Raw genomic sequence first — 72,089 nt, 5'->3', positions numbered from 1 at the left:
ATTTAATCACCTCTTATTAGAATGGTGTATGTGTCATTCGTGTTCCCATTTGTGAAATTTTTCCATAAAAGGAAAAATGATATGAAAACAAGCAATTTTTAAGATGCTTATACATTCTAATCTAGTGCAGGCAATATACACTTCTCATTATAATCTAGTTATTACAACATTGAGTTACAATCTCTAAATTAAGAAAAGAAATAACATTTTCTATACACTTCCTGCAAAAATAGAGTTAGCCATAAAGCAAGATTGCAAAAATATGAATCAAGATGAAAGATACCAAGAAAAGTCCAACATACCATGGTTATGAGAAATATACATATGAGTGTATTCATCTAAATGGATATGAAGATGTCATGGAAATGCATGGGGTTGTGCAATGATGTATAGGTAAGTAGGAAGGTGAGGTTGCAGAAATACAAGTAATTAATATGCATGTGCTATTATGACAGATGATGAAACTGAAGACTAATGTGCAGAAGCTAACATATTGTGTCAGGTGTAAACAAAGGGCAACAGACAATAATGCAATACACAAGTGACAAATGGAATATCAAGGTGCTGCAAATGATATTGCAGAGGTTGACAGTTTAGTTTTTGTAAATAGGTAGGAAGCTCAGAGCAAAACGATGGGTAATATCAATACAATCAGGAAATCTACCCCTTTGTAGGCAGTCGGCCCTTCTGAGAATTGACAGCTTTCAAAAATAAAAAAAGGGGTTCCAAAGAATGGAGCAAGCATAACTATATATATATATATATATATATCATTACAGATTGTTGATGATATTGAAAACCTATAGGTTATAAACCAAGAAACTGCGGACAAGATGCTTGTGACCAGCAGGGCTAAAATGGAAGACATTGCCCACCCAAGAGGTGACATACTGGGGAGTCGTAGTATGCACATCAGTGTCTTATCAGTAAAAACCACCAATACTGGGCTTAGCAGCAATCAAAACCTATAATTTCAAAAAGTCAAAACCTTTTTATGATATCTGCAGACAAGATATTAGAATCCCTGTGCACGGGGGGGGGGGGGGGTAAAATGGATGTTGCAAGTGCAAATGGTGAAATGGAGTGCAGTAAATGTGTTGTGAGATCATAAATGGAGAGTGAAGTTAATCAGGGTGATAAGCAGCAAGTCACCAGAAATAATTATTGCTCCTTGTGATTCAATAATGAACAGGGCTGCTACTCCAGATGGAGGAATCAACCTGTGGTTTGTGGTTTTATTAAAATAGATGCTCATATAGACAACATTCTATGGCTAATCATACAGCTCGAAAAGATAGCCATCATCTTTAAACTTCAAACCTGCTAATGAATCCTTCAACCAAGACAGGAAGCTTCATGGCAATAACAGGTTTTATAGCAACATTCAATGATTTCTATAGTGACAAATATCAGGCCATCTGATGTCACGCAGGAAATGCCTCTCATGAGGAGTGGATGTCCACACTCAGATGTGCATTCTAAACTCGTTTTCAACAAATGATGGCGCTATGTGATAGCAATGAAAAAGGCTGGCAGGTGACGTGACATGCCAACACTATGAGTGTGTGATGTTGTTGAAGTTATGCGGCAGTGAAAACTGAGTGTAATGTACTCAAATACCACCATTTTCTGAAAGCTTTATAAATAGCAACAGTGTAATGAAAGTACTGTAGGAAAATACTTGGGATAACTTAATTACACACGGCCAGTATATGAGAAAGAAAGAGTTCGCTGCCTTAGTTATGTAATAAGACAACTATTTGATGCGGGTGTCAATGATGACCAGACCAAAGCCCCTGTTACGAATCCACCATCGAACTGTCAGTATAGACAACACCAAAATTGATACACCATCATGCAAAGTGAAACGATAGTAGCAGATTAAATATAACATCAATTTCCATAAATGTGTGTTGTCAAACTCTAGCCATGTTACAAAAAGATTCTTTCATTTCTTATGAGTTATGCTGCACTCATATCCCCCTTTTCGGGCTATAGCTACAGTTGGTATTTCAGAGAAAAAGATACTGTTATTTTCTTCCCAGTGGAGGTATATAAAGAAAGAGAAGGAATTTCATGCAAAGTGAATGGCTAATTACAAGCTACGGGGATTTGCTAACAAAGATATTCTAAGGAGCACTACATCACTCAAAACCAGTATCTACACAGGAAAGAACAGGATACTGAGGGCTTTTGGGAATACAGTTTAGAGGTTTTTTATCACCCACCATCTCCCTGGTAACAAAGGTAGAAACGGTACTGAAAACACTAATCGGGGTTTGATTTTTTTTTTATATATATATCACCTTATCATCAATATGCTTTAACAGGAAGAGAGAACTTAGATCGGTCATGATGATTAAGGTGTTTGTAGCTTGGAAATACCTCACAATAAGGTAACACTTTTGTCAATGAAATTTGGTGGAAAGGATTTATGATAGTTTTGACTTTTCAAGCTACAAATAGGATCTTCCAAAAGACCCTGCAGCCACGATTGATCTTGCTTTTACAACCCTCTTTTTCAACCCATGCTTACCTAAATTATAGGATGATACAACAGTAATAGCATCATCATGCTTGAATTTGAGGCTCTTGAAAAGGCAAACTAAGCTTTAAACTGTGAACGAGGCTTTCCTATCATGTGGACACTGCCATATTCAACAGATCATCTTCACTGTCACGTCTGTAATCACAATATCATTCCCTATTTGTGAACTGAAAAAGGGTAATACAATAAAACTTTTCGGTGAGGTTGGCTGCAAGATAAGATAACAATGGCATGACCAAGAATTTTTTAATCAAGCTCACACTATCCATAATGAAAACATAACAATGTAACCATACTGAAAATCCTTGCAAATTCTAAAATGCATAAGGCTGGAAATACAAACGCAGATGAGCCAAATAGGAAGATGCACATCAGGACGACTATTATCACAACAGGGGAAATAAAAAAACAATTAAAGTGATGAACCATAAAATCTAAAGGAATGTACAGAATGTTTCATCAGAAATATAGGGACAATATTAGTAATCAAAATGGAACCTCAGAAATCTAAAACATCAACAGAGTACAGTAGTAATGAACGCAACAAAATGAAAACCATGAATCGAGCATTGTAAAAGCAAGAAATCAAATGCCTATCGATAACCATAACTAACAGAAAGCAAATCCAATCAACAAAGGTGCAGACTAATTTATCGTGAGGGATCCGAACTCCCATGTAAATCAGGATAACAGGATGAAAATCAGAAATCAACCATGATAAGGATTAGCAAGCAATGTAATCAACAGAATAAACGAAAAGAAAAAAAAAGTGTCGGAATGGTTTACTTCTTTACTGTTGCACTATGTAATCCGATTTGCTATGTGCAAGTCGGATTTACAAGGCGTGCGTCCACGGGACAAAGTAAATCAAAGGCATCAATGGGAAAAATAAACCATAAACAGAAGATTGTAGTAAGAGATAGATCGATCCTGTTATGAACAAAGAGATGCAGAAAAGCAAAATCGTAAAGGAAACTTTCTTTGGAAAATTTAAATAAGGAAAAAATGAACTACTTACCCTTTTCTATTGTTGCAGATCTTGATTTCCGAAACAGGTTGCTGAAGGAGAGTCGACCTTCAGCCGCTTAAAGTGGATGTCTCAGGGAGCAAGGAGATGGAAAGTGGGGCAGAGAGCGTTGTAGACGACGAAGAGGATGAAGGTAGAGGGGAATTGTGAAGGAAATGGGTAATGATCGATGGTGGAGATGCGATCTGTTGTAGGGTTCTCTTCAAGACAAAAATGGAGAAGGATGCAATGCTGATAGGAAAACCCGATGATCTACCTCTTCCTCTGTGTGCCCCTTTTAAAGAAGAAGAAGAAACCTCCAGAAGGGGCTTTCGTTGCAGATGAATGGAGGAGAATGTGAATGGGTGGTTGGCGATCGACGATTTGGAGGATGGCCATGGGGGGTTCGGTGATGGAGGGATTGGGCGAGATTTGTTGGCGATGGAGAGAGAAGAGAAAGAGAGGGTCCGAAGAAAACCCTAACTCGACCTTTTGAAACTGAGGGTTGTAAGGGGCTTGTTCCAAAATTTTCCAAAAAAGGTTCTTTTAAAAAGTTTTTCTTAAAACGGGTTTTTAAAACCATTTTTTTTTAATTTTCTTTACTGTTTTGATTTTTTTTGTTCTTTTCTTCACATATATATATATATATATATATATATATATATATGTTGAATCTTTTTTGTTATTTTTTTTATTTTTTTGTGATTTTGGAATAATATTCTAAAAATCTAGGCAAAATGAGAGATTCTTGTATTTTTGAGAAATATGTACAAAATATGAGCCTTTTGAGAAAAACTTTTGAAATTTTCTTAGACAACGGGTTCGGATCCAAGGTCTTGAGAAAGTATTCGAGTTTTGGTTCTCGAATCAAGGAATATAGGGCAATGGATCCAAATGAATGTCGGACGGACTGTCTGAGCCTTTCAGAAATTTATTTTGGATTTTTATAAAATTTTGATCAAAATTTGGATAGCGAGGCTCAGATTTTGATTTTAATTGGATCTGGATCTGAAATTGAGTCAGATATAGAAAATTGATTCGATTCCAGTAAATTTGAGAAATAAACTGAAATTTTGAACGAGAAATGACTCAATTGCTCAGAAAACGAGGGCCAGGGGCAAAGAGGGAAATATTTACAATATTTTGAAAATTTTGGGGTGTTTACAAATATATCCTGACTATGGCCATTGATATATACCTTGAATTAATTTTAAGTTAAACTCTGATAAAGGAAAAAAATATTTGAAAATATGATAATTTTTTAAAATGATCTAGTGTGAATCCAATGTTATTCCATAAAAGTTGAAAATCCTAAGTTTTGTTCACACCTTGACTATGGCCATTGATGCAAATCATCAACTTAGGATTTAATCACCTCCTATTAGAATGGTGCGTGTGTCATTCGTGTTCCTATTCGTGAATTTTTTTGAAATAAAAGAGGAAAATGATATGAAAACAAGTCATTTCTAAGATATGTATGCTCATACATTCTAATCTAGTGCAGGAAAAGATAAAATTCTCATTAATGTCTAATTATTACATCCTTGAATTGAATTTGAAATAACAAAAAAATTTCCTAGTTCGAGAAGAGGAATCAATGTTTTCCTCATTTTTCTTGGAGGTCGATGTACAGGTAGTTGAATCACTTGTCACATGTTATGACTGGCCACTAATATTTACACATTGATGGATTATTTCACCCAAATCTCACACAAACCATGTAATCGGCAAGTTCTTGATTTGATGTACCCGTTGATAAAGAGCCGATTGGCATAAAGTCCACAGTAGATATAACCAAGCAGCAATATAGAATTATCCAATCTAGGGTTAAATGATTTCAAATGATCATAAAGATGGACTCAAATCCCTGACATAGGTGTTCCGGTAAGGGAGGGACATCAGGTCCTCATGGTAGATTCAAAACCACATTTGATATCATAGGCAGTTTGAACATTTAAATTAAAATATGCTAACTAGGAACGGGTGCTTTTGTGACACATAAACAATGTGTAACTGTGATCACTACCAGTGTTACCTTAGTTAACATGCTGGTATACTAGATTTTATAACAGAGACTTGGCCAACGCCCATAAGAATCAAAGAGAGCAATACACAGCCTATAATCTAAGGAAAACAATATATACACAGGAAATCATAGGATTTACAATCAACAAAACAATATGCTTCTTCAACATAGCAGAGAGGTAATTGTTCAGTAAATGCAGAGTGCTTAACAATTTCTAGATCAACTTTAATTTAACGCAGAAATCAAGCTCACTAAAGTCGAGATAACTACATGAAGTCTGATGCGATCTGTGGTTGGATCAAGTTAGATTCATTAACGTAAATTAAAGATCCTAAATGCAATTCCTAGGCTAAAACAGAAGGGGAGGGGTTGACACAACCGCAATGCCTTTACATGCATGATATGGAATACACCTGTAGAATCTGAACATATTATGCAACAGAGGCATAGTTATAACAAATGACAAATTAGGGATATACATTAATACAAGATGCATTGATTTAGATCCAAATGCAGCGAAATGCATGATTCATGCTTATGAACTGGAGGTAGAATGAATTGAGGATGAGGATGACAACTACCTATCATATGACCTTTCTAATGCAGAATTATGGATCTTATGCAGAGGTAAACAACAAAGATGTGCAAAAGGTTATATGTTAATGCAGCAATACTACTGAAATGCCAAATATAATGATGGAAATAAAGGTTAAAATTCAATAACACAAGTGAAAATGAAACAAATGTTGCTGATAAACAGTAAAAGGGAAAAAAATGGATGAAACAGCTACTGCAAGTGGATCTATAGCAATGATGAAAGCTACTTGACCGAGGATTCTTTGATGCATGTGACTGCGCACCATAGCTTCCCAATGGTAGTGTAGGTGGCAATGAAGTACCAGGATATACGAATGTTGTAGTTGAAAGCATAAGATATGTTGTGTAGGTGATGTGATGTGAAAGTGAGTGTATGACCAGGGTGCATTGTTATGACAAATTGTGTCATTTGCAGGAAAATATAAGTGTGTGACAGTTTAATATCGCTTTTGAGACTAGCTAATGGAAGATGATGTTGCAAAGGTATGAGATGAAGATAACGGTATTCCAGGGCCTCCAGAACTGTTGGAAAGATTGTTGGTAGCCTAGGGAATTTGCTGAGACAAAGGCAATCCAGCTGTAGCAGGCATATTGTGTGAAGCATAGGTGATGTCTTCTTTTAAATCATTGTAATTTTGAAAAGATTTTTATATGAAAAACATGTGAAAACCAGACATCAAATAATAAAAACTGGTTCTCACTAGTGGATGAGACCGGGTCGAACTCAGGGAACGGGAATATATCGTATTCAAGTACACAAATCTAAACTAATCTTTATTGTCGAATTATTGAAATGTAAAATGTTCAGAAAAGGTAAAAACAACTAACTATTACAACAAATGAATACCCTTCGCAGAGGGCGTAAAGTGCAATATTTACAAACCCAATTAAATTCCTAATTCTAAACTGAAAAGTAAAAAAAAAAATATTCTATTCTTGCACTTCGTGTGTCGTGTAATCACTTCCGCTCTGGTGCAATCCTACACAAATCAAAAGAAACACGAGCAGTACAAAATAAAAGAATAAAACTATACTAAAAACTTTATAAAATCTAAAGGACACTTCAAATTAAAGATGATTACTAACTACTAACTACTTGATGAACTGAAAACCAACTATTGGTAGATTAAACTGAAATCTACAAGTTAATGAACTAATACTCAACAATTAAACTCAGCAAAACTCAAATTTGTTCCAGCTAACACTTAATAACAACATGCAATGATACTCATTAAAAATCAACAGTGAAATTAATAGAAAATACACTGTGAAACTTAGCTTTTCATGCATTTGATATGTACTAGATTTACACAACATTATCATTCACTGATATTTCAAACATCTACCGAAATTTTTACTCCAATCTCTACACTCTTCAATCAATACAAGATTGCTACAAATTATTTTCAAGACTGCCGGATTTCACTCAACTTCAACTGTTGGAAGACTTTTGCCAGAAATCATTAATTATCAGTAAAGTTCAGAAATTTATGTTGTAAATCACGATTAACATAGAGCAATCTCGATTCCTCTGTGTTAATATTGGCATGAAACTCTCGATTTTTACAACTTATACAGAGAATCACTAGAGATGCAGTTCTCAGATACAATATCAAGTCGCCAGATTAATCATGCAATCAAGGAAAACATTAAAAACACATTGATCAAAAATTTGGAATAACTCTCATCGATTTGCATCTCAATCGATTGAAGACATCTCAACCGGCTTATTCCATTCGATCAAACAATACTCACACATGATGGAATCAATTAGGAATCAACTGGACATTTGCCAGAATTCCCTTGATCAATGATCAAACTTACCGGGAAAACAATCACTTGTCAGTATTCCAAACAGCAAAAGAGATCAACTATTCAGTTATTTCAACAGATGGCGATCAGAGATCGGTAACAGCCATTGGAAATCAGTAAAACACAATATTCAATCGAATTTCAAACAATTAATCACTAAGAAAAACAATAGTATCAACTTGAAATAGCAATCGTGAAATGAATTTCACGGTGGATCAAGAATGAAACCACCGGATTCACATCTTCACGATAATCGTGAAGTTATTCCGGCTAAAGCAGGGGATTCGGATCAGCATCTCCAGCAGATCCAGAGATTTCAGGTGACTGAGCACTGTATCCTCATTCCAACAGGTTCTTTAAGGCAGTCCAGAGCTCCGATCGGTACCAGAAATAAGCTTTGAAAAATAATGATCGCCAGAAAAAAATTAATGGAAATCGATCCAAATGATCCATCAAATTTCTGTAGAAATGTGTTGAAATCCGGTGACAGATTTCAGATCAAGTTCCTGTAGAAATATTGAAATCCAACGATTGCACAAACAAATTTGATGATTCGAATCTAATTTTTTTCTCAGAACTTCAGATCCAAGCAAACTGGAAACAGATTTCACAGCTACCGGATTTCTAAGTTTTCTTTTGTACAAGCACAGCGGCAATGTTTTGTTTTCTTTATTTTTATTATTTTATTTTGTAAAAAAAAAATCGAAATACAGAAAATCAAATAGAAATGAAACAGAACTTATGTATAAACTAAATCTATGAAACTATATAGCTATTGAAATGAAATTGAAAACACAATTTGAATTGAAAAGAAAGTTTGCTGAAAAATTCAGATGCTAATGCTAATACGATGAATTCAAAATGCACAATGGAGTTGAAATCAAACATTACATCTACTAATTACAAAAAAATCAGATAAAAAAAAAGAAAAAGAAGAAGAAAATCAGAGGAAAAGGAGAAGAAGAAGAAGAAGAAGATAAGAAGAAGAAAAACTCACCGTAACTGGAGGGATTAGAAGAGAGGTTGGAATCCTCCCTCTTGCTTCAGCCAGTGTCGGAATTCTCTACCGGAAAGAGGATTAGAAAAAGAGGGGAAAATAGGTAGAAGGAGAAGAAGAGGTAAGAAGAGGTGGAGAGGAAGGGGAAGAAGAGAGGGCTTGGGCAAAAGAGAGAAGACAAGCCTCTCTTCCCTCTACGTATCATATTTAAAGATTTGAACTTTTCTCCATAAGTCCCTCTTCTTTGTAAAATTGCATTTCAAAAACCTCTCTTCAAAAAGTTATTTACAAAACAACTCAAAATGACTATGTTTTAGAAAATACAAACTAAGTCTATTTTAACTCTAATTTTTTTATGATTTTCAAAAACTAAACTACTACAATTATGTCAAACACTAAAATAGGCATTAAAATGTAAAATAAAACTATTTTTCATGCATTTTCTATTTTTAAATAATTTTAGCACATTTACTCGAAACTAACATAAAATTGGGTTTTTAAATCATTTTCTCATGAAATCATGCATATTTTTATATGAAAAATCTCTAAAATATATGCATGATCAAATACCCCCATGCTTATGTTTTGCTAGTCCTCGAGCAAACTAGAAAAATACAAGAAATCAAACTATCACCTAACTCACTTTCGTAGGAATCATGGTTGCATTTAGCTCATGCAACAAGCCCTTTCAACCCCTGGGTTACCCCAGTGGACGAGTAAGGTCTCGTGAGGATTTGCAATGATGCTACCCACAAACATCTCTGTCATGTATGCATAATATTACACATCCTCATAAGCAGTAGGTAATTAAAGACTTTATTTCCACAAATATTTCCTGTTATTTCAAAATCAAAACATAATTAGAGTCTTTTATATACCACCACAGAAAAGAATTTCTTTCACTTTTCTAAATATCACAATTATTTATGTTTTATTCTTAGAAAATCCAATAAAAACATATTATTATTTACTTATCCTCACTCATATGTTTTCTGCACAGGTTTTCTCAATCACACTTCTAAGCATTGAACTTTTCTTTCTTTTTAAGCTCTTTTCTCTCTCTCTTTTTTTTTCTTTTTTTCACGCTTTTTCTTTTTGCGTATTCATTCTTCTCTTATAGCTTGTGTGTGGTCTGCTTTTATGCCTTGTGCAATGTCAATATCTTCTATACTTTTTCAATGCATACCAAAAGATATCAACTAAGACATAAAAGTGACTTCCTTTATTCACCTTTATAACGTGAGAGTCAAACATTTCAACTTGTATCTGTTCTCAGTTACTTAGGATCACGAAGTTTTCCACTCTCCTTTTCGAAATGGAATTAAAAGTTTCAACTTACATCTAAGTTTCATCTACTAAGAATTGTGGAATTATCCAAACAACCTAACGCATGCTATTTTTTTTCTTTTGAGCTAATTTTTACGCTTTTTGTTCATTTGCTTAGTTTTTCAAAAATAGAACTATGCATATTCATATTTATGATTCAAAATAAATTCTAACATGTATCTATCATCATTTCTTTGAAATCCGCATAAACAACCATAATTTTTAGATCTATGTCAGAAAAAAATTTTGTGGGGCTTAAAAATCCTCTAAAAACATCAGATTTGAAATAACATTCATATAAGTTCAAACTATTTCTTTAAAAATCTACTTTTCATGAGAGATGTGTAAACATGTACAAGAACGTAAACAGAAATATCCAGGTGTGCAAACTACACCCCCCCATGCTTTAATGACATTGTCCCAGTGACACTCCCCCATGCTTATATGAAACTACGTGAATGCACATGAGAGAAATAAATGAGGGAAAAGAGTAGAATGTCCTAACATGAATTAAAAATACACGTTTTATGAATGTAATGAATGCAATGTATACATGACAAAACATGAAACTCATAGAAAAAAATACAACATGAAAAACTCATGAAGAAGTAAAAACAAAATAAAATCTATAAATTCTAATCAAATCTAATAATATACAAGATATGGGTTGCCTCCCATAAAGCGCTAAGTTTCATGTCCCCAGCCAGACGGATCCCTGGAAAAACCCTTCATCGTCCATGAGATCAATGGACATGAAGTCAGGCTCAACCAGGCTCTATGTAGAAAAGAGTGTCATCTATGACACTACGCACTGTGTTTCCATCCCGTCTACCTCTAACTGTAGTATCATGACTCTCTTGACATGAAAAACAGAGATTAGTCTCTTCTGAGAGACTGGTCAGGAAATGAGAGTCTAGGACCGACCGAGTATCAATGAATGCTACTTCAGACAAGTGGTGAATATGATCTGGCTTGACTTGGTCAAGCACCTTCTGCATTTGAACCTCTTGCTTACTAAAAATTGGTGATCCTAAAGGTTGAGAAAATGGGGCTCTATATGATGATAAGGCATGCTGTAGGTAAGGCCCCTTATGTTGAGGTATCATGGAGCTCGACTCGTCAGTAGAAATGATATGAGGTTCATGAGTCGATTCCTGAGTGGAGTGACATGCCTTCCCATACTGAAGGGATGTAACAGATTTGACTTGCTCATGATGTGAATCAGTGGGTTGCAAGTCAAATGACATGGAATCCTCTCCCTTGGATGTGACAACAGAATGACTATGAAGGTTCTCTTGGCTTTGCCTACTCAATGTCTGAGCTAACTGTCCCATTTGAGTCTCTAGCTTGGCTATTGACTGCGTATGGGAACAAAGAGTGGCCTTGATATCAGAAAAAGCTTCTAACATCTTCTCTTGAAATGATGAACTTGGAATGGGCTCCTGAGGAGAAGGTAGACAATACTGGGGATGAACCTGTGGAAATATAGGATGCGAGTAACCTTGTGAAGGGTTACTGGTCTATACTGTGTCTGGGAGGGCTGATGGGATGGGGAAATAAACTGGTTTCGCCAACCTGAGTTATATGAGGATGTAAATGAATCGGGCATGGGTTTAGCAAAACCTTGGGCAGCATTCACCTGCTCCTGAACGAATTAAGGATATAATGGCGCTGCCGGACAATCTGAAACACAGTGTGCAGGGCTAGCACATAGCTCGCACACTCTTTTTACTGGATTTCTCGAGGAATTGGCTAGGAATTGATCTAACTTCCTAGTCAACTGGTCAACCTTGGTACGCAAATCTAACTCGGACCCAACTTCGGAAATCCCAACTTTCCTAGGACCACTAGACAGAGATGTAGTCCTATCGAGCCGTGAAGACAAGGTATGATGCATCGTGTTTTCACTCAAGGTCTCGAATAGAGACCACGCCTCGTCCTCACTCTTGAGCATAAAAGTGCCCCCACAAGACGAATCAACCATTTGACGATGCTTCTCAGTAAGCCCGTCATAAAAATACTGCACCAACTGCCAACGAGGCACTTGGTGATGGGGACACTTGCGGAGAAGATCTTTCAATCTCTCCCAAGACTCATGAAACTGTTCTCCCTCAATTTGAGAAAAACTGGTTATAGCTTTACGAAACTGATTCGTTTTACCAATTGGGAAATATTTTTTTAAAAATTCTCTTTGCATTCCTTCCCAAGTAGTAATACGAACCGTCTCAAGAGATTTTAGCCAGTGCTTGGCTTTATCTTTGACAGAGAACGGAAACAAAGTCAACCTCATAGCGTCGTCTCCAAAATTATTGATTCGCACAGTCGAGCAAATCTCAAGGAATTCATCGAGATGACGATATGGGTCCTCATTGCTAAGGCCATAAAACAAAGGTAACATTTGAATCACACTGGCCTTAATCTCAAAATGACTCGCTCCTACATCAGGTCTCGTGATGCAGGAGGCGGGAGTATACGTATTTGGCATGAAGTACTCCCTCAAAGGACGGATCAATTGATGATCGTCAGTCATTGCGTACACCTTAGAGTAGACTGGTGTAGCACACGTCCTAACTTTGGGTTTTCTACCTAACTAACGCACTAAGCGGCCAAACCACACAAACCACAAAGCGAGTGAACTAAAAACAACAAAAACTAAACAAACACCACGCAGTTACACATAACAGAGATTATGCAAAGAAATATGAAATCTATGTGTACGGTACCAATCGTACACAGTCACCTCTAAGGGGGTCCTAGTAGGTGGGCTGTGCAGAAAAGTAAGCTCTTCTCTAAGATATGCACATACCTGGTTCTAAACCTAAATGCAACACAAACACTAGGCAATAAAGTGAATACTAATATGACGCTGTTCCCCGGCAATGGCGCCAAAAATTTGATGTCTTCTTTTAAATCATTGTAATTTTGAAAAGATTTTTATATGAAAAACATGTGAAAACCAGACATCAAATAATAAAAACCGGTTCTCACTAGTGGATGAGACCGGGTCGAACTCAGGGAACGGGAATATATCGTATTCAAGTACACAAATCTAAACTAATCTTTATTGTCGAATTATTGAAATGTAAAATGTTCAGAAAAGGTAAAAACAACTAACTATTACAACAAATGAATACCCTTAGCAGAGGGCGTAAAGTGCAATATTTACAAACCCAATTAAATTCCTAATTCTAAACTGAAAAGTAAAAAAAAAATCTTCTATTCTTGCACTTCGTGTGTCGTGTAATCACTTCCGCTCTGGTGCAATCCTACACAAATCAAAAGAAACACGAGCAGTACAAAATAAAAGAATAAAACTATACTAAAAACTTTATAAAATCTAAAGGACACTTCAAATTAAAGATGATTACTAACTACTAACTACTTGATGAACTGACAACCAACTATTGGTAGATTAAACTGAAATCTACAAGTAACTAATACTCAACAATTAAACTCAGCAAAACTCAAATTTGTTCCAGCTAACACTTAATAACAACATGCAATGATACTCATTAAAAATCAACAGTGAAATTAATAGAAAATACACTGTGAAACTTAGCTTTTCATGCATTTGATATGTACTGGATTTACACAACATTATCATTCACTGATATTTCAAACATCTACCGAAATTTTTACTCCAATCTCTACACTCTTCAATCAATACAAGATTGCTACAAATTATTTTCAAGACTGCCGGATTTCACTCAACTTCAACTGTTGGAAGACTTTTGCCAGAAATCATTAATTATCAGTAAAGTTCAGAAATTTATGTTGTAAATCACGATTAACATAGAGCAATCTCGATTCCTCTGTGTTAATCTTGGCATGAAACTCTTGATTTTTACAACTTATACAGGGAATCACTAGAGATGCAGTTCTCAGATACAATATCAAGTCGCCAGATTAATCATGCAATCAAGGAAAACATTAAAAACACATTGATCAAAAATTTGGAATAACTCTCATCGATTTGCATCTCAATCGATTGAAGACATCTCAACCGGCTGATTCCATTCGATCAAACAATACTCACGCATGCTGGAATCAATTGGGAATCAACTGGACATTTGCCAGAATTCCCTTGATCAATGATCAAACTTACCGGGAAAACAATCACTTGTCAGTATTCCAAACAGCAAAAGAGATCAACTATTCAGTTATTTCAACAGATGGCAATCAGAGATCGGTAATAGCCATCGGAAATCAGTAAAACACAATATTCAATCGAATTTCAAACAATTAATCACTAAGAAAAACAATAGTATCAACTTGAAATAGCAATCGTGAAATGAATTTCACGGTGGATCAAGAATGAAACCACCAGATTCACATCTTCACGATAATCGTGAAGTTATTCCGGCTAAAGCAGGGGATTCCGATCAGCATCTCCAGCAGATCCAGAGATTTCAGGTGACTGAGCATTGTATCCTCATTCCAGCAGGTTCTTTAAGGCAGTCTAGAGCTCCGATCGGTACCAGAAATAAGCTTTGAAAAATAATGATCGCCGAAAAAAAATTAATGGAAATCGATCAAATTTCTGTAGAAATGTGTTGAAATCCGGTGACAGATTTCAGATCAAGTTCCTGTAGAAATATTGAAATCCAACGATTGCACAAACAAATTTGATGATTCGAATCTAATTTTTTTCTCAGAACTTCAGATCCAAGCAAACTGGAAACAGATTTCACAGCTACCGAATTTCTAAGTTTTCTTTTGTACAAGCACAGCGGCAATGTTTTGTTTTCTTTATTTTTATTATTTTATTTTGTAAAAAAAAATTCGAAATACAGAAAATCAAATAGAAATGAAACAGAACTTATGTATAAACTAAATCTATGAAACTATATAGCTATTGAAATGAAATTGAAAACATAATTTGAATTGAAAAGAAAGTTTGCTGAAAAATTCAGATGCTAATGCTAATACGATGAATTCAAAATGCATAATGGAGTTGAAATCAAACATTACATCTACTAATTACAAAAAAATCAGATAAAAAAACAGAAAAAGAAGAAGAAAATCAGAGGAAAAGGAGAAGAAGAAGAAGATAAGAAGAAGAAAAACTCACCGTAACTGGAGGGATTAGAAGAGAGGTTGGAATCCTCCCTCTTGCTTCAGCCGTTGTCGGAATTCTCCACCGGAAAGAGGATTAGAAAAAGAGGGGAAAATAGGTAGAAGGAGAAGAAGAGGTAAGAAGAGGTGGAGAGGAAGGGGAAGAAGAGAGGGCTTGGGCAAAAGAGAGAAGACAAGCCTCTCTTCCCTCTACGTATCATATTTAAAGATTTGAACTTTTCTCCATAAGTCCCTCTTCTTTGTAAAATTGCATTTCAAAAACCTCTCTTCAAAAAGTTATTTACAAAACAACTCAAAATGACTATGTTTTAGAAAATACAAACTAAGTCTATTTTAACTCTAATTTTTTTATGATTTTCAAAAACTAAACTGCTACAATTATGTCAAACACTAAAATAGGCATTAAAATGTAAAATAAAACTATTTTTCATGCATTTTCTATTTTTAAATCATTTTAGCACATTTACTCGAAACTAACATAAAATTGGGTTTTTAAATCATTTTCTCATGAAATCATGCATTTTTTTATATGAAAAATCCCTAAAATATATGCATGATCAATAGGGCTATGGAATTCTTTATAAAGGAGGCGCAACTTGACCTGTTTGGCCCGCCCTTTTGCTCCAACAACACAAAGTGTTGCTCAAGCAGCGTAAACTCAAACCCAAGATGAAGATAACGACACGCAAATAGCCATCAATCTATCACAAGCAGGTATGTTTTTATATCCTCGGATTAGCACATTATGACTTGATAAACCAACCAACTGTCAGTACAAATATCAAGTATAGACTCTGAATTTGTTGGGAGTCTTCACCAGGATTTCTTGTGGTGTCTCCTCAGACATTGTGATCACTGTAGATCCTTTTAAGCCCCTCCACCCCCCCCCCCCTTTTTGATGCATTAGTGTCAGGGAATGACCACCATTGCACACTCCCTTGATTCAAAACAAGATCATTACTGACAGAGTCCATATTTTGTTTAAAGCACCACACTTCACCAAAACCAGTGACCTAAAAAAAACTTGGATAATAATTGTCAATCCTGAAATGCTTTGTCATTCCATTTAGTGCATTTTGAGTTTTGCAGGATCTGGGGATGGGGGTAACACCATCTTTTCCTTCCACAGGAAAACCAGATGGAGTTAAGATGTTTAAGGGAAACTGAAGGGAAAGAGTCCCTTCAGGTGAAGTAGATGATCTATCTAGTTCTCATGGGAGGCAGATTTTACCATATAATTTTAATTTCAGAAAAAGCAATGAAATCAATCACAGTGTTGAGAAAGAAATAAAGATAATACACTATGAAAATATAGACCGTGACAGGGAAAATAATCGAGAAAACAACTAAACCATAAAATCTAAAGCAGAAAGAAGAAATTGCGTGGAATACTTCCACAGAAGTACCGAAACGATGTTAATGTTGAACGCACCTGAGGTGTACAGATTGAAACTATAATGAAAAATAAAAACCCAAAAGTCGATAAAGTGGGAACAAAATGAAACGAAAGTATGAAGGCCAACCAAGCCAGAAGCATTGATGTAAATGTTAAACTGCTGATGTAAAAGAGACACCGATGCAGAGAACCAATCTGAAAAATCATGCTAAAACATATAAAGAGAAATTAAAGAGATTCTAAAAGGAATTGTAAAGAACTTAAGACAAATGTTGGAACATAGATGTTCTGTTAATGTTGCATTAGGGGGGGATCAATCCTGCTATATGATGGTCGATCCTCACCCTCGATGCCTCGTATTAAAACGAGGATGAGTGGAAACGCAATTGAAACTATAAGATAAAACTTCTGCAGAAAAAGCAAAAATAGAAAAGGGGAAAAGTAAAGTAAATGCGGAAATGAAATTGAAATTCAACACCTAGATGAATCGAAGATGCCATTACAAGGAATTTGTCGATCATCATTACGTAGGAAAATGTATTAAAGAGAAAATCCATTGTGAAACGGAAATAAACACAAGAAATTGAAATGCAGATGAAGAGTTATCTGTAAACAGATAATGAAAGTGAAGAACAGAAGAAAAGAACTACAAATATGTCTTAAAACTCTATGAAAATCAAAGAAAACTCAGGGATAAATGATGAAGGGGGGGGGGGTCTTACCTTGCTTGCAGGGATCAGGAAGGCTGAAGCGAGAGAAGACCACAGCCCTGCTGCAGAACTCGGCTTCCTTCTGTTTGTTTGCTGGGACTCTGAAAGAAGGGGGTTTCTGAGGAAGGCTGGTAAGTAAGAATGGGAAAGATGGGAGGGAGAGAAGCATAAGAGGGTAACGAAGTGAATACTTGATGATCTGGGCTTCCCACCCTTGTGCCCTCTTTTATGGAAGGGGTGGAAGGATCGAGAAGGGAAGACAGTTGGGGATCGATGGCTCATCTGTGGAAATGTGATGATCGGAGGGTAGATGAAGATGGATGCACATGGGGTTCGGGCGAGAGAGAGAGATGATCAGAGAGAGAGAGAAAAGAGAGGTCGGGCGAGCTCTGCCGTTCGCCATGAAATGTCGTTAGGGTAAAGAGAAAATTTTTATTAAAAAGGGCTTTTTCGAAAGTTTTCTCAAAAGGTTTTTTTTTTTGTAATTTTCTTCGCTATTTCTCATTTTTTTGTTCTTTTTTTCATTGTAATTTATATATATATATATATATATATTGGTGTTTTTGGAATAAAATTCTAAAATCTAGGCAAAATGAGGGATTTTAAAAAACTATTTTTGTATTTTTGAGAAATATTTACAGAAAGAGAAAAACTTTTGAAATTTTCTTAGACAACAGTTTCATATCCGGATGGATTGATCTGAGCCTATCAAAAATTATTTTGACATTTTTGTAAATTTGGTTCAAAATTAAATAACGAGGCTCAGATTTGGATTTTGATACTGGATCTGGATCCGAAATTGAGTTAGATAAAAAAAATTGATTTGATTCCGTTAAATCTGAGAAATAAACTGAAATTTTGAGTGAAAATGACTCAATTATTCAGAAAACGGGCACCAAGGGCAAAAGAGGAATATTTATAAAATTTTGAAAAAATTGGGGTGTTCACAGACCGTCACCTCTCAAGGTAGGGGAAGATTGTACAGAAGACTTGAACAATTGAATTGAGTTCAATTAACTAAAAAGGACAATTAAATAAATATATATGCATATATATATATATGCATTTAACTCAAGGACGCGGTTTCGCGATCCTTATCCTTTACTTGGTCGTCGTGCATCACGCAAAGGTTTTGTGTTGTACTCTTGCTTACAGTCCTTTACTTTGTCGTTGCGCATCGCGCAAAGGTTTTGCGTTGCACTCCTGCTTATAGTCTTTACTTTGCCATCGCGCATCGCACAAAGGTTCTGCGTTGCACTCCTGCTTACAGTCTTTACTTTGCTGTCGCGCTTTGCGCCAGGCTCTTGCTTTTGCATATGTGTTGCTACTGCCTTGCTATTGCAGATGACGCTCAGGTTTTCGCTCATTGCATACGCGTTTGAGGCATCCTCGTGGAGGATGCAAGAGACATCTATCACTCCCTCTTGCGACAAGAGTTCAGTCGGGAGCTGGTGATACACCTTCTTCTAAGGAGAGGGATACCTCGCAAGGATCCTGGCTCTTCGTGTGCGCAGTTATGCAAAGTCGACTTGAGATTTTAGAGAGCTGCGCAAAAGCATCAAAGACTGCTCCAAATCGAAGCATTTGGAAGGATGTGACTGGCTGGTTTTGCTCGCCTTTTTGGCATATCTCGGGTGATCCTGAATTGGGGGTTCGAGCGAACTTCTTAGCGGGTGTTCTGTTGAGAAACCCATATTCCGTCTATCGAGGCCGGTATCGAGTCATGCGAGACATGTAGATACCTCGATAGCGGATGTGATTCGAGATAATCACATGCATAATGTTGGCACAAGGTACTGCTGTTTCAAAAGATAAAGTAAAGTTGATAAACTTTACATCTTTGTGAAACACTCCTGTTGAGGCTTCTATTGAGAAACTATACCCCCTTCATCCTAGAGTACTTGTAGTCATGCACGACACGTCTAGTACTGTGATGATCGGATGAGGCGGTCGTGTGACCTCGAATAGTGCTAAACGCACAATGTTGTAATCACATAAATGGCCTCACATTCGCCTTCACAGGCAAGATGCTCGAGTGGTTTAAAGACCACAACATAGGATGGGTAGTTAGTTAAGCAACCCCTAACGCACCCATTCGCTTATGGTTTTTCTGTCAAGAGAGAGGACAGAGCGGTACAAAACTTCAATGGACAGGTTATTAACAACCACCCCACAGGGAATGATCCGGCCTCCCCAGTCATTGGAGTTAAAGGGAAGGGGGCTACATTAGTTAGCTCAACACTTCTGCAGAAGTTGGATGCATCCGTGGCACTGCCTCCTTTGGGGAATCCTCTCTCGGCTAAAGCCGGCCCTTTAGGAGTGGACTCAACTAGCTATTCGGGTTATTGAAAATACATAGAATAATAGACGCCCAAACTAGTCTCAATTGTTTCTACGTTTTGCCTGCGCGTACCCGCAGGCTAGTAATATCGAAACATAAAGTTTGTTCACACTGGTCGATCGCTTGCTTGCTCGATAGTTTAGTATGCTACTCGTTGAACTGTACACACCTGTCAATGCGTTACTCTAGTTGGTTAAACTGCTTACGCAGTTCTTTGCGGAGTAATAAGGAGCTTCTCATACTAGTTAAATGTTTATAATAATAGCATTATGCCAGTTGCTACATATTAGCATGTGACTTGCTTTATCCCTTGGTCGAACTGTTTGGTGCTTATTGTAGCGTAGCACTTGTTGACTTGCATCTCTTATGATTGATGTGATTGCATACAACTCGTAATCTACAAACTGGTGGCAACTAGGATTGATGTGACTGCTTGTCTTATAAGCTGCTTACATATTGTGATATAACTGTTGCCGTATGATTGCTTATGAATGGCTTGTGATGCAATGGTTTATGCCTTACGATTAATTTAATTACTTGTTGATGGACTGAGCCATTTGATGGTAATTGTATGTTTTACGAGCATTGTTATAAGTGCTCATATTATTTAGTTGTTTTGTTTGGCTGACGGGTAGAGTTAGTTACTCTTCGCCCATAGAATCAACTGGATTGCCATATCTGCGTGTTCTCATGTGTCGTTTACGCATGCTTTAAGGTCCTACTTGAGGATTGTAATGTTCCTCGTGGCAATAACACGATGCGTAGGATTATATGCTTCTGTGTGGAGTGATACGATGCATATTGTTGATATACATGCTTGTGCCCATATTATGGCTACTGACCCCAAGAGCGGTCAATTGTTTAGAGCAGTCGATTGTATAGATGCGTGTATCACTGAGTATGGTATCTGTTGAGGACTTGATCTCCAAAGGATTATCTGCGAGGGCGTGTATAATCAAGACCAGGTAACCGACTAGAGGGGTAGATTCTCTATGAGGATGTACACTGTCCACGAACGGGTAGCCGCAAAGACGGTGAACTCCTGTGAGGAAGTGTATGGTCCAAGACCAGGTATACCATCTAGGGCGGAATTCCTTGTGAGGTTATACATTTCCCAGACCAGGTGATCCGATGTTGATCTTGTTGATTGTAATAGTGGCTATTGACCCTGAGAGCGGTCATTTGCGTTGATGCGTGTATCGCAATGATTTTCATTGGATATGGCATTTGTTGGGGACCGGCTTCCCAAAGGTTTCGTTGTGAGGTTATACATTTCCTAGACCGAGTAATCTGGCTAGAGCGGAAAAATCTCTGTGAGGATGTACACTGTCCACGAACGGGTAGCTGCAAAGACGGTGAACTTCTGTGAGGAAGTGTATGGTCCAAGACTAAGTATACCCTCTAGGGCGGTAATTCCTTGTTAGGTCGTATATTTTTCGGACCGATCGATCCGATGTGGATCTTGTGTTTTTGCTTACCATAAAAGGTTATGGTGAACTATGACGATCTTTTGAGATTGTTTGTGATAGCCAACTATGAATTCATAGTTTCGGCTTTCTGTTTTAGCATGATTACATGTAGGACTCAGATCGTTAGCGATTTGAGTCAGTGATTATGTTTTGGACCTTCTACGGAAGGGTGGGCTTTTCTGAGAAAGTATGACGCCTTAGTAAGTCATAACAGGTGGCAGTTAGCCGTGTAAGGTTTTGAGAGATGAGAATAGATTAAGGTTGTTCAGGACAAAGCGTTTGTTAGAAGTAGTGAGCGACAAACGATGTCCTTATGGTGATTCAATGCAGAGACCTTGTTCTTGGAACGAGAACAAGCTAGTTGTGTGGTGGTTCACAGCCTACGATCAATTGAATCGTATGCTGCGTTTGTCAGTTGCACTGCTCACTTGCTTTGAACTACTTACTGTTTGCACTACTTACGCGCTTGCATTGCTGACTCGTTTGCACTACTTACTCGCTCGCACCACTTATTCGCTTGTACTACTAGCGCATTTGCACTGCTTACTTACCGTTTGTACCACTTACTTGTCATGCACTACTTACCTGTTTAACTGTATATCTGCTTTAAACTGCTTATCATATTGAATTAAATGTACTTAATTCAGTTTCTTGTAGTCTCTCTTGTGCACCTACTAGTTTTTCGCGAAACTAACTCATTCTATGGGTACAGGTGATGATTAGGTACACTACGGGCGATGGCGCGATTGCAAGATCACTTCAAGACTTCTTCTTCCTACTCTTAACTTGCGTCCTAGACCCTATGGGTTTGTATCGGATTTTCCTTAGGATACCCAAATTTTGTGGGTTTTGGTTCTTTTAGCTAACGTGCTCAAAGTTGTCAGCTTGCCTTCTGATTTAACAAAAGAAAAATCTTCCGTTGATTTCATAAACAAACTCTGAAGGAAAGAGATATTTCTAGTCTCTTGCCTGTTTTCTGAAAAGGTTCGCAAGTTTGAAATTTGGGGCGTTACAGGCTCTATATCCATAGGGATATCTCACCATGACTGTTCATAAATAGCTTCTCAAGTTACTGTGACCCCTTTACCTCCACGGCATCTTACCGCCAACATTCACAGCAGCCGGCGACTGTTGTGACTCCTTGCCTTGAGGATAATTTTAACATAAGCATTCACAGCAGCCTATGGCTGTTGTGATCTTATTATCACCTTTCTCTTTACAGTTGCTGGGGTTCCTGCATGTTTCCCTTAACCTAAATGCATATAGTGCATTCTCATACACATGTAAGTATGATCAGTTCCATAGGCATTTCATCATTGATATAGACCGATGGCCTTAGGCTAATATGTATAGACTCCCACTTAGCCTAAAGCATCATCTAGGCATCCTCACATCTATCTTTTAGGCGTTGCATGTATATCCTTCACCTAGAATAGACATCATCATATACATGCCAAATCCATAACAACCTCTTAGTTTTTTTTTTCTTCTGTATTGTGTTCTACCCCGTGCTAACCTTGTTTTGCAGGAAATACATGAAAATATCCATTTTTAGAATTAGAGACTATTGTAATTTTAAATTCAAAACTTGTAATAGCTAGACATCAATGAGAAGATCACATTCCTTGCACTAGATTAGAATGTATAAACATACACATCTTCTGGAATTGCTTGTTTCATGATATCTTTCTCTTTGATTTCAAAATTTCACAAATGGGAACACGAATGGCATGTGCACCATTCTAATAAAAGGTAATTAAATCCTAAGTTGATGATTTGCATCAATGTCCATAGTCAGGGTGTGAACAAAACTTATGGTTGTTATCTTTTATGGAATAACATTGGGGCTACACTGGATCTTTTTCAAAAATTATCATATTGCTTCTAAATATTTTCTTCCTTTATCAGAGTTTAACTTAAAATTAATTCAAAATATATATCAATGGCCATAGTCAAGATATATTGAGAGTCAATTTCATTTTAAACTCCATAAAGGCATCAAAATATGTTTTATTCTTCATGTGAATTTAAATATAGATTATCATATAATACACTCAATGACCATAGTCAGGAGTGTATTATATCCTCAATCTTATTTTAATTCATTTAAAGAATGAAATATGATCTTTAAATTTAATTTCAAATTCTTTAATTCATTTCATCATTTAGGATAGAATTACATCATATTTTCAAAATTCTTTTTCAAGATCCCAGTGATTTTGAGATATATTTTCAAATATCTACTTCATTTCTCAAACCAATCTTCAATTTCTATTTCAATTCATCCTTCTATCTCCTTTCAAAATTCAATTTCAAAGTCCAATTTGACTTTGGAGTTTCGAATTCATTTTTTTTTCAAAATTCAATTTCCAATTCAAATCTAATTTTAAAGTTCAAATTCAACTTTGAAGTTCCAAATTCATTTCCAAGATTCAATTTCAAAATCAATTTAGCATTTCAAATCAAATTTCAAAGTTCAATTTAACTTTGAAATTACTTATTCATATTCTGATTCCAAAATTCAAGCTTTTTAAATCAAGTTTATTCTTTATTTTTCAAAACTCTATCCCAAGATTGAGTCTTGATTCTCAATTTAAAATCAAGGTTTTTGATTCTGAGTCTCAAAATCTGATTTTTCCTAAAGTTTAAAGCCCACTTTTTAAATTCAAATCTGGATTTTCAAAATCCATATCCATCCTCAAAATTCTATTTGGATTTTCAAAGTCCAATTCCGTCTTGGATTCTAGATTTAGAATTCAGTTCCACCTTGGATTCAGGTTTTCAATCTCCATCTTGGATTCCAGACTTCGGATCCAGAATTCCATTTAGGATTCCAGATTTCAGATTCAACTTCATCTTGGATCCCAGACTTCGGATCCAATTCCATTTAGGATTCCAGATTTGATTCCATCTTGGATTCCAGACTTCGAATCCAAATTCCATTTAGGATTCATATTTTGGATTTAAAATTCATTTAGGATTCTAGATTTCAGATCAAATTCTATTCGAGAGTTCAAATCTAGTCTCATTTTCAATTCTCATTTCCAAAACAAAATTCAAACCTATTTCTCAAATCTGAATTCAAATTCTTGTTTCAGGTCTTGAACTCAAAATTTCTTTTTTGAAATCGATTTTTGAAAATCAATCCAAATTCAAGGTCCATTCTGACTTTGAAAATTTATTCTTATTTCAAAATTTCAATTCTAAATTCCTTTTCTCTTCATCTGAAGATTCATTTTTCTAAATTCTGATCACTCCAAAACGTAGAATTTCAAGTCTATTCTTCCATATCTATTTCAAAATCCAAGTTAGATTCAAAATGTAACTTTTTCAAACCAATTTTAAATCTTTTCTTCACTCCATTATCATATTTTATTTCAGAATCACTTGGAAAAATCTCAAAATTTCTAAAATTATTTTCTCAAAAGCATACATTTTTGCATTTTGCATTATACAAGCATGATTCTTTGTGCATTCTAGACTTAGAATAAATTCTTAGATAATATTTCAGCAAAGCGAAGGCATAAAAGTGATCATTTGTTCGATTATCCCTGGTAAAGGTGCTAAGAATAGTCGAACCTCGTACCGACGAGCGAATCCCGTCTCTCTATTTCTCGCAAATATTTCAAAACGGAGGCGAGTAATTTTAAAACATTTTCAAAATTAAGGTCAAGTGAGACCTTCACAAAAGAGTTCATCTCTCTCTCTTTTCTTTCTTTTTCTTTTCTCTTCTCTCTTCTTTTCTGTCTTTCATTTCCCCTTCAAAAAGGGAAATAAAGGCTAGAAAGGAAAAAGATGAGGAAAAGAGAGAAGGATACACAAGGAAAAATTTTGCGATGATCACAGGACTCAGTCAGTCATTCAGGGTATAATAAAATACATAGCATAATGAACTCCCAAATTGATTCCGACTGTTTCTATGTTTGCCTTGTGCGTACCCATAACGACGGATAAAACAAGATATAACTTACACACATGATTATAAGATATGTGTGTTGTGACATGCATTGCTTGCTTGCTTGTTAGCTCGGTAGTTCGATACGCTACTTATTGAGCTATGTACGCCTGTCGAGGCGTTACTCTAGTTGGTTAAACTGCTTACGCAGTTCTTTGCTAAGTAATCACTAGCTTCTCATACTAGTCAATTACCTATAATACTAACATTATGCTAGTTGTTACATATTGTGATATAACTGCTACCGTATGATTTTTTATCATGAGTAGCTTATGAATTGTTGGTGATGCAATAGCTTGTGCCTTACGATTCATGTAGCTACTTGTCGATAGACTGAGCCATCTAATGGTAATTGTATGTATGACGAGCATTGTTATGAATGCTTGTCTTATTAAGTTGACTTGTTTGACTAGTGGATAGAGAGTTAGTCACTCTTCACCTATAGTATCTGTTGGATTGCTATAGTTGCTTGTTTAGTACTATGATCCTTATTGCTCTTGTACTGTAGTTGTTTGCTTCACTAGAGCTTTGCTTACCCCACAGTACTTTTGTTAGATCTGTTAGTCTTGCTTTTTCTGCTTGATCTAGCGATTATCTTGCTTATTGCAGCCTTTGTACTTTCTTGTCCTTTGCACCCCTACTAGTCTGTTGTGAGACTGACCCATTTTATGGGCAGGTGGTGAACAAGTTATACTACTTGCGATGGTATGATGTCGTGATGCGTTCAAGGCAAGGCCCCTTTCCTGACGTTGCGCTCCTGGGGACACTTTTGATAGATGTGGTATAAAGCTTCTTTGAAAGCATTTTTTTTATTAAAACTCTAGATTACTAAAACTGTATTACCAAAAATGTGGTTCTTCTTTTTATTTTAATAAAATATATACTTGAGGTGCAAATCAGTTTACAAGGGGCATTTGCTTTTGTGTTGTAATGCGCCCAAGGTCTAGGGACTTGCTGTTTTGAACCTGATCTTCCGCTGAACTTCTGATTCAAACTCTGATAAAAGATTGATTTCAAAGCTTTCAACCTTTTTCATAAAAGGTTTCAAGTCCACGATTTTGGGGCATTACATTAGATTTGGGAGATATGACCAGATCTGTCAATGATGACAGGTCTAGTATAAAAATATAAGTCCTCAGTCCGTAATATGTCGTGCATCCACTTAAAAAAAAGAAAGAATAATGGAAACGAAAAGATAGAATAAACATAAGAACCACTAACTATATGCTATGTTGAACACAATATATATATATATATATATATATATATATATATATATATATATATATATTCTTTTTTTTCTTTTCAGATGCTAAATCTAAACTAGTCTAATTAAATATGTAGATGATGCAATGACACGATTTATGATATGCAAAAAAGAAACTAAAACTATGGTGAAACGGGGGAGAAGAAGCAAACCATGATTTACTTCCGATGGAGGGGTTGGAAAAAAGAAGATAGCTTTTTCTTTGATCAACGCGCGCCTCAGTCGAGTAAGGCAAGAAGAACCAATGATAGAGATACGTTAGAAGCAAGACGAATCTGAGAAGAAAAAGAAGAGAACGAGGGAGAATCAGTTGGGAACAAAGAGGAGGATGAAGAAAAGAGTAGAGGGAGAAGAGGTATGCATTTTTTTCTAGAAGGAAAAACATGTTCCATGGCTAGAACAAGCTATTTATAGACAAAAATTAGGTTAAAACATATTTTCTATGGAAGTATGAAATATTTTCAAAAATTCCAAAATAGGTCTTCTTCAAAAAATGTGTTTTTCAAAAGAGGTTTTCTAAACTAATTAAAATTAGTAACTACTGTCCTAATCTAATTAAACTATAAATTAAAAACTCCTAAACTAACTAAAACACTGAAAAACGTAGGGCAAGCTTTGAAATTGGTGATTTTCTGATAATTTCCATTTCAATGCAGTTTCTCGAAACTAATGATAAAAATAGGTTTTTAATGCGATTTTTCTATGGATCATGCATAAAATAAGATGAATAAAATGTAAAATATATGCATGATCAATTTGCATTATGTTTCGCTCTGTTTTCAAAGTTAGAATTAGCATGACCTGTTTAGAAAGCATCATAAAAGTGTTGTGAAGTGTATTAGCATTGCCTATACCATATTTTTATTGCAAAAATATCATAAAGTGCATTTCTAATGTTGTTTAGCATTAATGTGCATGTTCTAGAAATCTAGCCAGGATTAGTCGGTGGATTTCTATATAGTTTGCATTGTAGAATGGACTAACTGTTGATTTTGTTTGGTTTAAGAAGTGTTGAAAAGTGGGTTCCAGTAAGGTACACTATCTGAACTTTAATTACAACAACTTTATATAGGTTTATTTGCTGGTTTAGCATCATTGCATGGTTAGTGTGCGGTTTTAGCAAACTGCCAATCATAGCATATCTAATTCTGCATATTATGTATTGTTTTAGTTTTCAATTGAACTTGGCATGTAGTTTTGTGGTGTTACTGATATTTGGGTCAGAAACTTGATTGATTGCATGAGTATCTTTGCATCCAAGCCTGAATTGAACATACACAGTTCATATTACAAGAATCTGGCCGGTATATGTCAGTGACTTGAGCGTGTTTTGGTGAATGATTCTATTCTATACTGTGTATATCCGGTCCAGAAATGTTGGGTATGTATTCTTAGCATACTGGAGCTATGAGGAACAGGGCTAGACTGTAATTGTGTTGTTGATCCATAACAGCCCCATGTATCTTCTCTTGTATCACTCATTTTTGGGACAAATTTAGGTAATAGGCCTTGCATAGTTGTGTCATTGCATATAGTTTTAGTAGTTATCATTTTGCATTTAACTTGCAACATACTAGGACCAATATCATAGTAGTATACCTCTATTTTTATAGCATATAACATTTATTTAAGGCAGTATATCTATATCACTAGTTAGAAGCATCCGTCGTATGTAGTTGGCATCAACTGCATCATATATCTCATTGACATAAGTAGGCATAGTTGCATGTGATATAGTATTATTTTCAGTTGTGATATAGTATTATTTTCATTTGTGATTAGTAGGACATATATTTATCATACCAGCATATAGTTCATTTCATTTATTATATGTAGCAGCATAGGATCTCATGTTAGTGCATGTGCAAATGAGCCCCATAGGTGCTATGCATTTGGAGTTTGATTGCTTCATGTTTGACATGATATTGACTTGATGCATGGGTTAATTAGTTGTGGGTCCTTGTGTTGCATAGTTGTAATTGTTGGGTTTACTCTTTCATTTTTTTGTACAAACATTGAGATTATATTCATTTTGAAGTAATAAAGGAGAAAGCTTTGATTGTGAATTGATATCAAGCGTTCTCTTCACTGTGGAGACGATCCGACTTGCCACTCTGCACGAGTACAAAGACTGATTATAAATTTATTACTAGTGCGCAATCTTGTTTTAAAAATATTCATTTCCAAATTTTGCATCAATATTCATGCATCCATAATTCATAAACAAGTATGAAATAACAATCTCAAGCATCTATAACATCAATTCTAAATAAGATCAAGATATTTATCAATGATCATGAATTCACAAAATTTTAGGAACAGAAATAAAATACAATAAAGTAAAGTGAGCAAATACATTATGTTTCACTTGATTATTTATGCCTATCGGGTATGCGTAGGACCAACACTAACATAACCCAAACTATTCAGATTGTTTATTATGCTATATATTTTAATTTATTTGAGTTGTTGTTGAGTCACATACTTCCCAAGAGCGGAGCCAGACCATAAGAGGTAGTGACATGCTCCGAGAGAATCTACCTGGGGGTTATGACCTTGGGCCACCATGATAATCATGATCACTCACTTCTGGAGAAGTACTTTAAGAACATGCCCGCCTAGGATATAAGAAGCAATTCTGATCTCTCCTAAATTCTCTGGGTTGGGGGACCGTCCAGGCATTGCCCCTCGCAGCATAATAAGAAAGAAATGCCCAAAGAGTTTCATATTGCCTATCCTCTCTAAGGTAGACTCAAGGACCATTTCGGTTCAGCATACCTCGGTAAAGGCATACACTGAATCCTACTCAGGGTTATTTTTATTAATTAGGTCATAGGTAAATGCAACTATCATTTAGGCTAGTGCATTGTCATCTCATTGTTCCCTTGGTCAGAATCATAAATTATTAATTTATAAAGTACACCAAGTACCCATGCAACCCTATGAGATTTCTATCCATCCTGCATGCATTTAGCAATTACTGTATCTGAAAGCATAGCATGCATTCTTATAACAAGGAATCATGTCAACATGTTGTTTAACAATTCAATCATGCAGTATCACAATATTTCCAATATTCAGGAATGAACATATAATAATATCATATATATATATATATATCATTCTGAATCCGCACATATGGTCAATATGCAATAAAATCAAGATGTTTATATCTATCTTTCGCATGCTTTGTACTTACAAACATGCTCAAAATCAGTTTATCATAGAATAACATAATTAAACTGTCATACTTGAACATATTCACAAATCTCAATTACAATATGTGTAGGAGCCTCTTTCCCTTAGAAATAGATCATCCTTACACTATAACCATAACTTACCAAAAGTAATCAAACTCACCTTTATCTCTATCACAAATATTTATATCAGATCTAATGTGATTCAAAAATTGAATTTATGAAAAATTTAGGAAAAACAAAAAAACCTAATTAAAGCCATAAACCCGATTTTCTCAATAAGAGTCTTTATAAACCCTCACTAAGCAAATCGATATGACTCCAATTAATATCTTGACTTTTCAGTTCTCAAATCATATCAGACCTAAATAAGATATCCATGATAACATAAAAATTAAAGAACTCACTCCAACTAGCCCGTAACAAAAAACACATAAGTCTTTTTTCCCGATCCAAGCCCCCATAAGCCTAAACCATAAATGCTTACATATTTCTAATTATGTTCAATTATAATCATGCTTAAACAAGATGAATACATATAACTCAATTCAATTCATGTTGTACAAACTTGTAAACATTCATATCTCATCAACATATGCCTTTGGAAAAATCAAAATTTAAGAACAACTTCAAAACCCTAAATCAATTTCTGAGAAATCAGGGTCTTGGTTATCATATGAAGAAACCATCAAATATTAATTAAATCAAGAATGGATTTAGAGATTTAACGAACTAACATGTTGAATATGATCACCTAACTAGGATAACTTGCTTTTGGAATCAATCAAAATAGTTAATTTACAAGACAATAGAAATTGAGTCATGTCACACAGATACAACTCACATAAACCTTCATTCAGATCTTTTCACACGTTTAACACTTTATTTTTTATTCTATAAGGTTTATAAATATTGATAATATGCCATACATATCAAAAATATATTTAAAACTCTAAGGTCCACACACATTACTACTTAAACACAAGTATAAGTCTTCAGGGAAACTCGGATCCCTATTGACCAATTTTTATAAAATCTGTTAAGAATAACTGGACCCATATAAAATTATGATATTTTTACAATGGTTACCTGTACCTGTCAAGAATACAACCCAACAAACAGATCTCAAAACTAATAAATACAAAAATAATAATAAATCTTTTACGAAACCCTATTCTGACAGAGTTTTGGTCCAGAATTTGTAAACTTAAGATTTTTATCAGATTAAGGTATTTCTTAGAATTTATATAAAATATTTTTGACCAAATCCTTTTTACATGGTCTATTATTATGTGTTAACCCAATTTTTTTATAAAAGATTTGGAGTCACTTTTCTTGGGCGTTTATATCTTTTGTCAAAGATGGATTGAAACAGTCAAGTAACCAGAGCAAAAAACCGAAGCTCTATTAACATGGATGTTTCTTTCACAATACGAATCCAAAACAGATGAAACAAGATTCTAAATTTAAGATCATGATGTGTAGATCATCATAGTGATTTTATTTAGATTTTGCAGACTGATATTCCTAGAAATATCAATTTATTTCAGAAACTGGTTGAGAATAATGTATCAGATATCACAAATTTTGGTTTCTCATAAAACGTTTTTGTAAAAGCTTTTTTTTTTAAATCATAAAACCTTTAAAATCTTATTATTTTGGATTTGATCTAACATAATATGAATTTACTTATGAATAACACCATCAAAATCATGTTATGATTTAATCTAATACAAAATAACAAGAAAGCCTTAATTATGCATGTTTCCTAAAATCATTTTTATGATAAACTTATTATTTATCTTTTTTGAATCAAAGAAATGATTTCTTTAACAAAGAAAACATGTAAATATGCTGTTGAAAACTAAAATAATTTAGATATGCATGCTTCATGTATGTAAAGAGAATTGATAGTTCTTTAGGGTAGAACGCGAGAATCAGATAATCTGATTTCTACACCACCACCACCAATGAGGTCTGTGCAGGTTTAATGGCTACAGAATCCAGACCTCCTTGACGTTTTAGGAGACGAAAGAAAACAAAAAGCAAAAAGAAAAAAAAGAAGAGAAAAAGAAAGAGAGAGATGAAGAAGTAACCTTGTTAATACTCCTCACGAAGGCCTCTATTTATAGATGGGTTTATGTAACAGTTTTATTTTTAATATAAAAGGTTAATATTTATTAATCTTTTTTATTAATAAAATAAAATAAAATTAAATTATGAGTCTTAATTTATTAAATTGTAAAATTAATTAAGCTAGAGAAGAAAAGTAAAAACTTACTACTCTAGCTTGGGCTCCAGTGACATGGTAACCTTTAGGGATGCTTATAGACCAAAACATTCAAAAGAATTTGATGTTTAAATAGTCAATTTGATAGCTCTTGAAACGTAGATCGTCATGATAGTCTTAAATTTAAGCGTATGCACACATATTGACAAGAAAATTTAATCGATATCGAAAAATGTTAATTTTTAACTTATAATTAGGCATGAACTTCAGACGATGATAAAATGCTCAAATCAACACTAATTTGAGCATGTAGATAGTTGATTTCGATGCCCCCAAAATAAAAAACATCAAAGTTGAATCCGATTTAATAGGTGAGTTACTGATCGACCAAAATTTTTGTTGAAACAACAATAACGTTGTTTAGAGCATCCGACCCTATGAGTCTATTCTAATGAGATTAGATTCAAATCCAAAATCCATAGTCTAAAATTATTTACTTTTTTGTTTAGTCCATATACTTTAAATTTTGTAAATATTTTTGTAATGTTCTTCATACCTTGAGACTTAATTTCATAATAATTCAAAATCAAGAAAATAAAAAAAATTAAGAAATTCAAGAATTTTAAGAAAACCAATAAATTGTACTCATGTTATCGATACACATAAAGTTCACCATTTATTTATTTTAATTATAAAAAAAAAATCAAGTTTTATACATATAATATTATTTTTTTAAGCAGTGATGTTTGTAATAAACAACTTGTTTTGATAAATGAAATATTTTGGTAGTTAATGAGTGCTTGACCAGATACTTGTGAGATACTTGTGACTCCGGTGCTTTCTAAAATCCATGATTTGTTATCGTTTGTTTATTTTTGCTCCTAAAAACTTTTACTAAATTTTGCTGAGCTTTATAGTGCGTCTACACCTTGCCTCAAACTTTCTATCTGTTTTTGACTATCCTGGCTCAAAGGAAACAAAATTTAATTATGAAGGGATCGCCTCAGTGGTACGTATGGGAACCTTAAACAAGCCGGTATTAATTATTATTGAGGAAAAAGTAACAAATAACTTATTGAGAGACAAAAATATAAGAAGGAACAAATGACGGTTCGTGGGGTTGGGTGGGAATAGAGAGTCGAAGGGTCAGGAAGCACGCTCCTTGTTCCTCGCTTATCTCTTCTTTTGTTTATCATTGTTTGGCTTCACGGGAAACATGGACGGCATCACAATTCACGAACAGAACCGAATGGGTATCATCACCCAAATCATCATCATTATCATGAAAACAAAAGCATAAGCTCCTCCTCCTCTTGGAACCGCCCTACACTCGTGTAAACAGTCTCAACTACGCATGGAGACACGACACCCACCTTCAAGAACGAGATGATGGGCTGTCGAGGTTTTTGTTTTCCCTTGTTGGTGAAGGTGTGAGGAGCCACCAAGGGAAATTGGGTGTAGTTGTCTCGATTTGGGGTTCTCTTATCACATACGGCCGAATTTGAGGATGAAGGCTATCAAGGACTGGATTGCGTGCCAACTATCGTCAAACCCTCTTCTATCTTCGAGGCCTCCGTCTGGAGACGATTCTTTCCTCGAGGAACCCTTGGATGAACAATTTGACAACTCAGGTACCCTCCTTGTCTCTTTGATTTGTAGGGATTTATCAAATTTAGATTTGTGTTTACGTTCTTTGGATTGGTGGGCCTTATCGATTTATTCGTTCTTGATAAATAATGAAATCAAAATCGGGATGCGGAAACGTTTTCCTTTCTACTGGATTCCTTGTTGATTTAGCGGGTACAATCGTTGTTGGTGGTTTGGGTGATTTGAGTTTCGCCAATTTATTCATTTCCACGATGTTGGTAGCTGCTTTTGAGGTCATGGAAACGCTGTTCCTTCACTGTATCTTTTAGCCTTCGTCCCAATTTGTGTATTTTTAGTGTGGAAGTTGAGACTAGTTGCTGGCGTCCTACTGGGTTTCTAATTTGTTGCCCATTTCTCCTTGTTTCAAGAGGACCTAGCGAGTGTGCTTAAGCATGCACTAGAAGGGAAGCCACCAAGCATGGCACTATTAGAACCGAATTTGCTTAACAATGCCATTATCTTCTTATCAGTAAATCGAATACGACGATGATCCTTCGAGATGTATTATGGTCTTTGCTGGTGCAAGCCCCCCTCTCTTGCTCTCATTTAGCATTTTGGTGCCACTCTACCTGATTCTTAGCCCATATTTGGCCATGGTTTAGCGTTGAGAGGATGCCTCCATGTAGACATCTCTAACTTTTGTGTATCTTGCCAATGCCATCTTGGTCTTCAATCATAAATAATGTTACTAACCCTTGAGCTGGCTAGTCGGCTGAAGATTTGTAACCTACAAGTGAACTTTAGTGGCTTTTAATATAATAAAACCTCTAGCCGCTCAAAGAAAACAGTGATGTGGGTATCAGTAAGGATTGACATCCAGATACCTGGACCTACCATTTCAGAAAAGACCATACCTTGTTGTCCACCAGTAAATTATGGAAAACCATGTAATTGCATAGGATCAGGCATGACTTGCAACTTGTAAGGTTGCTTACTCTTGCTGCTGGAAAGACGATAATCAATCGGTACCTGGTTAACCTTCATATCTACAAGTTTCAGTAGCTGCAATTTCTTTGTATATATCCATATGTATGTATTTTTGATGGCCAAGCTTGGGTATATTCCCTAAGCGACACAAAACCAGGACTGTCAGTTGAATATAGGGTGATTCTACTGATTCAGCTATCAGTTTTGTCCCAAATTTGCAATTTCAAGAGTATTTTTATGTGGATCGACACAAGATGCTGAAGCTTCTTTCGGAAAGTCCTGACCTTTTTAAAGGCTTTCAAGATTTCCGTAAGATGGAGGTGCAAAAGGATGGACTAGCATTTAGGTTAACAACAATTTAAGCATGACTTTTGTACAAATTAGTGATAGAGCTCAGCAGAAGATGGGAATCAATGGCAGACTTCACTGGGAAACAAAAAATATGGGCTCGTTGCCTCCACTTTTGCATGGTACCACTAGTGAAATTGGAAGGATCTCATTTAGGGAAAGGCCATATGTGAGCAGATGACACTTTTCAAGACAAAATCTGTCATTGAGTGTGGCACTAGAGAGCCTCTCTGTCCAAATTATTGGTCAGGCATAAATTTTTTTGCATCCTTCTTGCCAGTACCTATTTGTAACTGTCAAAGGGAATGTACACCACAGTCTAGACCTTATTCCCATATCAACTCCAAGGATGCTTAATACATGAGAGCAGGGTATAAGTTGGTAAAATTCTCAGTTAGGAGTTGGTACAGGAAACAAAGAGTAAAGGCTTAGTTTTTGATAAACTAGTTAGCTTGGATGTGCAATAAGAGGCTTTCACTAGGATAGTATATATGGTATTCACACAGTAGAGAGTAAGTATTTGGACGATATATTTTTTATGGCTAGTTTCTATATGGAACTCCTCCTTGCATGACTTACGAGCTGTGGAAATAATCTGGTGCAAGGGAGTAATTTGGTGCATTAAGGGTCTCTCTCTATTTCTTGAAGTAATCTAGACAAGAGAAAGAGCTGGAGGAGAGTGTTCTAATGGTGGCTTCTGTCAGCCTGGTGGCATATCTAGCTCGAGAACAACTTCCAAATGTTGGAAGACATAGCTTGTACTTGTGGCACTGGTGTTATTCACAGATGCGTGTAGGAGTGCATGATGATGGATGAGACACCCCCTTGACCCATGATTTAGAGGGGAATTGTGCATGAACCTCTTAGAATGAAGGGTATTCCTCTTAACAAATTAGAGGTCAATCGTGCACAAGCTTCTTAAAGAAGCATATTCATAATGTTTGTAGTTTATACTTTATAGTGAATGTAGTATTTAAGTGCTTCAATGTGGCAAACTTTGTGTTTGTGCTAATGCGAACAAACCTTGTAAATAAATTATTTTATACGCTCCTTTTCTATTCCATCATGTGGATTTATTTTGCTAGATTGCATCTTTGCTGGAATAATAATGCATTAATATCCCCTTTCAAGAAAAAACATGACTAGTAACAGTTTTTGAAGTGAGCTGACTATATAGTATTTTAAGTACCTTATTAATCCACAGAAAGAAATGAAGAGAGGAGATTGATGAAAATACAACCCAACTATGGGAGGTCAGTCTCTCGAATACGCATACACGCCAAGTGTACAATGCGGAAGTGATAAAACCTAAATGGGGAAATAAATTTTGAAAACTAATTTTGTTTTTTTTTGGAAAAAATAAAACACAACCAAAACTAACTATTCTAACTCACCTAAGACTATATACATATATGTATATAGGTATATCGATACATATATATGTATATATCCTTAACACGAAGGAATTGTTCAGATTTGTCCCAACATCCAAGCTCGGTTTATATATATATATATATATATATATATATTTGTATCTTTGTATGAATATGAATTTCAACTCTAACAACCGTTCAATGTGATCTTGGATGCTTAAGTTCACCAGTCTGCACACTTTTGGGAATTCATCTTGAACAGCGATGCACATTAACAGGTAAGTCACAGGAAAATTTAGAAACTCAATATGACAGAAATTATGGAATTTCAGTTCTGAAATTACAGTTTCCAGGAAACACAATTCAGGGGTACATCACTGTACAGGACCAGATGTCACGCTGGAATGTGGCTGGGACGTGGCTGACGCTGAACCCGGTTCAACGTGGCGATCCTATGCTCAGCGACCAAGATGCCAATGACACCCAGCTGACGAAGGGGGCGAGAGACAGCAACTGAGTTGCTGCTCGCTGCTCGCATGTGCTCAAGAATGCCGACAACACAAAACAGCAAGGTAAACAGTCACGATGGAAGCTTGTTTGCGAGGCACAGGTTGAAACGTGAACGTCAATAAAACCGACGATTAAACATGCTGTTGCAGGGATTAATTCTTATCGCAGGGAGTGGAAAAAAAAATGTGCACAGCAGTCATGGATTTCGATCACATTAACAACCAGCAATACGTGATTGAAACCAGGATTTTGCAAGAACTTCCAATAGCAAACAGAGGACAAATTAAGTCCAGAAATATTTCAGCATGATACGACTGGAAAATATGATTTTCAACACTTCCAACAAACTCCTAGACTAAGTGCAGTCTACGCAGTCTTGAGCGGGCGATTTCAGCAACGATTTCAACCAAAGAAAAATGCTTTTCTCTTACGACAATATCCAGCAGAAATTTAACACAGAAAAATACCGATTTCTAGATATATTAGAAAGTGCAGTGGACAGGAAATTTGTGCTTCATGTTTTCACACTCTACACGCTAAGAATGAAACATGCAATAGTTGGCAGAAATTTGATTCGGTTTGAGGGGAGTGTATCTGATTGAGAGCATCCAGCAGATCCAGCGGATCAGCGCTTTGAAGGCGAGTTGGATCCTAATCCAACTATCCAGACCCGATCAGGGTATTGTTACCCGAGACGATCTGAACCCATTCAGGACATCTCTGGTCCAATCGGATCCTCGGAGTAACTCGTGTCCATCAATATTTGCATTTTGCTGTTTCAATTCTATTTTGACAAGTGTGGAATCACATTAGAAATGTTACTTATTTTTATTTTTAGGAGTCAGATTCTACGGATCTAGATAGTTCTAGTGCCCTGTAGGATTTTTTTATGGCACTAGAGGGTGTATGGAGTTTATAGGGTAGTTTTTTTCTTTTTTAATATATAATTTTTTCAAGCTTTGTGGGGAGGATCCACTTTGTAACGAGTTTGGATCTTACCCAAGATCCAAACCCGTCAAAACATAAGTGGCGCCCCCTAGTAGACGTCTTTAGCCTTATTTTTAAATATCCATTTGACTCAAAAGTCAAATGAGCTGTTGAAGGCTCGTTATAAGGCCTTTTTGAATGGTGCTTGCTGAATGGACAAGGTTGGGCGGCAGCTTTGGAGAAGCCCCCCTCCATGAGGATTAGTTGTAAGGAGATTGGAGAAGGGGGGGCGGCAGCCTTGGAGAGGCCCCCTCCTCCATCATAACTTCTCCTCCTTAGAGCTTAAGAGCTCTAATGGAGGTCCAGCAAAGGGTTCTTGGCTGTCTAAAGAAATTTTCTACAAGTTTTTGTGAAAAAGAAAAAAACGTGAAGAAGAGTGGCCTTTATGGAGCTGGACTGGGAGTTTTCGGAACTTGGAGGAGCCAAGTAGATGACCTCCTACATTGTGGTGCCTTGCTAGACGTGAAAGACGTCCCACCTTGCTGTTCGGAAGCATCTTTCGAGTGGTTCGTGGCCCCAAAGGACTGCGTGTGTGCCGGGATAGCAGCACTAGACTGCAACTTTCGTCTGGTGACCATTGAAGTGTGAAGAAGTGCTTGTGGCTTGAACTGGACAATCTACGGTTCCATCCGTTTGACTAAACCCCAAATGTTGTGTGAAGCTTTGTTGTGGTTGCTGTAGTGTCTTTTGAATCTGTTATCTATGCACTGAGTTGGAACGTTATTGCATCTTGATTGAAATTTGTTGCATTTCAAAGAAAGTCGGTTTTGAGAAATCTTTCGTTGAAAAGCTTGTGTGGTGGAATATCATTGTTTTATAGCTGAGTATTTCTAACCGGAGTTGGGTTTGGAGGAAGGGTTACGCACATTGGAGAATCAACCTTTAGAAGTGTGTTTTCATGCAAGTTGAACTTTTAATCATCTTAAATAAAACTGGAACTAAAACTTGCTAGATACACTTCTGATTGATCTTTTCCCGGTGTTTGGACTGTATCTTGCTAGATACAGTTTCGATTTGGGCGTTCTTTAGCTCGTTGGAAAGCTAAGAACGACCTCTACAACATTTCTGTTTAGCACTTTGCCCGAATTCGCAACATAACGCGGCTAAAATTCGTGGCAAGTTTTGGTTGACTAATTGAAATTTGCATGAAAGATTGCCATTTCTTTTTCTTGATATCGTGTAGTCTTTGATGCGTATCTCAGTACTGCTCTAATTCTCAAAAAAATTGATGTTCTAGCAAGCTGACATTCCCCACAACAACTTTTATGCTTTCAACTTTCTGTGATTCAGACTGTTAAACCTTCGAATCTGCGCATGTTCCCAACCTGTTGAAATTTCAAACTGTCAGTCGGTTAGTTTAAAAACATAAAACACATCAGCGTATTTTGGGCATAAATTCTTGTGAGTTTGTCCAAAAATTGCAAATTTTAGTTTGTTGGAAAGATAATACAAAAACGAACAACTTTGCTGTTCCGAGTTTTCTCAGATTCAGTTGTTTGAGGGTCCGAAATCCCATATGTAGTTGACTGTCAGTCCCGTGGCGGGTCTGCAGCGCTTGTCTGTCTTGTCCGTAGAGTTTCGGACCAAATTCCCTCACCCGGACAACTGTCTAGGGTGTTCTGTCCATCCCGAGTCTATTGGACATTAGCTCCAACTTCCGGAACTGAAAACTCGCTTAGCTCCTAACCGAACCAAATCATTCTGTTCGGTTCTTGTGAGTTAGACTCGCCTGACACACACACATCCGCTTCCGTGCGTTGAGATCCGTTTGGATCTCAGATTGTGGATTGACTTTATCGCCGACCCTGCCATCATTTTGGTATCAGAGCATAGGTTGTCGGGTTTCATAATCCGACACGGTTCAGGGTTTGGAGTGATTTTTTTAGGAGTGTGTCGTCATGGGCGAATACGGGAGGTAGAGGTCAAAATGACCTTAACCTCGAAAATGAGGGTCGAGATATTAGATATGAAAACCGAGATTTACGGCGACAACTGGAGGAAGCTAACAAGAGAACAGAGGACTTGAGTAAAGGATGAAAGAACTAGCAAGGGAACGTGACAGACGTGCCGAGCATAGTCCACGCGGTTCTCGAGGAACACGTGATACAAACTCATATGACTCAGATAGTGAGTTTGATTCATTTCATCAAGGTCAGGATAGTAGGAATACTCACCAACATCGGAGGTCACATTGGGACTCTGGTTTGCGATTTGAAATTCCTGAATTCAAAGGAACAGGAACTCCCAAGGAATTCCTCGACTGGATTAGCGAAGTTCGCAAAATCCTTGAATTTAAGGAAGTTTTAGAAGATCGACGCGTGGGATTAATTTTCCTCAAGCTTAAAGGTTGAGCTGCAGCTTGGTGGTGCTAGCTCAAGCAAACACGTAGGCATCAAGGTCGTGTACCAATTAAACGATGGGAGTACATAGAGCAAAAATTGTGTGCTCAATTCCTCCATTTGAACTATCATCGAGAATTATATCAAAAATACTAAAACTTGAAGCAAGGTACCAGGTCGGTGGATAAATACACTGAAGAATTTCATGATTTAGTTGTGCGAAACAATATTAGGAAAATCGAAGAGCAACTAGTGTCAAAATATATTGGACGTTTGAACTTTCAATTGTAAGATATGTTGAACTTTGTTGAGTGTTAGACGATGTCCGAAGTTCATCAAAAGGCGTACCAATGTGGAAGGTCGACTCAGCGAAAGACCTTGGCTAGAACTAGTCTGTAACGCCCCAAAATTTCAAACTTGTGAATCTTTCAGAAAACATGCAAGAGACTAGAAAAAATCTCTTTCCTTCAGAGTTTGTTTATGAAATCAGCGGAAGAATTCAGAAAGGCAAACTGACAACTTTGGGCATGTTAGCTAAAAGAACTAAAAAGTACAAAATTCGGATATCCAAAGGAAAATTCGTGACAAACCCAAAAATGTCCAGGATGCGAGCTAAGAGCAGGAAGAAGTCTTGAAGCCATCTTGTCATCGCGCCATCGCCTCTGGTGTACCTAATCATCATTTGTACCTATAGAATGGGTTAGTTTCGCGAAAAACTAGTAGGTGCACAAGAGAGACTACAAGAAACCAAATTAAGTACATTTAATTCAGTATGCTAAGCAGTTTAAAGCAGATATGCAGTTAAAAGGTAAGTCGTGCAAGTAGGTAAGCGGTGCAAGCGGTAAGCAGTGCAAAGCAAGTAAGCAACACAACTAACAAACGCAGCATGACGATTCATTTGATCGTAAGCTGTGAACTACCACACAACAAACTTGTTTTCGTTCCTAGAACAGGTTCTCTGCATTTAATCATTATCAAAACATCGTTTGTCGCTCTCACTATTTCTAACAAACTCTTTGTCCTGAACAATCTTAATTTATTTCAATTTCTCAAGGCCTTACGCGGTCAACTATCACCTGTTATGACTTACCTAAGGCGTCATACTTTCTCAGAAAAACCCACCATTTCATAGAAGGTCCAAAACATGATTATGATCTAAAATCGCTAAAGATTTGATTCTCACATCAGGGTTCAACATGTAATCATGTTAGAGTAGAAAGCCAAAACTATAGATTAATAAGTGACTATCCCAAACAATCTCGGAAGATCATCACAGCTCACCATAACCTTTTATAGTAATAAAAAGCACAAGTTCCACGTCGAATCGCTAGGTCTGAGAAAAAATATGACCTCACAAGTAAATTACCGCCCTAGATGGTATACCTGGTCTTAGATCGTATACTTCCTCACAGGAGTTCACCGTCTTTGCGGCTACCAGTTCGTGGACAATGTACATCCTCATAGAGATTCTACCACTCTAGCCGGTTACTTGATCTAGGAAAAGTACAACCTCACAGGGAAATACCGCCCTAGATGGTATACCTGGTCTTAGATCGTACACTTCCTCACAGGAGTTCACCGTCTTTGCGGCTACCCGTTCATGGACAGTATACATCCTCACAGAGATTCTACCGCTCTAGCCGAGTCACCTGGTCTTGATCATACATACCCATACAGGGAATCCTTTGGGAACCTGGTTCCCAACAAATGCCATATGCAATGAAAACTATTGCGATACATGCATCAACATAAATGACCGCTCTCAGGGTTGATAACCACTATAATAATCAACAAGATCAACGCTGAATCACCTGGTCTAGAAAATGTATAACCTCACAAGGAATTCCGTCCTAGATGGTATACTTGGTCTTGGACCATACACTTCCTCACAGGAGTTCACCGTCTTTGCGACTACCCGTTTGTGGACAGTGTACATCCTCACAGAGAATCTACCACTCTAGCCGGTTACTTGGTTTTGATCATACACGCCTTCGCAGATAGTCCTTTGGAGATCAGGTCCTCTACAGATACCATACTCAGTGATACATGCATCAATACAATCGACTGCTCCGAACAATTGACCGCTCTTGGGGTCAGTAGCCACAATATGGGCACAAGCATGTATATCAGCAATATGCATCGTATCACTTCACATGGTAAAACAAAACACAAGATCACTCATTCTTCCAATAAGGTTCCATGAACCATGAACATATTATCACATACTTTTAACATTTCTTATCACATGGCATATCAATCACATCACACAGAAGCATATAATACTACACATTGTGTTATTGCCACAAGGAACATTACAATCCTCAAATAGGACCTCAAAGCATGCGTAAACGACACATGAGAACATGCAGATATGGCAATCCAGTTGATTCTATATGCGAAGAGTAACTAACTCTATCCGACAGCCAAACAAAACAACTGAATAAGACAAACACTCATAACAATGCTCGCAAAACATACAATTACCATCAAATGGCTCAGTCCATCAACAATCAATTAAATTAATCGTAAGGCAGAAGCTATTGCATCGCAAACAATTCATAAGCTACACATGAGAAGCAATCATACGGTAGCAATTATATCACAATATGTAAGCAGCTTATAAGACAAGAGGCTACATCAGTCATAGTTGCCACCAGTTCGTAGATTACGAGCTGTATGCAATCACATCAATCATAAGAGATGCAAGCCAACAAGTGCTACGTTACAACAAACACCAAGCAGTTCGACCAAGGGATAAAGTAAGTCACATGCTAATATGTAGCAACTGGCATAATGCTATTATTATAAGCATTTAACTAGTATGAGAAGCTAGTTATTACTCAACAAAGAACTGCGTAAGCAGTTTAACCAACTAGAGTAATGCCTTGACAAGCGTGCATAGCTTAACGAGTAACATACTGAACTACCGAGCAAGCAAGCAATCAACCAGTGTGAACAAACTTTATGTTTTGATATTACTGTCTGCGGGTACGCGCAACTAAAATTTTGAAACAACTGAGACTAGTTCGGGCATCTGTTATTCTATGTATTTTTAATAACCCGAATAGCTAGTTAAGTCCGCTCCTAAGGGGACGACTTTAGCCGAGAGAAGATTCCCCAAAGGCAGGTAAGCAGTGCTGTAGATGCATCCAACTTCTGCAGAAGTGTTGAGCTAACTTTTGTAGCCCCTTTCCCCTAACCTCCGATGACTGGGAAAGTCAGGTCTTTCGCCCGTGACTGCCATTAATGGTCTGTCCATCAGAGTTTTGTATCGCTCTGTCCTCTCCCTTGACAGACAACAAGAAGCGAATGGGTGCATTAAGGGTTGCTTAACTAACGACTCATTCTATGTTGTGGTCTTTAAACCACTCGAGCATCTTGCCTGTGAAGGCGAATAGTCACCATTTTATATGATTACAACATTATGCATTTAGCACTGTTCGAGGTCGCACGACCGTCTCATCCGATCATCGCAGTACTAGCGTGTAGTGCACGACTACAAGTACTCTAGGATGAAAGGGGTATAGCTTCTCAATAGGAGCCTCAACAGAAGTGTTTCACAAAGATGTAATGTTTCTCAAACTTTACTTTGCATTCTTTATCTTTTGAAACCGCCAACAACTTGTGCCAACATCTGGCATGTGATTATCTCGAATCTCATCCACTATCAAGGTATCTACATGCCTCGCATGACTCGATACCGGCCTCGATAGACGGGATACGAGTTTCTCAACAGAACCCCCCGCTAAGAAGTTCACTCGAGCCCCAATTCGGGGTTACCCGAGATATGGTGAATAGACGAACATAACTGGCCAAAACACATTCTTCCAAATGCTTCAATTTGGGCAATCTTTGATGCTATTGCGCAACTCCCTAAATCTCAAGTCTACTCGAAGAGCTAGGATCTTTGAGAGGTATCCCTCTCCTTAGACGAGGATGTATCGCCAAGCTCTCGACTCAACTCTTGTCGCAAGAGAGAGAGAGCGGTAAATGCCTTTGCGAGGATGCCTTTATAGCGCATGCAATGAGCGAAAACCTGAGCGTCATCTCAATGGCATGGCAATAACAAAACATATGCAAAAGCACGAGCCTGGGCGCAAAGCGCGACGACAAATGAGAAACTGTAAGCAGGAGTGCAACGCAAAGCCTCGGCGCAAAGCGCGACGGCAAAGGAGAAATTGTAAGCAAGAGTGCAATGCAAAGCCTGGGTGCAATGCGTGACGACAAAGTAAAGACATGACAGAAAGTAAAGGGCAAGGATCGCGAAACTGCGTCCTTCAGTTAAATGCGTACTCGTATAAATATATATTTATATATATATTTATTTAATGGTCCTTTTTAGTTAATTGAACTTAATTCAATTGTCCAAGTCTTCCGTGCAATCTTCTCCTACCTTGGGGAGTTGCAAACTTGCTGGCGTCTGCGAGTGTAGGCGATTGACGACTCGGGTCACGGAGCGCGAGCGGGATCCATCGTACGAGCTGCAAATGCGACAGTCTTAGCAAGCTAACACAAAAAATAGAAGATCAGGGGCATTGCCGTCGCCCTGACGTAAGGGAAGCAGAGGCAGGGGCGCACACCTTCTATTAACGCAAGAAGTAGGGGTAGGGGTTGCGAGCTCCTGCTGACCTGCTATCAGCAAACTACGAGGAGGCAGGGGGTTGTACCCTTGCCCTCAGAAAGCGAGGGCAGGAAGGGCTGTGCCCCTGCCTGACAAAGTAGAAGAAAGGCAGGGGCAAAGCCCTTGCCTGTCAACGACGACAGGGAGGCAAGGGGCTCCGGGCTGGCTCGCCGGAGAGGATCGCCGGTGGCGGTGGTTCATCGGCGAGCAAAAACGAGGGAGTGCGAGAGGCGGTTGGGGGAGAGACGAGAAAGCAAAGAGGGGAAAGGGGGGTTTCGAGAATCCCCTCCCCTTTGCCTCGCTGTCTTTAAAAAGGCAGTGAGGGAGGCGGTGCCTCCAAAGGGTCCGGGTTGGGTCCGGATTCGGATCCGACCCGAATCTATTTTTTTTTACTTGGGTTTTACATAGTCAGACGGGCCTCAGTGGTCCCTAATGCTAAAGTTACCCCACCCTACCAACACCCAATGCTACTAACCCTTCTAGGGTTGTGAACCAGAATGCCTCAGTAGGAACCTAAGCGAGAACCACTAGTTCTAATGTCCTTATCAAGTGCTATGCGTGTGGGAAACCCGGTCATAAGTCCATCGAATGTCGTGGCAAAACTCTCTTTATCGAGGGTTCACATGAAGAAGAAAACTCAGGATTTGATCCAGAGTTCGATCTTGTCTTTGACCTTGAAATAGAGACTTTTGAAGAACCAATTGAGGAGGATATAGAGGAAGATGTATGCTACCTGATAGAGGAGAAATGCTCATCACTAGGAGAATCTGTTTAGCTCCGCGTCAAGAAGTGAGCGACCATTGGCTTCAAACTCATATTTTTTAGTTTGCTTGTATCATAAATGGAAAGGTCTGCCGATTTATCATAGACTCAGATTGTTGTGAAAATGTTATATCCGTTGAAGCTATGACAAAATTGAACTTGAATTGTAGAAGTCACCCCGGCCGTACCAGATGTCATGTCTCCAAAAGAGCATTGATGTCTGCGTTGATCGGCATTGTTTGGTCAAAATTTTGATTGAAAATATATACTTTGACCAAGTGTGTGCGATGCGCTCCCCATGGATGCGAGCCATCTCATCTTAGGAAGGCCCTGATAATACGATAAGTCTATTATCCATAATGGTCGAATTAACTCCTATTCTTTCACCTTCTAGGGAAGGAAAATCCAATTGAAGCTATCAAAGGAGTTACCTCCGTTATCTTCTACTACATCAGTTTCCACATCTCAAACTTTATCTTTCACCCAAAACTCCCACCCCACTTCTTCCAATAGCACTACTTCTAAAGTTAAGCTTTCTAGTGCATTTATCACACGACATGAGCTTCAAGAAGCTCTAGATTAATCCAACATGTGTTACTTGTTGTTCTCGGTTGATTCCGAAATCGCCCATAATGAGTCAAATCTCAAGGTCATGGATTCTAGAGTAACACCCTTGCTTGAAGTGTTTCAAGAAGTTTTTTCTGAAGAGTTACCAGATGGACTACCCCCGCTTCGGGAAGTCCAACATCATATCTGTTGAGACATGCTATAAGGGCATTTTGGGTTTACGTGTTATTATATATTGTGTGAGGGTTATTTTTGTAATTTGGTGCTCTTGTTTAATCTCTATTTAAGTAGAGATTAGACCCTAATAGAAATATAGACTTTCCCTCTCTCGTTCTCTCTCTCTGCCTCGGTTCCTGTGTACTCAATCGTGGTTTCAACATGGTATCAGAGCCTGACATATCTCTGGGTAGCTGAAGATCATCATGGGTGGTGTCTGGAGAACATCAAAGTTGCAGCCGCCGTCAACTCTGTGGACCTAATACAGATCTGGCTTGTCACAGATCTGAAAGTTGTTGATGTGATTCAGATCTAACATCTAATCTGAATCTTGTGGTTGAGGTTGAAGTCGTGGATCTAGTCTCAGATCTTAGTGTTGTAGTCGTGAGTTGTGTGGTCGTGAAAAGGTCTTGTCGCTGATATGAAAAGTGTAGAAGTGAATCAGATCTGGTTGCAGATCTGACTTTGCACTGGCATGACTCACATATGTCATTGATCTGAATGTGGTGTGGGTCTGATTGATTGGGAAGGTAGTTGTGGGCATAAGATCCACGCAGATTTGTATAAAGATATGGATTGTCGTGATTTGGCAAGCTGGAGTAGCAGGTTTATATCTGTGTGTTGAAGTCGTGGCGTTGACGAGGTTAAAGTTGGTGGTGATTTTGAGCCTGTCGCATGGTGTGGACCAGATCGGTCTTCATTGCAGGTGTGTTAAAGATGCTCTGATCAGATCTGATCTGGTGTGGTCGTGAGTTGCTGGCGATCAACAGTCTCTGAGTTGACGTGGGTTGTTGTTCATGTGGGTTGACGTGGTGATGTTAAGTCAGATCATATTCAGATCTGATATTTGTTTTTGGTGTAATTGAAGTCGTCTACTGCAGACCAACACCTAGGTTCCCAGCTTGATATGCTTGCTCAAATATTGATTTGCTGGAGTATAAGCATCTCAATAGTTTTGCTGAGATCATCCAGAAAGGGGTTTAGTTGTCTGCATCTTCTGATCATATCTATGGTGGTAGCGTGGATGTTGAACAAGTCTGTAAGTTCCGTCATGAACCAGTCGCATCACGGTCTTGGTATTGTCTATGGTAGCAACTGCTGAGTAGATCAATTCAGATTCATATTATTTAGTTATGAAATGGGTCGTGATATTCAGTCTATTGTTGTGGATCTGATCTGAGTTTATATCAGATTGACTGTTGTGGTGGCGAGTTGAGTCTACCATTGTCAGCTGGAAGTGTCACAGTTTCAGGTATGAACCAAACACATCTTTATCATGTTGGATGTGTGGTACTGATATACATTCTATACCAATCCTTTGTTGAGGTGGAAGGTTTTGGTCATGTTCCTTTAAAATTATACTTGAAGTGTGGATCTAAACAGGCGACAATCGTGTATCTTAGATTTCATTTGTAAAATCCAATCGAGATATAGTTAGTTTCATAGTTGGTTGTTGGTGTGCACATGTAATTGTACCTGTTTGTTTTTAACCCATTACTTTTCCTTATGGCTCAAGTGGTTAAATCAGATGCAGATTACTCCAATGATTATGTAACTCTTAGCTGGGCTGAATATAACAAGCTTCTTGCTTTATGCTCATCCTCTTCGAAGTCTTCTGTTGCGAAGGTTGCGTGCTTGGCAGGTGATGGCCTATCTGACCAAGGTGGTAGGTGGATCATTGATTCTGGAGCAATAGAGACACTTGTGCGGAAATTCGAGTAACTTTTTAAGTTTAAATCATGTGACTGATAAAAAAGGGGTAGTTCTTGCTGATGGGAGCTCTTCCCCCAATTGTAGGGCAGGGAAACATATCTATTTCCCCTACCCTTCAATTGTCGCATGTTCTTCATGCTCCTTCGTTTCCACAAAATTTATTATCCGTCAGTCGAATGACAAAAGAGTTGAATTGTAGGATGATTTTTGATCCCATGGGGTGCACAGTTCAGGACTTGCTAACGGGGAAAAGGATTGGTAGCGGCTATGAGGAAGGTGGTCTGTACTATCTACATCAACCAGTGGTTTCAGCCTATTCTGCTGTTTCATCATCCTCAAGTCCTCTATTGTGGCATCATCGTCTGGGTCACCTTCCAGTGACAAAACTTCGTCGTGTCATTCCTCATATACCTTCTTCAGTTTCCTTTCAGTGTGAAACATGTCAATTGGGAAAACATTGTCGAAGTTCTTTTCCCTCTAGTCAGAGTTCGTCAAGTCAAGGATTATTTGGTCTTCTTTATGTCGATGTGTGGGGTTTGAGTAGGATTCCGAGTAGAACTCAGTGTCGTTATTATCTAGTTATTGTTGATGACTTCTCAAGGTTATCGTGGGTGTTCCTGTTAAAAGATCGGTCTCAAGGTCCTGTCATTCTTAAATCTTTAATTGCTGAGATAAAAACTCAATTTGACGTGTGTGTTAAAATTGTTCGCATTGATAATGCTCTTGAGTTCAAATTCAAAGACTTGCTTCAATTCTATTTTGCTAATGTGATTCAACCTCAATTTACATGTCCCCATACCTCCCAGTAAAATGGTGTGGCTGAGAGGAAACATAGACAAATCCTTAATGTTGCTCGATGCCTAATGATTCAATCCAATATGCCTGCTTCATACTGGGGTGATGAGGTTTTGACTTCCGGCTTTCTTATAAATCGCATGCCTTCAAGTTTTGTAGAAGACCAAATCCCAATTCAAATTCTTCATCCGGAGGCTCCTCTCTTTCCTATCCCCCCTAAAGTTTTTGGATGTGTGTGTTTTGTGCATAAGCTGAGTCCTGATCCAGATAAACTTGCTGCACAGTCTATTAAATGTGTTTTCCTTGGGTATCCTAAAAACCAAAAAGGATATCGTTGCTATGACCCTATATCTCATAAAGAGTATGTCAATGCGGAGGTTACCTTCTTTGAGTCTATTCCATACTTTTCGAGTACTACTACAAGATTACAGGAGAGCCTTGGTGATTCCCTTCCTCTGCCAATTCCTCCCTTTCCGTTAGAGTCGCTTCCTCCTCAGTCCTTGGCTCTATCATATGGGATGTCTCGCTATCGAAACCCTCCCATAGTATACTCTCACAGGGTACCACCTACCTCCATGCCTTTGTTATCTCCTTCTCCTGAGGTAAGTATTTCTGAGCATAGTGCAGTTTCTGCTCCTGATGATGATCTTTCCATTGCTTTGCGCAAGGGAAAGAGACAGTGCACTCTCCACCCCCATCTCGCAATTTGTTTCAGAAGTTAACCTTGGGGCATCTATGAAGAATTTTATTTCAGCTCTGTCTGCCTCCTCTGTTCCGCTTCATCACAGTCAAGCTCTACTCGACTCCAAATGGATGCAGGCTATGCGTGATGAGATGGATGCCCTATGGTCTCGAGGCACTTGGGACTTGGTTGATCCTCCCACTGATGCAGATATTGTAGGCTGCAAATGGGTATATAGCATTAAATATAACTCGGATGGGTCAATTGAACGATACAAAGCGCGGTTGGTTGCAAAAGGCTATACTCAGACTTATGGGGTTGACTTTTTTGAATCTTTTTCTCCAGTTGCTCGTCTTGACACTATTTGTCTCGTTCTTTCTGTTGCTGTGCACCATGGATGGCCCCTGTTTCAGTTGAATGTCAAGAATGCCTTTTTGTATGGGGATTTGCATGAATCTGTCTACATGCAACAACCCCCAGGCTTCGAGGTTCAGGGGGAATGTCAGAAGGTGTGCAAGTTAAAAAAGGCTATTTATGGCCTGAAGCAGAGCCCTCGGGTATGGTTTTACAAATTATTTGAGGTAATGTCGAATTTTTGATTTGTCAGGTCAGCTTCAGATCACTCCTTGTTTATCAAGAAAATCAATGCTGGAATTGCTGTTATGGTGGTATATGTCGATGACATCATATTAACAGGGAGCAGTGCCCAAGATATTTCTGCAACAAAGGATCATCTTTAGAAACACTTTGTTACTAAAGATCTTGGTCACCTTTGATATTTTTTGGGTATCGAGGTTGCAAGAAACAAAGAGGGCTTAGTTTTGTCACAAAGAAAGTATGTGTTGGATTTATTAAAAGAGACTGAAATGCTAGGAGCTAAGTCGGCTAACATTCCAATGGATCCCAAAACTCACATGTTCAATAAGAAATCTGACTATGTGGATAGTACCAACTTTAGATCCTTGGTGGGTAAGTTGTTATATGTGATTGTTACTAGACCTGACATTTCATTAGTCGTGAGTAAAATCAGTCAGTTCATGGACAAACCTACCAAAGTTCACTGGGATGTAGCTATGATGGTTCTCAGGTACTTAAAGTCATCTCCTGGTAAAGGTCTGTTGTTTAAACGAAATCCCTCTTTGGACGTTAAGAAGTCAACATCTGGATTTTGTGTGTTTGTTGGAGGAAATCTTGTTTCCTGGAGGAGTAAGAAACAAACCGTTGTAGCCAGGTCAAGTGCTGAATTTGAATACTGAGCGATGGCCCAGACTGCAACTGAGATTATGTGGGTAAAATCAGTTTTGACCGAGCTTCAGGTAAAAGTATCCCTACCTATGTTGATGATGTGTGACAATAGGGCTGCTACATATATTGCCAACAACCCAGTGTTTCATGAATGGACTAAACATATTGAAGTTGATTGTCACTATGTTCGCGACTTGGTTCAGGCTGTGTATATCTGCACCGATCATGTATCTTCCGAAGATCAAGTAGCTGATGTCTTTACCAAGGCTCTGGCGAGGCCGAGTTTCTCTCACTGTTGTGACAAGCTGAGCATGATTGATATCTATGCTCCAGCTTGAGGGGGAGTGTTGAGACATGCTATAAGGGCATTTTGGGTTTACATGTTATTATATATTGTGTGAGGGTTATTTTTGTAATTTGGTGCTCTTGTTTAATCTCTATTTAAGTAGAGATTAAACTCTAATAGAAATATAGACTTTCCCTCTCTCTCTCTGCCTCGGTTCCTGCGTGCTCAATCGTGGTTTCAACAATATCGATTTTCATCTAGGATCTGTCTTATCGCATGCCCGACATTATCGAATGAGTCCTACAAAGTACGAAGAACTTCGTAGACAGGTTGAAGAATTATTGACTAAGGGACACATCCGTGAAAGTCTTATTCCCTGTGCTGTTCCTGCTTTTCTTGTGCCAAAGAAGAAAAACTTGGAGAATGTGTATTGATAGCCGAGCTATCAATAAAATAACCATAAGTATAGGTTTCCCATTTCTAGATTGGATGATCTATTGGACCAATTAACTGGTTCAAAAATATTTTTCAAATTAGATCTGCGAAGTGGATATCATCAAATACGAGTTAGGCCGGGAGATGAATGGAAGACTGCATTCAAAATTCGTGACGGACTTTATGAATGGCTCGTGATGCCCTTTGGATTGTCTAATGCCCCATCTACTTTCATTTGAATTATGAACCAAATTTTCAGACCTTACATTGGAAAATTCTTGATCGTTTATTTCGATGATATTCTCATCTACAACCAAAATGAGCCTGAACACCTAAAACACTTACGTTTAGTATTTAACATCCTTAAAAGAGAGAAATTTTATGCATCAGCCGATAAGTGTATTTTTCTATCTACAGAAGTTTTATTTCTTGGTTATGTGGTATTGACCACTGGGGTATCTGTCGACTCATCTAAAGTCGAATCTATCCGAGATTGGCCGGTGCCAAACTCCATCACTGTGTTAAATTGTAATTCATAAGACAATATATTAGCTATAGGGGTATTTTAGTCATTTCTATATTTTACACATATTCATGTTTTTTAATATGATTGTAATTCCTCATTTTTATTTTTTCTTATTTTTGTATTTTTTTTCATTTCTTATTTATGTTCTTTTATGTAATATTTCTGTACACAGTCAGTGGCTGTGTACAACAATCAACCGCTGACTATTGTACACAGTTTAAAAGATAGACATTGGGCTGATTCCCAACGTCTCTAATAAGAGCCGTTGGGAATAGCCCAACGACTCTTTAAGTGTGCTTATAAATAAGGGCTATGTGAGCCCATTGAATGTAAGTATTAGAGTAAGGAGTTGTCTCCTTAAGCTTATAAACACCACACTTCTTTTGTGGTGTAAAGCTTATAAACACTTATTGCACTTCTTTTGTAGTGTAAAGCTTATAAACACTATGCATTTATTTTGTATCTTGAGTATTTGAAGTATCAAGTTATTTGAAAACTTGATTGTTTGCAAGGATTCTTCACATGGTATCAGAGCAAGGTTGGAGAAAGAAAGATAGTGTGGATTCTCACTTTTTGGGTGCTTCGAAAAGTGTGCCTTCGATTTTGGTGATTGGAGTGGATCCTCTTGTTCATTCAATATTTTAGAAGACTTCTATTAAGAAAGGTCTAAAAATCCTTTGTGGTACGTATTCTTTTTCATCATCTCTCCTCTCTAATGGGTGAAAAAGACTCATTTTTCTCTCGACTTCAAACTTAATGGGTCCAACTATCATGTTTGGGCCGGAAACATGGAGGCTCATATTAAAGGGAAAAGACTATATCCAAGACTCGATTCCCGAATCAGAGCCAAAGAAAACCTTGATGAAGAAAGGAGAAATAAAAATCCTTGAAGGCGAAGAAAGAGCAAAGGCTCTTGAAGACTACACAAAAAAGCATGAAGAATGGGAGATGAGGAATTTTAAAATCCTCTCATGGATTTTCTCATCCGTAGAAACAAGAATTAACAACAATATTATCAAGTTTAAGAAGGCTTCTCAAGCGTGGGAGTACCTTGAGAAGATGTACATCTTTAGGAACTTGTCCCATAAATATTACCTTTAAAAGAGGGCGCTAACTCTTCATCAAGGAAAGATGACTATAAGAGAGTATTTTGTCAAACTCTCTTCTATTTGGGATGAGCGTGCTATGCTCGAACCCAAGTGGAGTGGAGAACCCATAGAACTTCGTCATAAACAATTGGAAGAAGATATGTTTTTTATTTTTTTAAATGGGCTTAGGCCTGAATTCGAACAAATCCAGTCTTCTCTTTTATCCGCCTTCACTTCCCCTTCTCTTGAAGATGTAATTACTAAACTAAGTGGGGAAGAGACTCATATGGGTATAAGCAAGAACAACCTAAGTGTTCTAGCTACACCTTCCAATAATGAAGAAAATGAAGGAGTTAATGCCATCTCAAAACCGGAGAGCAACTTAAGGATCTATAAGTCTCCTCACTTCAAGAATCAAAACTCAAGTGGTCAAGGAGGGAAGAAGGATTATAGCAAACTTTTATGCCATTTTTGTAAGGAACTAAGGCATATCAAGCCTATTTGCCCAAAGTGGAAAAAGTTACTTGCCATGGCTACTACATCCAAACCTCAAAAGGAAGAGTGCTCGTCATCTTCAAATGAAGCTCTCTCATTGCAACAAATCGTGGATGCACTTCAACCGCTTCTAAAAGGGGCTATTTCCGGAGCTGCCATGTCAACCTATTCTCCTCCCAGTAAGACCTCTTGGCTTTTAGATTCAGGTGCTTTTTTTCACATGACCCCAAGTTTTACTTCTTTTTCCGAATACTCAAAAAATCCCTCTCCATCTTTTGTTTCAATCGCTGATGAAACATCTTTTGAAGTAAAAGGAATAGGAAATTTTGAAAAACAAGGGTTCTTTATTCCAAAAATTAGATTTATACCTAAATTAAACTTAAATTTGCTTTCCGTTTCTCAACTCTCGGATCATGGGTGTGATATAAAGTTTTTATTTAACAAATGTTTGATACAGGATCGCCGGTCCGGGAGATTGATTGGGGAAGGTTCCAGGAAGAACAATCTATACTATGTCGATTCCCTTCAAATTCCAAAGAACCCGTTTTGTAATGTTGTCCAACAAAAGGATATTAATGTGTGGCATAAGAGACTTGAACATCCAAATATTGCAAAATTTTCTCATTTACCTTTTGTTAAAAGTCTATGTAAAAGTGATTTCACTTGTAACGACTATATTCTTGGGAAAATGAAAAAATTGCCTTTTTGTCAAAGATCTATGTTTACAACAAGACCTTTTGAAATTATCCATTCGGATGTATGGGGACCGACACCCGTCCTATCAAAAGGAGGCTTTGCATATTATGTCATTTTTGTTGACGACTACACGAGATATTGTTAGATTTATTTTCTTAAATACAAATATGAAGTTTTCTCGTTTTTTAAAACCTATCATATGATGATTAAAAATCAATTTAATGGAAATCTAAAAATTTTTAGAACTGACTCTGGGGGAGAATACCGTTCAAGTGAATTAAAAAATTATCTTGAAAGTCATGTTATTCTTTACCAAAGGTTTTGTCCGAAAACCCCTCAACAAAATGGATTAGCCGAAAGAAAGCATAAACATATAATAGAGACAACTCGAATATTACTTGTTTCTCAAAACATCCCAAAAGGTTTTTGGGCGATAAATCGGCTATCTTCTAAAAACTTGAACAATATCTCGCCTTTTGAAAAATTGTATACCAAAAAACCCGACTATAGTCGGTTGAGAATTTTCGGTTGTAAATGCTTCGTTCTTACTGACAAGAACGATAAGCTTTCATCAAAAGCCATTGCCTGCGCTTTTCTTGGATATTCCGAAACCCAAAAATGGTTTCGTTGTTATGATATTAAGAATGACAAGCTATATGTTTTCAGAAATGTGAGTTTTCTGGAAGATGCTAATGGTTTTGAAAGGAGTGAACCCTTTGAAGAAAACATGTATTACTCTTTTTTATTTGAAATGTTAGCACATGATGATGATAGTGATGACGATTTCATTCATAATGACGTCAATGATAAAGAAGATGACTCTTCCCATCCACCTATCTCTCTAACATAGAAATGAAGGAGCATTGAGAGATCCTATAACATATACCCATAGAGATAGAAACAATTTTAAGAGTGCAATTGAAAAATTCAGTGAACCTAGTGGGTCCAATTTAATAAATGATGAAAACCTATAAAGAACTGAGAGAAGTAAAAAGATACCTTCTAGGTTTATTTCATATGATTCGTTTACTCCTAAACATAGAGCCTGCCTTAGCGCTATTCATTTCTATATAGAACCCAAAAACTTCGAAGAAGCCAAAAAGAACGATGAATGGCTGAAAGCAATGAAATGTGAGCTTTCAGCTCTCAACAAGGCAAAGACTTGAGAGTTCTAAGATCTTCGTAAGGGTAAGAAAACAATAGGGTGTAGATGGGTATTTAAGGTAAAAACTAAGAGTGATGGATCTTTTAAGAGATGGCTCGATTACTGCAAGTCAGTTCCAACATGCACCAACATCAGTTCACATGAGTGCCATCTTGCGGATTGTGAGATACATAAAGGGCACACTAAACAAGGGTGTATTCTTATTCTCTTCTTCTTAATTAAAAGTAATTGCTTATACTGACTCTGACTGGGGAGGTGTCCCAAATAACCGTCACTCCACCACTGGTTTTTGTGTGTTTTAGGAGACTCGTTGATTTCATGGAGATATAAGAAGCATAAAAAAATGTCTCTATCCTCAACAAAAGCTGAATATCGTGCCATGGCGACTACTACCATGGAAATTGTATGGGTTCATCAGTTATTAGAAGACATGGGGATCTCAATAGAAGGGCCCACCAAGCTATGCTATGATAACAAGAGTGCAACATACATTGCCAAAAATCATACTTTTCATGAGCAGACTAAACACATTGAGATGAACTGTCACTACTAAAAACATTGAAATGAACTGTCACTATGTTTGGGAAGCGTATCTGAAAGGAGTTATAGATCTTCCATATGTAACTTCAGAATATCAGTTGGCAGATTTCTTCACCAAAGCTTTGTGTCCTCCGCGGTTCAATTTCCTCCTTAGCAAACTTTCGGTCATCTTGCCCTAAGTTTGAGAGGGGGGGGGAGTGTTAAATTGTAATTCATAAGACAATGTATTAGCTATAGGGGTATTTTAGTCATTTTTATATTTTACGCATATTCATGTTTTTGAATATGATTGTAATTCCTCTTTATTTTTTATTATTTTTGTAATTTTTTTATTTTTGTTCTTTTATGTAATATTTCTGTACACAGTCAGTGCAGTCAGCCACTGTCTGTTGTACACAGTTTAAAAAGATAGACATTGGGCTGATTCCCAATGTCTCTAATAAGAGCCATTGGGAATAGCCCAACGACTCTTTAAGTGTGCTTATAAATAAGGGCTATGTGAGCCCATTGAATGTAAGTATTAAAGTAAGGAGTTGTCTCCTTAAGCTTACAAACACTGTGCATTTATTGCACTTCTTTTGTGGTGTAAAACTTATAAACACCTATTGCACTTCTTTTGTAGTGTAAAGCTTATAAACACTGTGCATTTATTTTGTTTTGAGTATTTGAAGTATCAAGTTATTGGAAAACTTGATTGTTTGTAAGGATTCTTCACACACTGCTGTGCATAGCTTCCATGGTTTAGCTTCCTTTTATAGGAGGTTTATTCAATATTTTAGTAGTATAGCTGCACCTTTGATGGACTGTATTAAAGGGAAGACCTTTCAATGGAATCTTGAAGCTCAGAAGTCATTTGAGCTCTTGAAATCCTATTTGTGTTCGACATCCATACTAGCTCTACTAAATTTTGAACTTACCATCGAATTATCGTGTGATGCGTCTGGTGTAGGTATAAGTGCCGTTTTGAGTCAGGAAGGTAAGCCTGTTGCTTATTTTAGTGAGAAACTGAATGAAGCTAATCTAAAGTATAGCACCTACGAGAAGGAATTCTATGCGATCGTTAGAGCATTGATGCATTTGAGACATTATTTAGTGCATCGAGAATTCATTCTCTATACCGACTATGAAGCTCTCAAGTACATCAATGGTCAACATAAATTGAATGCCCGTAGAGCCAAATGGGTCGAATACCTACAAGAATTCACATTCGTTCTAAAACATAAAGCAAGAAAGGATAATGTCATTGCAGATGCATTAAGTAGAAAAATCATTATGCTTTCTACAATGAAATTATCCGTTTGGGGTTTTGAAGAATTCACTTCATTATATGAGTTTGATAGTTATTTTTCAAAAATAGTCAATGAAGTAAATGATCACATCCATGATAATTTTTCGATAATCAATGAATTTCGTTTTAAAGGTAATTTACTTTGTATCCCGGATTGTTCTCAGAGATGACACTTAATTTCTGAATCACATAATGAGGGACATTTTGGAAGGGATAAAATGATGAAATTAGTGTTGTCAAAATACTTTTGGCCCCATATGCGTAAAGACGTGAATAAATTTGTTGAAAAATATCACACGTCATATAGCTAAGAGTAATATCACCAACGCAGTGTTATATCTACCGTTATCTATTCCGGAGAAACCTTGGCAAGATATAACCATGAATTTTGTTCTAGGATTGCCTAAGACCTCGCATGTCTTAATTCTATTTTTGTGGTGGTTGATCGATATACAAAAATGACTCATTTCATTCCATGTAGGAAAACCATGGATGCATCTCATATTGCTGATTTATTCTTCAAAAATTTTTATAAATTACATGGCATTCCCAAAACCATCACCTATGATAGAGATGTTAAATTTGTAGGACATTTTTGGCGTCAATTATGGGAAAAAGTTAGGAACCACCCTACAATTCAGCACTGTTCATTAACCGTAGACCGACGGTCAAACTGAAGTTGTGAATCGGTCTTTAGGAAATCTTTTGCGAGCATTAATAAATGATAAACCCAAGTCGTGGCCGCACATACTTGCACAAGCTGAATTTGCATTTAATAAATCTGTGAATCGTTCTACTGGTTTGAGCTCTTTTTTTGTTCTTTATGGTTTTAATCTTTGTTCTCTGGTGGATTTAGCTCATATTCTTGTTGTTGAACCAATTTTAAATGTTGTACAAGATCGTGTTTCTTTTCTGCAAAATATTCATGAAAAGGTACATCAGAAACTTCAAGAGAGCATCAGTAAGTACAAATCTAGTTATGATAAGAAGTATCGACGGGTACTTTTTAAAACTGGCGATCTGGTATGGGTTACTTTAACTAAAGAACGTTTACCTCCAGATATGCATGGTAAGTTGGCGCCTAAACGCATTGGTCCTTGCACAATTACTAATGTTATTAATTCTAATGCTTACAGGGTTCAATTGTCACCTCATTTCAAAACCTTGGATGTGTTCAATGTCAAGAATTTGGAGTGGTACCATAGTAACGCGTGTGACGAGGATTCGACTCCGAGGACGAAGCCTTTTCAACCTGGGGGGATGATGCAGAGCATCTAGCAGATCCAACGGATCAATGCTTTGAAGACGAGTTGGATCCTAATCCAACTCTCCAGACCCGATCAGGGCATCGTTACCCGAGACGATCCGAACCCATTCAGGACATCTCTGGTCCAATCGGATCCTCGGAGTAACTCGTGTCCATCAATATTTGCATTTTGCTGTTTCAATTCTATTTTGACAAGTGTGGAATCACATTAGAAATGTTACTTATTTTTATTTTTAGGAGTCAGATTCTACGGATCTAGATAGTTCTAGTGCCCTGTAGGATTTTTTTGTGGCACTAGAGGGTGTATGGAGTTTATAGGGTAGTTTTTTTCTTTTTTAATATATAATTTTTTCAAGCTTTGTGGGGAGGATCCACTTTGTAACGAGTTTGGATCTTACCCAAGATCCAAACCCGTCAAAACATAAGTGGCGCCCCCTAGTAGACGTCTTTAGCCTTATTTTTAAATATCCATTTGACTCAAAAGTCAAATGAGCTGTTGAAGGCTCGTTATAAGGCCTTTTTGAATGGTGCTTGCTGAATGGACAAGGTTGGGCGGCAGCTTTGGAGAAGCCCCCCTCCATGAGGATTAGTTGTAAGGAGATTGGAGAAGGGGGGGCGGCAGCCTTGGAGAGGCCCCCTCCTCCATCATAACTTCTCTTCCTTAGAGCTTAAGAGCTCTAATGGAGGTCCAGCAAAGGGTTCTTGGCTGTCTAAAGAACTTTTCTACAAGTTTTTGTGAAAAAGAAAAAAACGTGAAGAAGAGTGGCCTTTATGGAGCTGGACTGGGAGTTTTCGGAACTTGGAGGAGCCAAGTAGATGACCTCCTACATTGTGGTGCCTTGCTAGACGTGAAAGACGTCCCACCTTGCTGTTCGGAAGCATCTTTCGAGTGGTTCGTGGCCCCAAAGGACTGCGTGTGTGCCGGGATAGCAGCACTAGACTGCAACTTTCGTCTGGTGACCATTGAAGTGTGAAGAAGTGCTTGTGGCTTGAACTGGACAATCTACGGTTCCATCGGTTTGACTAAACCCCAAATGTTGTGTGAAGCTTTGTTGTGGTTGCTGTAGTGTCTTTTGAATCTGTTATCTATGCACTGAGTTGGAACGTTATTGCATCTTGATTGAAATTTGTTGCATTTCAAAGAAAGTCGGTTTTGAGAAATCTTTCGTTGAAAAGCTTGTGTGGTGGAATATCATTGTTTTATAGCTGAGTATTTCTAACCGGAGTTGGGTTTGGAGGAAGGGTTACACACATTGGAGAATCAACCTTTAGAAGTGTGTTTTCATGCAGGTTGAACTTTTAATCATCTTAAATAAAACTAGTACTAAAACTTGCGTGGGCACTCAGTGTGCGTTTTCTGCATTCAAGATTGATTGACCTTTTTTCGGTGTTTAGACTTTATCTTGCTAGATATTGGTCTGATTTGGGCGTTCTTTAGCTCGTTGGAAAGCTAAGAACGGCCTCTATAACATTTCTGTTTACCACTTTGCCAGAATCCGCAACATAACGCGGCTAAAATTCCTGGCAAGTTTTGGTTGACTGATTGAAATTTGCATTAAAGATTGTCATTTCTTTTTCTTGATATCGTGTTGTCTTTGATGCGTATCTCAGTCAATACTGCTCTGATTTTCAAAATTTTTGATGTTATGGAAAACTGCCATTCCTCACAACTTGTATGTTTTCAACTTTTTGTGATTCAGACTGCTAAGCCTTCGAATCTGCGCATGTTCCCAACCTATTGAAATTTCAAACTGTCAGTCGGTTAGTTTAAAAACAGAAAACACATCAGTGTATTTTGGCCTGTGTGTTTCTCCAAAAATTGCAAATTTTAGTTCGTTGGAAAGATAATACAAAAACAAACAACTTTGATGTTCTGAGTTTTCTCAGATTCAATCGTTTGGGGTCCGAAATCCCATCCGTAGTTGACTGTCAGTCCCGTGGCGGGTCTGCAGCACCTGTCTGTCTTGTCTGTAGAGTTTCAGACCAAATTCCCTCACCCGGACAACTGTCTAGGGTGTTCTGTCCATCCTGGGTCTGTTGGACATTAGCTCCAACTTCGGGAACTGAAAACCCGCTTAGCTCCCAACCGAACCAAATCATTCTGTTCGGTCTCGTGAGTTAGACTCGCCCGACACACACACATCCTCTTCCGCGCATTAAGATCCGTTTGGATCTCGGATCATGGATCGACTTTATCGCCGACCTCGCCATCAGTATCTGGGTAAAACGCAGCCTCAAACTCGGTTTCAACAAAAACGGTTCACTATCAGAGGGGAAATGCAGGGTCTGGTACAGTAGTGGCTCGATTCACACCAGCCACAATTTGCTGCAAGACCAGTTCGGTGGTGATCTGGTTCCACACCAACCACGAGGTACAAACACCACAAAGGGCTGCAAAGGCTGGTCTTCACACCCAGCTATGCCAAGACACTGCAACAAGCTGGCCCTCACGTCTAGTTACACAAGACACCAAATGGGGGAAACGTCTTAGGCGTTCTCAATCTTTGATGACTCCAAGTAGTTCTCCAAACCACATAGAATCGACTCCTTCAAGTCACAAGTGCTCACACTCAATCCTCACATTCATTCACCCACAAGATTCAACACAAGTCAAAATCCTCTCCTCCACAAGCTCACGTTTTGTCCACCATGTCTTTTTCTCTTATTTTCTTCATTCTTAAATTTCAAAATTAGACAAAAGACTTTTTTTTTCTGGAATGGTTTTAAATGTGGAGTTGTAGCATGGCCTCTCATTGGATACGTGGGAGGCCACCTCCTTGGTGGCCAATGAGAAGTCCCTTTTTGAATTATTTTGTCTCATTCTCTTTTTGGCTGGCCAATGAGGAACCAAGAGAAGGATGGGCCAAGGTGGGCGGCACCTCCTCTTTAGCCCAATCGTTTTTAAGGAAAGGTAGCTAGTCATGGTTGGCCACTTAAGTGACCACCTCCTTTAAGGCACTATTCAAATGGAGTCATTTGTCATATTGGGGCACATGCTCTCAAATGGATCAAGATTTGGATTCTAAAAAAAAAAATCTACCTAAAAACCTACTACAGAGTCTAGTAAACGGATTCTACATGGTACTAGAACTATTCATATCCGTAGAATACGGCTCCTATAAAAAATAAAATTAAAAATTACAACTTAAAATTCAAATACAACATAATTTGAAAACTAAATAACGAAAATATTTTTTGAGATGTAAGTGATCAAAATTCTCAGAAAATTTAAAATGTGAAATGATAGTTTTGCCCTTAGACCCCATTTGGACCCAAATTGAGCGTTTTTGGCTTGGGGGTCGTGAGCATGACAATCTGGATCGGGTCCTGCTCCTCGCGTACATCCGGATTGGTCCAAATGCGCTGCATCAAAGATCTTAGAACTTAACTCGCAGACTTTTTTGTGGTTTATAGGCTTTGTTTGGTCCACTCTGGATAGTGTTAATTTTCTAAAAATATGATTAAGTAGGGTGTGCTTTCCAGTTGAAATGCTATCGCGTTATTAGACAAGACCGGTCCTGATGAATGCCTATTGTGTCTTAAGAGTCTTGATTTTGTTTTTGCTGCTGTTTTTTATTTTTTTTTCCCAGATCCAAATGCATTTGCTAGTGAATCTTTGTTGGAGCCTGCAGGCCCTTGCTGTCTCTCTGCCTGTGATAGTCCACTGGATGAATTTCATTCTCCACCATCTGCAGCATCTGAGAGTTCTCACTTGCCTGCCTTTAATGTTGGGCACAGAAACGGTGATACATTGGCATTATTAGAGGCACTTCAGATAAAGTTCCTGCGACTTATACATAGACTTGGTCTATCAGCAGAAAATATTGTGGTTTCACAGGTTCTATATCGATTACAACTTGCTGGGCTGATACAGTCTGGGTCATCCGAATCAAGAGCTTTTCTTACAATTGATAGAGCTAAGGCAGCAGCATTGGACCTAGAGTCCACTGGTAAAGCTGACTTAGAATTCTCGTTTACAATTCTTGTTCTAGGGAAAACGGGTGTGGGTAAAAGTGCAACCATTAATTCTATTTTCAATCAGACAGAAACCAAGACTAATGCTTTCCAACCATCCACTACCAAGATTCAGGAGGTTGTTGGGATGGTGAGCGGGATCAAAGTCAAGGTAATTGATACACCAGGCCTTTCATCTTCCTCTTGTAGTCAAGATAGGAACAGGAAAATCCTGCTTTCAGTCAAGAGATTTATCAAAAATTCTCATCCTGATATTGTTCTATATTTTGACCGCCTTGATGTTATCAATATGGGTTATGGCAACCTTTCATTACTGAAGCGTATAACAGAAACTTTTGGCTCTGCAATATGGTTTAATACCATCCTTGTGATGACCCATTCTTCCACTATTCCAGAAGGACCTGATGGGTATCCAGTTGGTTATGACTTGTTTGTAAACCAGTGCACCAATCTGGTTCAACACTATATACACATGGCACTTGGTGATACACAGCTATTGAATCCTGTGTTGCTAGTGGAGAATCATCATTTATGTAAAACCAACAGAGAAGGGGAGAAAGTTCTTCCAAATGGTCAAGTTTGGAAGCGTCAATTCCTGCTCTTGACTGTTTCTTCCAAGGTCTTAGGAGATGCAAATGCCATCTTAAAGTTCAAACACAGCAGTCAAGAAAGACAAACCTACATACGATTACCGTCATTACCACATCTTCTCTCATCACTTCTACAGCCTCATTCTGCATCGAAAATGCAGGTTGTGAGTAGTTATGAAGATGCAGGACTGGTTGATTCAGAAGAGCAAGACGAGTATGACAAATTACCTGCCATTCTTATACTAACAAAACCACAGGTTGATAAGTTGTCTAAATCTCAGAAGAAAGATTATCAGGATGAGCTGCATTATCGTGAGACATTGTACTTAAAGAAGCAGTGGAGAGAAGAATGCAAGAAGCGCAGTGGTAGTGGAGCTTCCAATAATGGACCATCCACAGTGGATGATAATTATAGGGATGTACCTCCAGATGTATTTCCGCTGCCAGATATGGTCATTCCACAAACCTTTGGTTCAGATTATCCTGCTTATAGGTACCGTTGCCTGGAGAGTAATGATAAGTGGCTTGTGAGGCCTGTTCTAGATTCACAAGGTTGGGATCATGATATTGGTTTTGATGGAGTTAATATGGAAGCCTCCTTGATCTCAGGAAACAATCTCCATGCCTTCATTGTGGGACAGGTGAACAAGGAGAAGCAGAATTTTAGTTTTCAAACTGATTGTATGACTGCTTGTATGACTGAGAATGGGGCCTCATTTTATGGAGGCGTGGATATACAAGCTTCCAATGGTAGCCTTCTTTGCACTGTTCGTGGGGATACAAAAGTTAGAAGCTTCAAGCAGAACAAGGTCGGTGGTGCGGTTTCACTTACATCAGTTTGTGACAATGTCTTTCTCGGAGCAAAGCTTGAAGACTCTTTGTTGATGAAAAAAAGGTTGAAACTGGTGTTAAATGCTTGTGGCATTATGGGTCATGGAGAAATGGCATGCGGAGGGAGTTTAGAAATGTCACTAAGAGGCAGGGACTATCCGGTCAGGAATGAAAAAGCCACGGTTGCTTTGACTATTTTGTCATATGGTAAAGAGATGGTATATGGAGGAAGCTTGCAGGTAGATTTTCATCCAATCCATGGCACAAGCATGTCTGTCCAGGCAAATGTGAACAGCAGGCAGATGGGTCAGTCTTGTATCAAGGTCAGTAGCTCTGAGCATGTTCAGTTGTCACTACTAGTTGTGATCCCAATTATCAGAGCGCTGTTCAGGAGAAAAGAAGACTTGCATGTTAAATGAACGGAGGGAAGGTACAAGCTTGAAATTTGTTCAAAAATTTGAGGCCTGGTAGCGAACAAAACATTGGGATGATACTCCCTCCCTTGCCTGTCACAGATAAAATGAACAGAGAAATTCAAATATCTGAGGCGCCCAATAGTTGGAACACAGCATGTCATAAGAAACAAATAGTTCTTCATCGGCATGGCTACGAAATTGTGAATGGGCAAGTAGACTCTTCAAAGCACTTGTATTTTATAAAGCTTCAATACATTCGACAATCTAAAGACATGTATAGATGGCGTGGAGGATTGATTTGCAATGTGCAGACTTCTGACCAGAAACGGGAATGCACTTTTCCTTTCTCATTCATCAGCTTAATTAAAATTTTGCTCTTGTATCCTAGTGAGATGATTGTATTGCCGTATGTATGCAAGACCGCTTATGTACCTTGAATTTTGAATGTCACCGATTCTCAAGAAGAAATGGGAGGGAGGGGGGGGGGTCTCTATGATTTTAGTTATTCTTTAACTGTAAGATCTGTACTTTTTTCTTCTTTTTTTCGACAAAGAAAGCTGGGGTTAGGCGGACCCCTACCTGTTTATTGATAAAAGCATAAAAAAGCAAATTTACAATGTGGGAGCCCCATCAGGACTCATATCAAACCAGGGTTTATCCTCTTGATTAACATGGGAGTTATGACCTGAATCTATATAATGCCCGATTTAAAGACAGACATCGCTGGAGGCGTGCTGTTCAGTCATTGATGCCAGTCGAAGAGGCCACACAATTTAGGGGTTTTGTTACATCGAAGGCTCCTGATTTGTGTCGTCGATGGGGTCCGTTGGTAGTTGAGGAGCGTACCTTATGTGATGACCCAGGAGACGTTGTGTAAGCCGACCTGTAGATGTCTCTGTGGCAGCTGCAAAGGTAAGGTTTGTTGGCTCAAGAGTCCCGTGAAAATAACCCTCACTTGGTTCAGTCAAAACAGCACGAGGTTGGGGTGCAGACGTGGCTACCAGGTTAGCCCCATGCTGGGGTTCCCATCTGACTTGGCACTCAGCAAGTCACAAGGTGCCACCTGGTCCTCGCCAGGGTGGTTAGGCTGGTCCCTATCTGACTTGTCACTTGGCAAAATGCCCACTGCCACCTGGGCCACACCCGTTTGATTAGTATGTGATGTGTGGTTGCATAACTGCACCTTGCCATTCTGAGGAACCGGCAACTGTTGCCGAAAATTTTCCCGGCACTGGCAAGGTGAGATTCTCAGCACTGATGGTGTTACTGGACCTAGGTTCGCTAGATTCCTCGCGTGAGGCTTCAACGTCCATTGCCGTGCCTGTGTTATAGTAATGTCTGTACCTTCATTTTTTTGCTGTGCTATTCTCCTGCACTTCTGCACCCTCTGAAAGATCGAGGTTCTTCAAGATTTGTTTTTTGAGAGAAAGCTGGGGTTAGGCAAGATCCCTACCTGTTTTATTCAGAATTCAAACAAAAATACAAATTATAGAGTTCATTCAGGTCTCATGTTTGCCCAATGACTATTAGCGTCAGAAATGGCCATGAAACGGTTATTCTCACTAAATTGAGCCAAACAGTTCATTTCTCCATGAACAAAATGAATTTTGACTGTTAAATCTGAACAATCGGAAGATCAAATTATCTAAGCCTGGGACCAGAGGGCCCCTCCCTTCTAGCCAATTGTTTATTAAATTCACCACATCCTTCCTAGACGTATCAATGACGATGCTCTGATTTTCTGATATGTAATCTAACACCTTGATCCAAGCCTGCCACACTCTAAGATGAAGAGGGGACTGATGGATCACCCACCCAAAGCCTATGAACCGGCCTTGATGATCCCGGATTGAATAACCAAGTTGCCATCTACCTCTGTACCGACTGAACAGATTAACCTTAACCCAATTTATCGATGGAGGAGCCCAGTGACCATTATTCCTCCATTTCCACTCACAGGATGATCAAGGTTGCAGCAAATCCGCAATGTGTTCCCTGTGCGCAGTATGACACGCTCTCAATATCTGAGAGCTGGTGAATGTTTTGCTCTCGAAAGTGATCAGGTTACGACGATACCAGATTTTCCAAATAATAACTTGGAATGAAACCCTCCAAGACTTATTCAGCAAAGTTGAAGAGAAACCTGTGTCCCCACCTATCTAGTGATTTCTCTATAATCCCCCGGTGGTGGACCCATTTGCCTAACATATAACATGTGTGTTTCCAGATTTTTTGAGAGGCCCGACATTTAATGAACAGCTGATCTGCAGTCTCTTCTTTCTCACAGAAACATCTGCTGACCATTGCAAAGCCCAACAACTTCAGTGTATGATAGTAAGCAAACAACAAGGTGATTGCTGCAGTGGTAAGCCTTGCACCATATCAGATGGGCATGAGGAATATGAGTGTGATGGTCTCTAATGACATCTCAGGCTGCCTTTGTAGAGAAGCCATATGATCTTTGCCAAGAGACCATCTCCTCTGAATGAATTCCTCTGCTCTTCAAGAGACAAACAACATCACGAGTGTAAAGCCCCTGGATTTTTAACTTGAAATAAGTGAAAATTTTCAATTATTAATTTTTAAAATATAATCCAACTCGAATGAGAGGATAAACACACAACAAAAATAGTTTTAGTTTTAACAAAAATAGTTTTAACTTTTGAATTGGACAACCCTGGGTGGGTTATAGCAACTAACTCTTAACTGGACTGAATCCATTTTTTCTTCGGACTTAGATTCAGGTTCGCACATTAAAGATTTCATCGAGAATCCAACTCTACAGGAATTAAAATAAAAGCATTATCATTTCAACTTAAATCATAACGTAACATTAATCATCTGAATACAAACATGTCCACACATATGAGTCAAAAATCATCTTTGTCTAACTGAGATACAAAAAGATAAAACATCCTAGGATTGATAGAAGGATAGAAACATGGTTTACTGGGCTCGCCCCTGCATCGCGCCACCTTACTGCAAATCTTTCATTGCTTGAAATCCCTAAAAAATGAGACCAGACTTATGAAAGCCGATAAGTTTATACCACTAACATTAAGATTGTACATGCTAGAACATTCACCATAAACATGATATTACAGTTCAATAATTAATATAATTATGACATAATTGAAGCAGAATAAAGTACAAACATGTATTTCAGTATTAATGCAAATAGCAAACATGTATTTCAACATTAATGTAAATAGCAAATATGTATCTCAACATTAGAGAATAAATAACATTCATTGTGTCAATACATGTCTTGTTTTTTTTAATTAACATCCTTGGGTACTTGAGTATAATCCTCATATCTTATTAGGTCAGGATAGGTGTTTATTATGCCATGTGAATCACTTTTCTGAAGTGCCTAACAGATTAGGTATCTAAAGTGGGAGACCTATAGTCGAGAGAATTCATGCAAAGGCATAAACATTTAGTAAGGATGCATTCAGGACTAACTACAATATTAGGGATATATCACTTAGGGCACTTAGATATCCCCGACCTCCCTAACTTCGAGTGACTCAAGACCAAAAAGTAACTCCATTGCTCGCATAAGCATTCAGTAAGACATGTAGGAGACTCTGCATGTACTGGTGTCACTCAAGGTTGTATCATCTACCTTCTTCAAGGTAGACCATACATATGAATGAGTTTTAAGATTTTTTCTTAATTAAATATTTTATCATTTCATGTACCTTGTCCCACAAGGCAAATCAGGACTCAGAAGCTCAAGTACCCATCTAGGGCAACAACCACATCATGATGCAGTATTATGTACCCAAACCCATTATGTGTTGCTCTGGAGCCTTTAGCTCATACGGGCACTCCATCGGTGAAGACAAGTATAACAAGTCAAGGGTGTGGATGTTATGCATGAGTAGTGTAAAGTCTGTGAATTTTCTAGTTTTTTCAGAAATCATAAGGGATTATTCTCGATATTTTTATAGAAATTCATCGACAATGAATAATTGATTAACTTTTGGATGTTTATCAATTTATTAAACTGATACGAGCTCTATAAATACCTTTGGATCTGGATCTCGATGGAGGATCCACAAGGATCAACCCCCTATGAAACCCAATTCAAGATATATGCCATACATAGGGTACGTTTGAAAGTGCACTAGGATCGAGGCAACGAGCACTAGAGGGGGGGTGAATAGTGCTTTTAAATATTGTCTGCGGAATATTGAAGGATTTTGCAAATCGAAAAGCAAACACACAAAGAACACAAGATTTTATCCTGGTTCGGTCTAACCCGACCTACATCCAGTCCCCAAGCAAATCCCGCTTGAGATTTCCACTATCAACCTTGTAAACTACAAGATCACACAGACAAAAACCGGTCTCACTTTCAGTAACAACCCTACTGAAAGCAAACAACTCCTTTACACCAAGAAGTCATTCTTTTTACAGAAAATAAGTAACAACTTACAATACAACCTATGAGCCTTTCTTTTGAATGCGAATGGGATGCAATTGACTTTTGAGGTTGTTGAAATACTCTACTCATGAATTCACTATCTCTCAAAGTGATTTGAGTGAAAATATCAAGTGAGTGAGAAAACAAATACTTGACTGAATAGGAGTGAAAAGCAATAAGTAAATGATTCAAATCGATTGAATTCTTGTTGTTTTTGAGTGTAAAATGCACTCATATTTATAGTTAAAGTTTTCCATACGTTGAGAGTATGAAAGGGTGTCAAAACTGTCCATTTTGAATGATCAAAACGTTTGAAAAATGAAAAGACACGCCTTTTTGAAGTTTCAGGAAAACGGCAAAATTAGTCGACTGAAACATCAGTTAGTCGACTAATAGTTAGTTATTAGTAGACTGACAGTTATCGTCGGTCGACTGATCTGTTAATCGAGCCGTTTGAAAATCTGAATTTTTGAAACTTAGTCGACTTAAGAAAAGTTAGTCGACTGATAATATCATCAGTAGACTGAAAAACCTTTTAGTCGACTGCTGCTAAAATCTTTTGAAAAACAAACATTCTATTCGGTCGACTGATAAAAGCATTAGTTGACTGCTGCTAATTTTCAGAAAACACATGTTCTGTTCAGTCGACTGATAAAACCATTAGTCGACTGCTGCTAATTTTCCAGAAAACAGACATTCTGTCCAGTCGACTGATAAAACCTTCGGTCGACTAATTTGACAAAAATGACTTTTTAGAAAATATGGCGCAAAAGGATTAGTCGACTGGTAAGTCGATTGGTCGACTAATAAACATGAAAATTTAAGAAAAGAGTTTTCTAAAAAGATTTTCAAGAGTGTTTCTTTTAGAAAAGTTTTTCTAAAGACTTTTAAGGTGAAATGCAACCTAAATATGCACTCTAAGTAAGGCTCTTACAAGAATCTAAGACTTTTAATGAATTAAACATTTGCACACTAGTCTTCAAAGATTCTTTATCGAATTCTTCAATTTCTTCATAGCCTTAGCTGAAATGCAGTTGATTCCACTTGCTCATCATCAAAACCTTGTACTTGAAGTATCATGTATGGCTTCATTGTCGTAACAATCTCCCCCTTTTTGATGATGACAAACTTAATCAAAGATAAAGTATTTAGATGCATAGATGGAGATTTTACTCCCCCTATCAATATGCTGCAAAATATTAAAAGTTAGTACTTTCAAAGCACATAAATCACATATTGATTGGTTTGCATTTCCATTCATCATTACTTCATGCATTTTATCTTTTTCTCCTAATTTCGCATTTCTCTTGCAAGATCAATGTAATGCTATCTTTTATCTTTTTCTCCCCCTTTGTCAGAATAAAAAAAAAATAAGGGCAGAAATAGCATAAGCAAAATAGCGATACAAGTTTAAAATATTACAACCCATAAAGTATGAAAGTTTAGACAACATAGTTCAGAAAAGTGAGTTGAGCAAATCCTTGATTGAAGTGATCTCTTTCTGAATCGAAGATAGTTGTTGAGTCACATCTTCACGAAAAGTGTGTTGATGCAACTCCAAAGCTTCCTGTCTCTGCATAACTTCATCATTGTCTTGATTGGTCGAAAATTTCTTTCTTTTTGCATGAGATGAAGGTGTCGCAGAAGGTGAAGGTTCAAAAATTGATGGTTCAGTAGGATCAGATGGTTCAGTTTGATCAACATTTAAAGGAGGCATATATTTAATTTTCATTCTTTTAAAAATTGTTTGATCAAAGAACTCTTTTTGCTCAATACATTTTTCATTTGTTACGGGAACTTTGAAATGTCTAAAAATACGAGTTAAAAGACAACCATAAGGAAGAAATGGTTTTTGTTTTCACAAATTTGTAAAATACACATTGGCCCAGTTGACAGAAATTTTTCCAAATAAAACATAAAGAGCCGTAGAAAGATCTGTGGAATAATAATCAAAAGAACCAGTTTTAGGTAAAACATTATGGGCAAGGATTCGTCCAGCAATGCGTGCACGAGTTTGAAGATTAGTATTTTTGAAAGGAGGGCAGTGAGGTGCGCCTGGAAGAAGAATTTGTTCAAAAACTCTTTCATCATTTAATTCAATAGTGTTGAAAAGAGTGTCTGAAGGTGAAATTTCAAGAATTTCTCTAAGTAGTTTCGAATCAAACTCGATTTCAACATCACGAACAAGAGAGGACAAAATTCCAGTTTCATGATCAATTTGTAGATTTGTGTAAAACAAGTTAATAAGAAAAGGATAGTGAAGAGTATTTGCACAAGTATAAAAAAGATGTGAAATACCAGGAAATAATTCTCTTATGTTGTAACGAGAAAATAAGTGAAATAGAACATTTCGGCCAGGTAAAATAGGTAGTGCAGAAATTGATCCAAAAGTATCATACAAAAGAGGATTTCTGAGTAATCTGAGTGAAAAACCATGTCTTGAAGTAGGTGTAGGAGGAGGAGAACCTAAACCTTTTGCAGATGCAGACTTCGTACGAGGCATGATTAAAAAACAGAGTTATCAAAAAAAATGTCGGCTTCCAAACGATTTCCGGCAGAATAAGAACGCTGTCCGGCGTTGTGAAACAGAAACAGAGGATACGATGGCTGACAGCGATTGTGAAGGCTGCCACAAGGGGATTCCGACAATGGCGAAAAATACACTATCACAGCAAGAGAGTTCCGACGTGTTTTGAAGATGCGCCAGTTACTGCAAGAGGATTCTGGCGTTTCAAGATCACGGCCAGAAGACTCCGGCGTCTCCTTGTCACGGCAAGAAAATCCCGACGAGGATGGGATCGAACGACACTCTGAGGGTTTTTCGGAAGAGAAAGAGAGGCAAAAGAGAAAGAGGGTTTTCGTTTTAAGGGTTTCGTTTTTAAGAAAAATGAAAAGGTACGAAAACGAAAAGGTACGAAAACGAATTGAAACGATGCCTATTTTAAAAAGAACGAGTAAAAAAAAAATCAAGGGGTATCGGGTCCCTTCATTTAAAAATTTTAAAAATTTTAGTCGACTAAAACTTTATCGGTCGACTAAAATGTGTGACTCATTCTAAAAATATCATCAGTCGACTAGAAATATATCGGTCGACTAATATGGTGCGATTCATTCTAAAATTCTAAAACATCAGTCGACTAGAATTTTATCGGTCGACTAATAAAGTGCGATTTTGTTCAAAAAACAACATTTTTACAAATCTAAAAATGAGCAAATACCTAGTTCTCTCCTAATTCTTATAAAATCTTCATTCTTAAGAGGTTTAGTGAAGATATCAGCATGTTGTTCTTTAGTGGAAATAAAATTTAACGAAATATCTCCTTTTAACACATGATCTCTTAAAAAATGATGTCTAACTTCAATATGCTTAGTTC

General features: G+C 37.7%; 1 protein-coding gene and 1 non-coding gene across 3 annotated transcripts; both read left to right on the top strand.

Moving 5' to 3' along the window:
* The first annotated feature begins 12,354 nt into the window (after window positions 1-12,354).
* On the top strand, window positions 12,355-12,460 carry LOC149849178 (small nucleolar RNA R71). The gene has a single exon (XR_016426559.1). It is a non-coding gene; the product is annotated as a small nucleolar RNA R71 (small nucleolar RNA).
* A 20,632-nt stretch (window positions 12,461-33,092) lies between these two features.
* On the top strand, window positions 33,093-64,751 carry LOC149849177 (translocase of chloroplast 90, chloroplastic-like). Of its 2 annotated transcripts, none has more exons than XM_090013540.1 (2): window positions 33,093-33,584; window positions 62,104-64,751. In XM_090013540.1, exons 1-2 carry the CDS (start codon window positions 33,461-33,463, stop codon window positions 64,284-64,286), a joined length of 2,307 nt encoding a protein of 768 aa, XP_089869666.1. In that variant the 5' UTR covers window positions 33,093-33,460; the 3' UTR covers window positions 64,287-64,751. The 2 variants fall into 2 exon arrangements, with proteins under 2 accessions (XP_089869666.1, XP_089869658.1); XM_090013532.1 differs by having other exon boundaries at window positions 62,062-64,751.
* The last annotated feature ends 7,338 nt before the right edge of the window (window positions 64,752-72,089 follow it).

Source organism: Nuphar pumila, chromosome 1 (genome assembly GCF_984573655.1).
Source record: "Nuphar pumila chromosome 1, dmNupPumi1.hap1.1, whole genome shotgun sequence".
In the NCBI taxonomy this organism is placed as follows: domain Eukaryota; kingdom Viridiplantae; phylum Streptophyta; class Magnoliopsida; order Nymphaeales; family Nymphaeaceae; genus Nuphar; species Nuphar pumila.
The sequence above is the reverse complement of the archived record's forward strand: the minus strand, read 5'-3'. Positions and strand labels throughout refer to the sequence as shown.

What these genes read in the sequence shown, in the direction of transcription:
- LOC149849177 (XM_090013532.1), top strand. Translation starts at nt 33,461, where the DNA reads ATGAAGGCTATCAAGGACTGGATTGCGTGCCAACTATCGTCAAACCCT. An exon ending in TGAACAATTTGACAACTCAG is followed by an intron (nt 33,585 to 62,061) that starts GTACCCTCCTTG and finishes TTTTTTTCCCAG; the next exon opens with ATCCAAATGCATTTGCTAGT.